Source organism: Salvelinus fontinalis, unplaced genomic scaffold (genome assembly GCF_029448725.1).
Source record: "Salvelinus fontinalis isolate EN_2023a unplaced genomic scaffold, ASM2944872v1 scaffold_0355, whole genome shotgun sequence".
Classification (NCBI taxonomy): domain Eukaryota; kingdom Metazoa; phylum Chordata; class Actinopteri; order Salmoniformes; family Salmonidae; genus Salvelinus; species Salvelinus fontinalis.
Window position 1 is genome coordinate 14,957 of NW_026600564.1, and position 72,089 is coordinate 87,045.

The window sequence follows — 72,089 nt, forward strand, 5'->3', positions numbered from 1 at the left end:
TGCCCTAAAACTATGACAATTTCTCTCACCCAGTGGCATATGGGCTATTAAGGTGGGTGTAGGTGAGGCCACATGAAGCAGTGCCTGCTTTGTTTAAGGTAACATGGACAGATACGGCTCTACCTGTGTAGAGCACATGCACCTTTTCCCTTCCAGTCTCTAAAGTGTCCTTTTGGGTGGTGGCTTTCTTTTGTCTTTTACGGAGAAGTGGCTTCCGTCTGGCCACTCTACCATAAAGGCCTAATTGGTGGAGTGCTGCAGAGATGGTTGGTCTTCTGGAAGGTTCTCCCATTTCCACAGAGGAACTCTTGAGCTCTGTCAGAGTGACCATCGGGTTCTTGGTCACCTCTCTGACCAAGGCCCTTCTCCCCCTATTGCTCAGTTTGGCTGAGCCGCCAGCACTAGGAAGGGTCTTGGTGGTTCCAATCTTCTTCCATTTAAGAATGATGGAAGCCACTGTGTTCTTTGGGACCTTCAATGTGTCAGAAATGTTTTGGTACACTTCCCCAGATCTGTGCCGTGACACAATCCTGTCTCGAAAGGAATATATCACATCAAATATAGGCTACATAAAGTTCAAGTTAGATCACACATTCCGCCGATTGTTGTTGAAAAACGGTTCTTAAACGGAACAAAACGGGGATAAACATACCTGAATTTGTCCAATAGAAACTCTCGTTTGCAACTGTTGGACTAATGATTACACCGTATATCAGCTAGATGCAGGCAAGAGTGTGCAAGGCGGTATTGAATGTGTCACTGTCTGTCACCTCAAATTTTTCTCTCGACCTGTGTGCACCTACGTTGTAAACTTTAATTCACAGGCAGGTTGTAGCAGCCTCATGATAGGTATAGGGGAAATGTTAGTATCATGTAGTAGTCTAAACCTATCGCTGTTACATTGAACAGGGTGAATGGAATATGATTGGCAGTCATCTAATATTCTGTAATAGAAATAAGGCCATGCTCATGAAAAAACAAATCGTTCTGCCTCATCTTAAACGGCACTGTTAGGATGGTGGACCACTCTTGCTACACATGGGAAACTGTTGTGCTGGAAAACCCATCAACTTTGCAGTTCTTGACACAAACCGGTGCACCTGGCACCTACTACCATCCCCCGTTCAAAGACACTTAAATATTTTGTCTTCCCCATTCACCCTCTGAATGATACACATACACAATCCATGTCTCATTTGTCTCAAGGCGTAAAAATCCTTATTTAACCTGACTCCTCCCCTTCATCTACACTGATTGAAGTGGATTTAACTTGTGACATCAATAAGGGATCATATCATTCACCTGGATTCACCTAGTCAGTTTATGTCATGGAAGGAGCAGGTGTTCTTAATGTTTTGTAGACTCAGTGTAAAGCACTACAGATAATCAAGTGCTATTTGAATGTGATGTATTTGCTCTATTGTTTACAGCGGGGTTGGGAAATTCCAGTCCTCGAGGGCCTGATTAGTGTCACAGTTTTGCCCCAGCCCCAGCTAACACACCTGACTCCAATAATCAACAATTCATGATCTTCAGTTTAGAATGCAGTTTGATTAATCAGCTGTGTTTGCTAGGGAGGGAGAAAAAGTGTGACATCAATCAGGCCCCGAGGACTGGAGTTGCCCACCCCTGGTTTACAGGATGATTTGTATCTTAAAGAGCGTAGCTTTAAGGGAATAGTACCGTCACATCTAAATAAAAACGAATGTAAAAAATGAACAGAGCAAATGTGTATTAAAACACTACCTAATCATATAAGTATTTATTCAACATTTACATATTCATATTGTAATGAAACAGTAGCCCGAGGTCCGGCGCGCTATCGACTGTGCCGCAGAAGCATGCTCGTGCGGCACGGTCGATTTCCGCAATTATAAACCCAGGGTCGCTATTATTATTATACTATTAAGCTTCTACGTCTGTATACAGGACGGTATTATTTGTAAGACGTAAGAGAAAATATATCAGCTTATTGTTAAATTATTATGACGTTCTTTCCAATATAAAAGTGTAGTAACTATTGTTTCCAAACTGCGTTACCCACTCCAGCCAGCAGAAAGGGTGTGTTGGGGTCTTTCAGGTGATGCTTCTTGCGTGACGTATAATCTAGTGGACGGGACAGGAGGCTTCTTCAACAGCGACAAAAGGCTTCTGGTTTAACCACGCGGGGCTTTGCTAACAAACCTAAAACTCTTTAGACCATTCTTGTGTATATTACTCTTAGTGTTTCGAACATAATTCTGTTGACCTATCTACTGGTTCATTTATAAACGTAATTTACTTGTTAAATTAGCAAATGTGTTACATTGATACTGCACTAGGCTAATTTCCCAGAGCATAAACGCACAAATCTAGACGGAGAAAGAAACTCTGGTGAAAGGAGGCAAAGAGGCTTGAAGAATGAAAAAGGAGAAACAAGAGGATGATATTACAGTGAAAGAGGAATATGGGAAAGAGGTTGTCAAAGTGGAAAAAGAGGTAGAAGCTTTCAGAATCAAAAAGGAGGAAGATGCCGTAAAATTGAAAGAAGAGGAAGAACCTTTTCGAGTAAAAGAGGAGACTGAAGTTCCGATTACCACCAGTGAGTACTGTCTTAAAAACAGGGACACAAACTATGCAGTTGTTGAACTGTGTTTTTTAAGGGGCATTATACTGAAGTTCTGCACTTTAATATGTTGTTCAGTACTGTAGGGGTTGTTTAAGGGGCAATCTGCCATTGGTACATATATTTTGTGCACTTCAAAATTGTATTTATTGAATTCTCTATGTGGTCTATATTAAAGTGCACTTATTCTAATATAACAGGCTTTTAAAATATAATATACAGTGCATCATTTTTACTTAAAATATCAAAGGGATGCAAAATGCACCCATTTTGTGGAACCGCCCTTTAACATTTGCATCACAGTGGTGGGAAAAGTACGCAATTGTCATACTTGAGTAAAAGGAAAGATACCTTAATAGAAAATTACTCAAGTAAAAGTGAGTCACCTAGTAAAATACTTCCTGAGTAAAACTCTAAAATATACTGAAGTATCAAAAGTAAAAGTATATAAATAATTTCAAATTCCTTATATTAAGCAAACCAGATGGTGCCATTTTCATTTTATTTTATTTACGGATAGCCAGGGACACACTCCAACTCTCTGACAATCTACAATTGAAACGTGTGTTTAGTGAGTCCGCCAGATCAGAGGCAGTAATGATTACCAGGGATATTCTCTTGATTAGTGCATGAATTGGACCATTTTCCTGTCCAGCTAACCCTTCAAAATGTAATGAGTACTTTTGGGTGTCAGGGAAAATGTATGGAGTAAAAAGTACATCATTTTCTTTAGGAATATAGTGAAGTAAAAGTCAAATTAGTCAAAAATAGTAAAGTACAGATTCCCTGAAAAACTACTTAAATCGTACTTTAAAGTATTTTTTACTTAAGTACTTTATACCACTGATCACAAAAAAAGCATAATTAAAGTGGCTAATTTAGGCCCTTTTCAGACATATATTCAAGCCTCTTGTAACACTCTGTAATTGCGATAGATGGTCATAAGTTTACCATCTGTATGATGTTCTCGTTCACACAGGAGAGAGACATGACTATCGTGGATCCTCTGGGGAGCCTCAACAACATCCTGCTGACGAGGAAGAGAAGAGTCTCTCCAGATCAGAACACCAGATGGTACAGCTTGGTTTGGTCTAGCATACAGCTTGCTCTATCGGGGTTTGGGCTGGGTTTCTGTGAAACTTTATGTCAACAGTGACATCAGCATCCATAATGATATGTGTCTGTGTCCCCTCTTTATGGTTACCAGGACAACGCTAGCCCTTCCTCCCTCCCGGAGTCCCTATGTCGTGCCTCTCCCGGTAGCACCTTACTGCTGGGTATGAAGAGGTTGTCTGTACAGCTGGTGGACTGCAGGAAAACAACGGGGCTGAGTGGAACTGTGAGAGGAGGAGAAGAGAAGAAAGGATCAGATTTGACACATCAAAGTAAGTGCTGTAGTTTGAACAAATACAATAGATCTGCCCACTGGTATCTGTTACCAGGACAACCAGCAGAGTTCTGTTAGTTGACATGAAGATGGACTGGTATCTTTTACTAGTAGGGCTGTCACAGACTAATAAACATCTTGTTTGACTTAGTCACCTGTTCTTTCGACCAATCAATTGGTACACATTTTAAACGTGTATTTCTATATATACACTACCGTTGAAAAGTTTTTGGTCAATTAGAAATGTCCTTGTTTTTGAAAGAAAAGCACATTTTTGTCCAATAAAATAACATCAAATTGATCAGAGATACAGTGTAAACATTGTTAATGTTTTAAATGACTGTTAAATGATTGCACCGGGAGCCGGTGCCATGGTGCCCATCCCCCACTGAAGCGGGTTCATCCAGCCGGACTCCTGCTGTCTCTGGCTCCACACCTACCCCCGCCCGGCCAGCTAGAGGTGGGAAGAAGGTAACAAAGAAGCGGAGGAAGGGAAGTGTGGAACCTGCTGGTAGAGAGGTAGAGGGGCAATGGCACTCTGTGCTAGAGGAAGATGTGGAGCCTCGTGCTCCAGTTTTCAGACCTAAAAGGCAACCGGGACCCCAACTGGATATGACATCGAAGTATAGCCTGATGCAACTTTTCCAACTGTTTTTCACCCCGGCAGTTGTTGATTCCCTTGTTTGCAATACTAACAAGTATGGGGCTAGGAAGCAAGCAGGAAAGAAACAGGAATGGAAGCCCATTTCCATGTCAGACATTTTCTGCTACCTTTCACTGGTAATTTACATGGGGCTGGTGAAGTTGAAAACCCTAAAGGATTACTGGAAAACATCCGAACTCTATCAACTGCCTTTCCCCCCCACTGTTATGTCCTCTACAAGGTTTTTAATTATCTCACGGGCGCTTCACATCAGTGACCCAGAAGATGATGAGGAGAATGACAGGAGGAGAGGCACCGCACGGTTTGACAGGCTCTGCAAAGTCAAACCTCTCTACGCCAGCATGGTTGAGGCTTGCAAGACCCATTTTCAGCCCGCCCAGAACTTGTCCATAGATGAAAGGATGGTAGCCTCAAAGGCCAGAATTGGCCTAAAACAATACATGCGTAACAAGCCAACTAAGTGGGGTTACAAGCTGTTTGTTTTGGCTGATTCTGTGTGTGCATACACATGCAATATTTTTGTCTATGAGGGGAAGAACACTTGTGCGACTGGTAAGGGACTTAGCTATGACTCTGTGATGGCGTTATTGGATTTCCAACTGCTGGGGAAGGGCTACAAACTATTTGTGGACAACCTATACACATGCCCTACCCTGTTTGCAGACCTGAGGAAGCTAGAGGTGTGGGCTTGTGGCACTATTCGGACCAACAGAGTGGGCTTTCCAAAGACAAAAGTAAATGACATGCCTAAGCAGGCTGAGCGGGGTACCATGCGATGGATCCGTGAAGATGGCCTGCTGTTTGTGAAGTGGATGGACACTAGAGAAGTGGTGATGTGCTCCACTATTCACAAGTCCTTCAATGGCGACCATGTCAGTAGGCGTGTGAAAGACGCCATGGGTGCATGGACCACCAAAAATGTCCCCATTCCTGCAGCCATCAAGGACTACAACAAGAGCATGGGAGGTGTAGACCTATCAGACGCACTGATAGGGTACTACAATGTTCTACACAAAACAAAGAAGTGGTACAAGACATTGTTTTACCACTTCATTGACATTGCTGTGGTGAATTCCTTCATCCTGCAGAAGGAAATGGCGAAGTGCTGTGGACAGCCCCCCATCACACAGCTAGCCTTCAGGGAGCTGCTCATCCGGGAGCTTGCTGCCTATCGCACAAAGTCCACTGCATCACGCTCTGCCCCCTCTACCTCTGCCCGCTCTACCTCTGCCCCCTCTACCTCTGCCCCCTCTACCTCTGCCCCCTCTACCTCTGCCCCCTCTACCTCTGCCCCCTCTACCTCTGCCCCCTCTACTCCTGCCTCCAGTGGTGTTCATATGCCACAGTTCATTACTGCAGGCATGACTGTGCCTCATGGCCAAAAGGCCACAGCATGGAGGCGTCGTTGTGTTCTGTGTCACATGAAGTCCCCCATCATCTGCACCACGTGTTCAGTTTGTCTCTGCTTTACCTCAGAAAGAGACTGCTATGGGACATGGCACAGGCAGCAAAATATTGTGTAGAAGACCTCTAAAGGCTCTACCCCTGTTTTTTTTTTGTTTTTTTTAAATAATTTTTTTTTTTTTTTCGTGTGTTAGAATTGCTTTTTGATATGTTGTATATAGTTATTTGCACTGTTGTATATAGTTATAGGTCATTTCACCAATTCGGCCACTTGGGTACATTTGGGCAACTTGTGTGGGACACCTGGGTGACTTCATGCTAAATGTCTTGTAGCACACTCATTTTGGAAGTTATCAGTCTAAAACTTTGCACAACTACAGTTGCCCTCTTGTGTTCTCCATCTAAATTGTCCCCAGCATCCTATCTGACTGTTTGGCTATTCCAGTACATGTGAAAAAGGATGCTACAACAATAAAAACAGAAAACATATGTTTATTTCCTTGTATTTTCTTCTACCAGATCTATTGTGTTATATTCTCCTACATTCAATTAACATTTCCACAAACTTCAGAATGTTTCCTTTTAAATGATACCAAGAATATGCATATCCTTGTTTCTAGGCATGAGCTACAGGCAGTTAGATTAGGGTATGTCTTCAGGCGGAAATTGAGAACAAGGGTTGCAGCCATAAGAGGTTGTTAAGGAGCCTGAAACAACACGAGAGAATACACACAGGTGAGAAGCCTTACCACTGCTCCCAGTGTGGCAAGTGTTTTAACCAGTTACGGAACCTGAAACAACATGAGAGAATACATAGTTAAAAAGCCTTACCACTGCTCCCAGTGTGGAAAGAGTTTTAACCAATTAAGCAACCTGAAAGCTCATGAGAAAATTGACACAGGGGAGAAGCCTTAACACTGCTCCCAGTGTGGAAGGAGTTTTAACCAGAAAAGCAACCTCAACCAACATAAGATAATACACAACGGGGAGAAGCCTTACCACTCCTCCCAGGTGCAAAGCTTTTGCCCATTTAGGAAGCCTGAAAGAACACATGAGACTGCACATAGAGGAGAAGGCTTACAAAAGCTCAGACTTTGGGAAAACCTTATGAAATTGCTTCTTCCAATTATTGATAAACATGTACCTGTTAAGAAACTGACTGTTAGAACTGTTAAGGCTCCATGGATTGATGAGGAAGTTAAAAACTGTATGTTTGAAAGAGTTGGGGCAAAAGGAGTGGCTAATAAGTCTGGCTGGCTTACGTACTGCAAATGGAGAAATTATGTGACCAAACTCAACAAAATAATACACCTTATTAGGAAGCCAAGATCAATGATATAAAGAATGATGGGGAAAAAAACTTGTAAAAAATCATAATGAAAGAAAAGCAGTGCAAGTATTACATTTTGTAAAGTTGGTGTGGGAGAGGTGGAAAAATTGTTATCGATCAATAATGACATTGACAACTTAGATGGGAAGCTACTGAGGACAGTAGCTGACTCTATAGCCACTCCTATCTGTCATATTTTTAATCTGAGCCTAGAAGAAAGTATTTTATCCTCAGGCCTGGAGGAAAGCCAAAGTAATTCCACTACCCAAGAGTGGTAAACACGGCCTTTACTGGTTCTAACAGCAGACCTATAAGCTTGCTGCCAGCTCTTAGCAAACTGTTGGGGAAAATTGTGTTTGACCAAATACAATGATATTTCTCTGTAAACAAATTAACAACAGACTTTCAGTATGCTTATAGAGAAGGGCACTCAACATGTGCTGCACTGACACAAATGACTGATGATTGTGTGAGAGAAATTGATAACAAGAAGATTGTGGGAGGTCTATTGTTAGATTTCAATGCAGCCTTTGATATTATTGACCATAACCTGTTTTTTAAGAATGTCTGTGTTATGGCTTTTCAACCTCTGCCATAATGTGGATTCAGAGCTATCTATCTACTAGAACTCAGAGGGTTTTTAATGGAAGCTTCTCTAATGTCAAACATATAAAGTGTAATGTACCTCAGTGCAGCTCTCTAGGCCCTCTACTCTTTTCTATTCTTACCAATGACCTGCCACTGGCATTAAACAAAGCATGTGTGTCCATGTATGCTGATGATTCAACGATATACGCATCAGCAACCACAGCTAATGAAGTCACTAATAAACTGGTACTGAACATCTCTAAAACTAAGAGCATTGTATTTGGTACAAATCATTCCTTAAGTTCTAGACCTCAGCTGAATCTGGTAATGAATTGTGTGGCTGTTGAACAAGTTGAGGAGACTAAATTACTTGGCATTACCTTAGATTGTAAACAGTCATGGTCAAAACATATAGATTCAATAGTTGTAAAGATGGGGAGAGGTCTAGCTGCAATAAAGAGATGCTCTGCTTTTTTTACACCACACTCCAAAAAGCAAGTTCTGCAGGCTCTAGTTTTGTCTAATCTTGATTATTGTCCAGTCGTGTGGTCCAGTGCTGCAAGGAAAGACCTAGTTAAGCTGCAGCTGGCCCAGAACAGAGCGGCAAGTATTGCTCTTAATTGTAATCAGAGGGCTGATATAAATACTATGCATGCCAGTCTCTCTTGGCTAAGAGTTGAGGAGAGACTGACTGCATCACTTCTTCTTTTTATAAGAAACATGAATGTGTTGAAAATCCCAAATTGTTTGCATAGTCTGTAAGGGAATTCTGCCCTATGTGCACAGAAGAGACCACAGGAAAACGTATTTGATCAGAGCTTAGTTTGTTTAATAAGGATTGCAACCCGGAGTTTACACTTACAGCAATTTGCAAGCAAGACACTCAGTTCAAAAGATGGTGTTTTCCCTTTTTATCCCCTACTGAGGATCACCCCGCCCAGGGTGATGTCCCTTAACTTTAATACCATATAAGCTCATAATTAATAGTTGCTAATACAAAGATGTCTCTGCTAGGCGGAGTTCAGCTTATTGCGTTATTGGCAGTTAGTTTCCCAATCACTCTTCCCCTTATTGCTATCATGTAAGACTGGAAGTAAGACTGGAACATAGTATCAACAGGAACTCTTAGTTCCCTTTATCCATCTGTTACCTAAAATATAGTTTCAACACGCAGACATCTGACTTTGTACAGTTGACCTTTTCATTCACTTGCAAGGTGTCAACCACTGATTCTTAATCTCAAGTTAAAGCAACACAAGAATCATTGTACTTGTGTCCCCAAGTTTCCAGAACAAATTCAAGAAAGCGTACAGTATTATATAGGACCCTTATTGCATGAAACTTCCTTCCATCTCATATTGCTCAAATAAACAGCAAACCTGGTTTCAAAAAACAGATAAAGCAACACCTCACGGCACAACCCCTCTCCCCTATTTGACCTAGGTAGTTTGTGTGTATGCATTGATATGTAGGTTACGTGTGCCTTTTACAAAATGTATGTAGTTCTGTCCTTGAGCTGTTCTTGTCTATTGATGTGCTGTATTATGTGTCATGTTTTGTGTGGACCCCAGGAAGAGTAGCTGCTGATTTTGCAACAGCTAATGGGGATCCTAATAAAATACCAAACTCTGTTATTCTCTCTGATAAAATATATGTATAAATAAATAAAAATATAAAAAGGCCATGGTGGCGAAGTAAATACAACACAGCAAGTAAAATAAAAACTAAAAACACTGGAATGGTTGGTTTGCAGTGGAAGAAAGCGCAAAGTAGAGACAGAAATAATGGGGTGCAAAGGAGCAAAATAAATAAATACAGTAGGTAAAGAGGTAGTTGTTTGGGCTAAATTATAGATGGGCTATGTACAGGTGCAGTAATCTATGAGCTGCTCTGACAGCTGGTGCTTAAAGCTAGTGAGGGAGATAAGTGTTTCCAGTTTCAGAGATTTTTGTAGTTCGTTCCAGTCATTGGCAGCAGAGAACTGGAAGGAGAGGCGGCCAAAGGAAGAATTGGTTTTGGGGGTGACCAGAGAGATAAACCTGCTGGAGCGCGTGCTACAGGTAGGTGTTGCTATGGTGACCAGCGAGCTGAGATAAGGGGGGACTTTACCTAGCAGGGTCTTGTAGATGACCTGGAACCAGTGGGTTTGGCGACGAGTATGAAGCGAGGGCCAGCCAACGAGAGTGTACAAGTCGCAGTGGTGGGTAGTATATGGGGCTTTGGTGACAAAACGGATGGCACTGTGATAGACTGCATCCAATTTATTGAGTAGGGTTTTGGAGGCTATTTTGTAAATGACATCACCGAAGTCGAGGATTGGTAGGATGGTCAATTTTACAAGGGTATGTTTGGCAGCATGAGTGAAGGATGCTTTGTTGCGGAATAGGAAGCCAATTCTAGATTTAACTTTGGATTGGAGATATTTGATGTGAGTCTGGAAGGAGAGTTTACAGTCTAACCAGACACCTAGCTCCTCCACGAAACACAGACCTTATTTGAAGTAGATCAAGACATTCTCTATGGAAGACATGAACGGTAAAATAACGAAGGAACCCCTTTCAAGTTCAGCCGCAAGTTATTACAGGAATTATAACGCGTCGACTGTTTCTCTCTAAACCAAATACCTTTGACTAATCTGGAAACTATCACCTCGAAAACAAAACGTTTATTCCGTTCCGTATTTTATCTAACGGGTGGCATCCATGAGTCTAAATATTCCTGTTACATTGCACAACCTTCAACCTTGACAATGTTATGTCATAATTACGTAAAATTCTGGCAAATTAGTTCGCAAAGAGCCAGGCGGCCCAAACTGTTGCATATACCCTGACTCTGCGTGCAATGAACGCAAGAGAAATGACACAATTTCACCTGGTTAATATTGCCTGCTAACCTGGATTTCTTTTAGCTAAATATGCAGGTTTAAAAATATATACTTGTGTATTGATTTTAAGAAAGGCATTGATTTTAAGAAAGGCATTGATGTTTATGGTTAAGCACACATTGGAGCAATGACAGTCATTGATTGATTGTTTTTTATAAGATAAGTTTAATGCTAGCTAACAACTTACCTTAGCTTACTGCATTCGCGTAACAGGCAGGCTCCTCGTGGAGTGCAATGTAATCAGGTGTTAGACCATTGGACTATTTAACTGTAAGGTTGCAAGATTGGATCCCCCGAGCTGACAAGGTTAAAAATCATGCAGAACGTTCCTAGGCCATCATTGAAAGTAAGAATGTGTTCTTAACTGACTTGCCTAGTTTAATAAAGATTAAATAAAGGTGTAAAAAAATATAGAAAATAAAATAAAATCGGGGCCCAAAAATACCGATTTCCGACTGTTATGAAAAATTGAAATCGGCCCTAATTAACTGGCCATTCCGATTAATCGGTCGACCTCTACTTCCTATAAGAGTTCTTATAGGACCAGCGCACAAATAATATAATAATAATAAATGATTTTGCTCTTTATTTATTAACAATCTTACATATTAAACCTTATTTGTTCTTTGACATTTGTAAATAACTCACCACAGGTTAATGAGAAGGGTGTGCTTGAAAGGATGCACATAACTCTGCAATGTTGTATTGGAGAGAGTCTCAGTCTAAAATAATTTTCCACACAGTCTGTGTCTGTATTTAAAATGTGTCAATACTTTGCGCCCTTGATAACCAGCGCGCCCATAGACACTGTACATTCGATAGGCAATGAGTTGAAAACTACAAACCTCAGATTTCACACTTCCTGGTTGGATTTTTCTCAGGTTTTTGCCTGCCATATGAGTTCTGTTATACTCACAGACATAATTCAAACAGTTTTAGAAACTTAAGAGTGTTTTCTATCCAATACTACTAATGATATGCATATATTAGCTTCTGGGCCTGAGTAGCAGGAAGTTTACTCTGGGCACGCTTTTCAACCGAACGTGAAAATGCTGCCCCCTTATCCCAAACAGGTTAAGTACTGCAGTGCATCTCCTCCTCATGGACTGCACCAGATTTGACAGTACTTGCTGTGAGATGTTACCCCACTCTTCCACCAAGGCACCTGCAAGTTCCCAGACATTTCTGGGGGGAATGGCCCTAGCTCTCACCCTCCGATCCAACAGGTCCCAGACGTGCGCAATGGGATTGAGATCCGGGCTCTTCGCTGGCCATGGCAGAACACTGACATTCCGGTCTTGCAGGAGATCACGCACAGAAGGAGCAGTATGGCTGGTGGCATTGTCATGCTGGAGGGTCATGTCAGGATGACCATGCAGGAAGGGTACCACATGAGGGAGGAGGATGTCTTCCCTGTAACGCACACCGTTGAGATTGCCTGCAATGACAACAAGCTCAGTCTGATGATGCTGTGACACACCGCCCCAGACCATGACGGCCCCTCCACCTACAAATCGATCCCGTTCCAAAGTGCAGGCCTCGGTGTAATGCTCATTCCTTCGACGATAAACGCGAATCCGACGATAAACGCGAATCCGACCATCACCCCTGGAGACAAAACCGCGACTTGTCAGTGAAAAGCACTTTTTGCCAGTCCTGTCTGGTCCAGTGACGGTGGGTTTGTGCCCAGAGGCGACGTTGTTGCCGATGATGTCTGGTGAGGACCTGCCTTTCAACAGGCCTACAAGCCCTTAGTCCAGCCTCTCTCATTCAATTGCGGACAGTCTGAGCTAGAGGTCGGCCGATTAATCGGAATGGCCGATTAATTAGGGCCGATTTCAAGTTTTCATATTCGGAAATCGGTATTTTTGGGCGCCGATTTGCATTATTATTATTATTATTATATATTTTTTATACCTTTAATTAACTAGGCAAGTCAGTTAAGAACACATTCTTATTTTCAATGACGGCCTAGGAACGGTGAGTTAACTGCCTTGTTCAGGGGCAGAACGACAGATTTTCACCTTGTCTGTTATGCAAATGCAGTAAGGCAAGGTAAGTTGCTAGCTAGCATTAAACTTATCTTATAAAAAACAATCAATCATAACCACTAGTTAACTACACATGGTTGATGATATTACTAGGTATTATCTAGCGTGTCCTGCGTTGCATATAATCTGACTGAGCATACAAGTATCTACGTTTCTGACTGAACGGTGGTAGGCAGAAGCAGGCGCGTAAACATTCATTCAAAAAGCACTTTCGTGCGTTTTGCCATCAGCTCTTCGTTGTGCGTCAAGCATTGCGCTGTTTATGACTTCAAGCCTATCAACTCCCGAGATGAGGCTGGTGTAACCGAAGTGAAATGGCTAGCTAGTTAGCGCTCGCTAATAGCGTTTCAAAGGTCTCTCGCTCTGAGCCTTCTAGTAGTTATTCCCCTTGCTCTGCATGGGTAGCGCTGCTTCGATGGTGGCTGTTGTCGTTGTGTAGCTGGTCCGAGCCCAGGGAGGAGCGAGGAGAGGGATGGAAGCTATACTGTTACACTTGCAATACTAAAGTGCCTATAAGAACATCCAATAGTCAAAGGTTAATGGAATACAAATGGTATAGAGGGAAATAGTCCTATAATTCCTATAATAACTACAACCTAAAACTTCTTACCTGGGAATATTGAAGACTCACGTTAAAAGGAACTACCAGCTTTCATATGTTCTCATGTTCTGAGCAAGGAACTGAAACGTTAGCTTTCTTACATAGCACATATTGCACTTTTACTTTCTTCTCCAACACTTTGTTTTTGCATCATTTAAACCAAATTGAACATGTTTCATTATTTACTTGAGGCTAAATTGATTATATTGATGTATTATATTAAGTTAAAATAAGTGTTCCTTCAGTATTGTTGTAATTTTCATTATTACAAATAAATAAATAAAAATCGGCCGATTAATCGGTATCGGCTTTTTTGGTCCTCCAATAATCGGTATCAGTATCGGCGTTGAAAAATCATAATCGGTCGACCTCTAGTCTGAGCACCGATGGAGGGATTGTGCGTTCCTGGTGTAACTTGGGCAGTTGTTGTTGCCATCCTGTACCTGTAGGTGTGATGTTCGGATGTACCGATCCTGTGCAGGTGTTGTTACACGTGGTCTGTCACTGCGAGGACGATAAGCTGTCCTTCCTGTCTCCCTGTAGCGCTGTCTTAGGCGTCTCACAGTACAGACATTGCAATTTATTGCCCTGGCCACATCTGCAGTCCTCATGCCTCCTTGCAGAATGCCTAAGGCACGTTCACGCAGATGAGCAGGGACCCGGGGCATCTTTTTTTTTGTGTTTTTCAGAGTCAGTAGAAAGGCCTCTTTAGAGTCCTAAGTTTTCATAACTGTGACCTTAATTGCCTACCGTCTGTAAGCTGTTTGTGTCTTAACGACCGTTCCACAGGTGCATGTTCATTAATTGTTAATGGTTCATTGAACAAGCATGGGAAACAGTGTTTCAACCCTTTACAATGAAGATCTGTGACGTTATTTAAATTTTTACAAATATTCTTTGAAAGACAGGGTCCTGAAAAAGACCCGTAATTTTTTTTGCTGAGTTTATTTTGTACAGTTCATTATATAGTGGGGCAAAAAAGTTTTTAGTCAGCCACCAATTGTGCAAGTTCTCCCACTTAAAAAGATGAGAGAGGCCTGTAATTTTCATCATAGGTACATTTCAACTATGACAGTCAAAATGAGGGGAAAAAATCCAGAAAATCACATTGTAGGATTTTTAATGAATTTGTTTGCAAATTATGGTGGAAAATAAGTATTTGGTCACCTACAAACAAGCAAGATTTCTGGCTCTCACAGACATGTAACTTCTTCTTTAAGAGGCACCTCTGTCCTCCACTCGTTACCTGTATTAATGGCACCTGTTTAAACTTGTTATCAGTATAAAATTCTTCTGGGGATGAGTAGCTGGCAGTTGAATTTGGATATGCTTTTCATCCAAACTTGAAAATGCTGACCCCTATCCTAGAGAAGTTTTTAACGAATGCACTGTGTGTGTGTATACTGAACCAAAATATAAACAACGATTTACAGTTTATATGAGTCAGTGATTGTAAATAAATAAATGAGGCCCTAATCTATGGACTTTACATAACTGGGCAGGGGCGCAGCCATTGGTGGGCCCTGGAGGGCATACGCCCACCCATTGCGGAGCCAGGCCCAGCCAATCAGAATGAGTTTTTCCCCACAAAAGGGCTTCATTACAAAGAGAAATACAACTCGGGCGGCTGGTCTCAGACAATGTGGAGGTCCTGGGCTGGCGTCGTTATATGTGTTCTGTGGTTGTGAGGCCAGTTGGATGTACTGCCAAATTCTCTAAAATGACGTTGGAGGCAGCTTCTGGTAGAGAATTTTAACATTCAATTATCTGGTAACAGCTCCAGTGGATATTCCTGCAGTCAGTATGCCAATTGCACCCTCCCTCAAAAGTTGAGAGATCTGTGGCATTGTGTTGTGTGACAGAACTGCACATTTTAGTGGCCTTTTATTATCCCCAGCACAAGGTGCACCTGTGCAATGATCATGCTATTTAATCAGCTTGATATGCCACACCTATCAGGTGGATGGATTATCTTGGCAAAGAATAAATGTTAACTAACAGGGATGTAAAAAATTCTGCAATCTTTTTTTTCAGCTCATGAAACATCCAACACTTTACATTTTGTGTTTATATTTTTGTTTATTGTAGTTATTCTCAGTTTTAGGAACATCTTCCCAAATATTTCACTTTATTTTTTACTTTACCCAAAATATGACATCAGCCATAGTCAAAATGTTGAAAATCTGTGAACGTCTAAATAAGAAATTGGGCCATTTAAACAGCAGGTGTCGAACCCTTTCGACAATGGGGAGATTTTACTGATGTGCGTTGTGTCTTCGATGTAAAAACAAGTTTTGGACTTCCACTTAAAATTACTTATTTACTTATTTTATGTTTAAGGAAGTGTGTACAGTTGTGGCCAAAAGTTTTGAGAATGACACAAATTTGAATTTTCAGTCTGCTGCCTCAGTTTGTATGATGGCAATTTGCATATACTCCAGAATGTTATGAAGAGTGATCAGATGAATTGTAATTAATTGCAAAGTCCCTCTTTGCCATGCAAATTAACTGAATCCCCCCCAAAACTGGAAGCTTCAAAAGGAGGGTGGTGCTTGGAATCATTGTTCTTCCTCTGTCACCCATGGTTACCTGCAAGGAAACACGTGCCGTCATCATTGCTTTGCACAAAAAAGGCTTCAAATGCAAGGCTATTGCTGCCAGTAAGATTGCACCTAAATCAACACTTTATCGGATCATCGATAACTTCAAGGAGAGCGGTTCAATTGTTGTGAAGAAGGCTTCAGAGCGGTTTAATTGTTGTGAAGAAGGCTTCAGGGCACCCAAGAAAGTCCAGCAAGCGCCAGGACCGTCTCCTGAAGTTGATTCAGCTGCGGGATCGGGGCACCACCAGTACAGAGCTTGCTCAGGAATGGCAGCAGGCAGGTGTGAGTGCATCTGCACACATACTGATATTCTGCAAAAGGTACAGGTATTGGACTGCTGAGTACTGGGGTAAAGTCATTTTCTCTGATGAATCCCCTTTTCGATTGTTTGGGGCATCTGGAAAAAAGCTTGTCCGGAGAAGACAAGGTGAGCGCTTCCATCAGTCCTGTGTCATGCCAACGGTAAAGCATCCTGAGACCATTCATGTGTGGGGTTGCTTTTCAGCCAAGGGTGTGGGCTCAGTCACAATGTTGCCTAAGAACACAGCCATGAATAAGGAATGCTACCAACACATCCTCCGAGAGCAACTTCTCCCAACCATCCAGGAACAGTTCGGTGACCAACAATGCCTTTTCCAGCATGAAGGAGCACCTTGCCATAAGGCAAACATGATAAGTGGCTCGGGGAACAAAACAGCAATATTTTGGGTCCATGGCCAGAAATCTCCCCAGACCTTAATCCCATTGAGAACCTGTGGTCAATCCTCAAGAGGCGGGTGGACAAACAATAACCCACCAATTCTGACAAACTCCAAGCATTGATTATGCAAGAATGGGCTGCCATCAGTCAGGATGTGGCCCAGAAGTTAATTGACACCAGGGTCTTGAAAAAGTAGGGTCAACACTGCAAATATTGACTCTTTGCATCAACTTCATGTCATTGCCAATAAAAGCCTTTGACACTTATGAAATGCTTGTAATTATACTTCAGTATTTCATAGTAACATCTGACAAAAATATCTGAAGACACTGAAGCAGCAAACTTTGTGGAAATTAATATTTGTGTCATTCTCAAAACTTTTGGCCACGACTGTAGCTCGCATTCTGTATCATACAGCTATGAAAGTTATATATTTAGAACCACCTGCTCGATTGGAATTAAGCGACGTCTGTGTCTTGAGTGTCCAAGAACGGTTTAGTTTGTGTTCTGACTTTACCAGGAAACTCTACAACAGTTGTTTTAAAATCACACCAAGATTGTTAAAACTGGCCTTATGTTATTGAGCGATCTGATTAGGAAGGCCTATTTATCATGTGGAGGTTTCATTCATGTCTCTTTTTTTTTTAAACACACTGTCTTTGGCAGGAGAAAGACCACACTCAGAGGAACCAGAGCCAGGGATGTCCAAACCAACAAGAAGACACCAGTGTTCCCACTGTGGAAAGTGTTTTAACCAGTTAGGGAACCTGAAACAACACGAGAGAATACACACAGTTGAGAAGCCTTACCACTGCTCAGAGTGTGGAAAGTGTTTCAACCGGCCAGGGGATCTGAAAAAACATGAGAGAATACACACAGGGGAGAAGCCTTACCACTGCTCCCAGTGTGGAAAGAGTTTTGACCAATTATGGAGCCTGAAAGTTCATGAGATAATACACACAGGGGAGAGGCCTTACCACTGCTCCCAGTGTGGCAAATGTTTTTACCATTTAGGGAACCTGAAACAACATGAGAGAATACACACAGGGGAGAAGCCTTACCACTGCTCCCAGTGTGGCAAGTGTTTTTACCAGTTAGGGAACCTGAAACTACATGGGAGAATACACACAGGGGAGAAGCCTTACCACTGCTCCCAGTGTGGAAAGAGTTTTAACCAATTATGGAGCCTGAAAGGTCACGAGATAATACACACAGGGGAGAAGCCTTACCACTGCTCCCAGTGTGGCAAGTGTTTCAACCGGTCAGGGGATCTGAAAAAACATGAGAGAATACACACAGGGGAGAAGCCTTACCACTGCTCCCAGTGTGGTAAGAAGTTTAACCATTTATTTAACCTGAAAAGACATGAGAGATTACACACAGGGGAGAAGCCTTACCACTGCTCCCAGTGTGGAAAGTGTTTCAACCAGTCAGGGGAACTGAAAACACATGAGAGAAAACACACAGGGGTGTTCCCAGTGTGAAAAAAGTGTTAAACCTAACACCTACTTGAAAAAACATAGCAGAATACACACAGGGTAGAAGTCTTACAAATGCTCAGACTGTGGAAAGACATATTACTCATCAGTCACTTAAAAGTCATGTGAGAATCCACACTGGAGAGAATAATTACTTCTCCTAGTGTGAATATTGATATTTAACATCACATTGGCTTAATTAGTCCAGTGTGTAAATTGATATTTTACATCACATTAACTTAAAATTCATCAGAGAACATACACAGTGCTCCCGTTGTCTTATATTGTTGACTGATAATGTGTTTACCTGTTTTTACCATATGAAATTAAATGGTACAAGGTATACTCAAATGTATTTGTATGTTTTTATTAGAAAACATGAAGTGAATATGGAGTATTTCAGTTTGAATATAGAGTAGATCAGATTCCATGTGTTTAAATGGTCCTTTTTAAAACTCTGTGTTTGTGTTTATCTGGGTGTGTCTTTCCTCCAGCACTACAGATAATACAGTGATATTTGGATGTGATGCATTTGTTCCATTGTTTACATTTGCATTGTTTGCCCACTGATGATTTAATGAAATGAAAATATTCACAGATTCTGTAATGGAAAATGTTAATTGTATGTGTCCACATAACTGAGTATGTGACTAACCTTGTGAAACTGACCTATTATAATCTCCTGTTCCTGGGAGTATCATCCCGTGTTGCAAACCAGCTGCACCTGCATCCTTGTATGAATAAAGTCCCTCCCAGGAACAGGAAACTATAAAGATATGTGCTCATCACCCAATGCTTCAGGAATTCAGACTGTCTACACTGCACTGTGTAACTCTGTTATTCTCTCTGAGCTCAGAAATAAAGATTCTTGGTTTGACTTGGACTCCAGCAGATCCTTATTTTATAATATCCACCACAACTCTCCCACGGATTGCTGTTTATCATTGTCTCAATGAAGAGTTCTTTGTTTTACTTTCCTGGGGGCATTTACAAGCCTCCCACTGGTTGAATAAACGTTGTTTCCACGTCATTTCAACAAAACAAATCCATGTGATGATGTTTGATTAATGTGGAAAACTGATTGGATTTGTAAAAAGCCATCAACATCAGGAATCTTTATTTATTTTTCACCCAACTTGTAAATCCAATGATAGGTGACATTTTGTGTTGATTTCATGTTGAATTCACTTTAGTTGACGACTCAAAGAAATGTAAATAGAAACTAGATGTTGAACTGACGTCTGTGCCCAGTGGGCTGGTTTGAATACGTGGCAGGTGTTGGATCAATATCCACCTTAGTAGCTAAGTTTCCGTGCAACTTGCGACAGATTTTCATGTAAATATTCTTAAATATGTACAAAACAATATATGCATTTTCCCACCAGAAATGTTTCTTTCAAACAGACTAATTGCAGATATAAGGCTTTGTGTGAAAATCCCATATACCCTATGAAAAATACAAGTTAAATGGGTTTCCATCGCATTTTCAACTTTTGCGTTATATAGAAAACATGCTCTTTTCCCGTGCACTGTAGTCAGCAGCTCACAGATACAGTGCTGGTAGGCTACCTACATGATGAGATTATTATGGATGAGAGCGATATTATTTTATTTGTCAAATGGCAACCAAGCATCAATCATCATGTCACCAGAATAAGACCCTCAAAATGTATTGGAAAGGAGCATCAAGCCCATCACATGCAGTTTCACCACCCCGTGAAGTTCATAACTTACTTAATCTGTAGCCTAATAAACTGGATGGGTTCCCAAGTCGTAGAGGGAGGACCACACAACATATCATCACGTGACTCCAAGTTAACTAAGATGTGATGGTTATTATATAAATATTTGTGCATAAAGGAGTTTCCACAGCCATTTCTCGTTTCTAAATTTTTACTGACACAAAAAGACCCCACCATGTAAAACAAACTAACGAATCGTCTGTCGTCATTTATATAAGTGTACAGGCATATCCTGTTTCCGTCAGCCCGGTCATTACTTTGGAAATGGTTGGATCAATATCCACCTTCATGATATGGATGAAGCCTGATTTGGAATGTCTGAGTAGTTCTATATGATGTCATAATACACCCCTCTGATAATCAAGTGATATTTAGAATGTCTGAGTAGTTCTGTATGACGTCATAATACACCCCTCTTATAGTGATACATTTGCTCCATTATTTCCATGTCAGTTGGTTTCCCACTCTGATGATTTATATCTGACAGAGGGGCTTTAAAGGAATAGTATGGTGACATCTTAGTGTGGCTTGAAATAAATAGTATGGTCACATTTACAGGTTGTGGCTCAGTATTCTTAGTATGATGTGAAAAAAGAACAATCAACTATTTATTGATAATGTATATTCCTATTCAGCTTCTACATCTGCATAGAGGCAAACAGTATCTTAAAGTTGATTAAATATATATATATAAATTGTACACTTCTATTTTCACAATTTGAATTATTATTCATCAAAAACTATACCAACAATACACTGCAGCTTTGACATCAAGAAGAGATTGGGCTGATGGGTGTTGGTGCTACTATACAGGTAAGGCTGTCCAATATGAATGTTCAATACACACAATAGGTTGATCGGAGGCCAGTTAGCTGTGCTGCTACAGTCCAATATGAATGTTCAATACACACAATAGGTTGATCGGTAGCCAGTTAGCTGTGCTGCTACAGTCCAATATGAATGTTCAATACACACAATAGGTTGATCAGTAGTCAGTTAGCTGTGCTGCTACAGTCCAATATGAATGTTCAATACACACAATAGGTTGATCGGTAGCCAGTTAGCTAGCTGCTACAGTCCAATATGAATATTCAATACACACAATAGGTTGATCAGTAGCCAGTTAGCTGTGCTGCTACAGTCCAATATGAATGTTCAATACACACACTAGGTTGATCAGTAGCCAGTTAGCTAGCTGCTACAGTCCAATATGAATGTTCAATACACACAATAGGTTGATCAGTAGCCAGTTAGCTAGCTGCTACAGTCCAATATGAATGTTCAACACACACAATAGGTTGACTGTTGACCAATATGAATGTTCATAATGAGGGAAAAATAAATGTGGGCCCTCCTGTCAACATGGGGCTCCTGCTGCAGGTAGCCTAGCGGTTACTAGTGTTGGGCCAGTAACCGAAAGATCTCTGGTTTGAATCCCAAAGACAACTAGGTGAAAAATCTGTCAATTTGCCCTTGAGGACAGCAGCAGCAGGAGCCTCATGTTTCTCCCATTCTTCTCTGCAGATCCTCTCAATCTCTGTCAGTTTGGATGGGGAGTGTCGCTACAAAGCTATTTTCAGGTCTCTCCAGAGATGTTAAATCGGGTTCAAATCCGGGTTCTGGTTGGGACACTCAAGGACATTCAGAGACATCTCCCAAAGCCACTCCTGCATTGTCTTGGCTTTGTGTGTAAGGTCGTTGTCCTATTGGAAGGTTAACCTTTGCCCCAGTCTGAGGTCCTGAGTGTTCTGGAGCAACTTTTCAAAAATGATCTCTCTGTATTTTGCTCCGTTCATCTTTCCCTCAATCCTGACGAGTCTCCCAGTCCATGCCGCTGAAAAACATTCCGACAGCATGATGCTGCCAACCCCATGCTTTACCATAGGAATGGTGCCAGGTTTCCTCCAGACGTGACCCTTGGCATTCATCAGACCAGAGAATTTTGTTACTCATGGTCTGATAGTCCTTTAGGTGCCTTTTGGCAAACTCCAAGCTGGCTTTCATGTGCCTCTTACTGAGGAGTGGCTTCCGTCTGGCAACTCTACCATAACGTCCTGCTTGGTGGAGTGATGCAGAGATGGTTGTCCTTCTGGAAGGTTCTCCCATCTCCACAGAGGAGCTCTGTCAGAGTGACCATTGGGTTCTTGGTCACCTCCCTGACCAAGGCCCTTCTCCCCCGATTGTTCAGTTTGGCCGGGCAGCCAGCAGTAGGAAGGGTTTTGGTGGTTTCAAACTTCTTCCTTTTAAGACGATGGGGACCTTCAATTCTGCAGAAATGTTTTGGTCCACTTCCCCAGATCTGTGACACAATCCTGTCTCGAAAGGAGTATATCACATCAAATACAGGCTACATAAAGTTCATGAGAGAACACACATATGCTCGTACTCTTGTCTCATTTTTACAAAAATAGAATTGTGCTTTTGGTAATGCAATATTTTCTTTATATATACACTGCTCAAAAAAATAAAGGGAACACTTAAACAACACAATGTAACTCCAAGTCAATCACACTTCTGTGAAATCAAACTGTCCACTTAGGAAGCAACACTGATTGACAATAAATTTCACATGCTGTTGTGCAAATTGAATAGACAAAAGGTGGAAATTATAGGCAATTAGCAAGACACCCCCAATAAAGGAGTGATTCTGCAGGTGGTGACCACAGACCACTTCTCAGTTCCTATGCTTCCTGGCTGATGTTTTGGTCACTTTTGAATGCTTACACACATTGGTGCTTTCACTCTAGTGGTAGCATGAGACGGAGTTTACAACCCACACAAGTGGCTCAGGTAGTGCAGCTTATCCAGGATGGCACATCAATGCGAGCTGTGGCGAGAAGGTTTGCTGTGTCTGTCAGGGTAGTGTCCAGAGCATGGAGGCGCTACCAGGAGACAGGCCAGTACATCAGGAGACGTGGAGGAGGCCGTAGGAGGGCAACAACCCAGTAGCAGGACCGCTACCTCTGCCTTTGTGCAAGGAGTAGCACTGCCAGAGCCCTGCAAAATGGGATTTTCAGTGAGTTTCAGAAGAAAATAAATTGGTAAAACATTAAAATAAAATCATTTTTGGATAAAACTATACTAAATATAATCACATCACCAAATAATTGAATAAAACATACTATTTTGCGTCCTCCTCTGGGTACATTGACTTCAATACAAAACCTAGGAGGCTCATGGTTCTCAAGGCTTCCATAGACTTAAACAGTAATTATGACAACTTCCGGAGGACATCCTCCAACCTATCAGAGCTCTTTCAGCATGAACCTTCTCCGCTGTGCAATGCGGTTTCCGAGCTGGTCATGGGTGCACCTCAACCCCGCTCAAGGTACTAATCGATATTATAACCGCCATCGAGAAGAGACAATACTGTGCAGCCGTATTCATGGGTTGGCACCCCCCATTGGGTTGTGCCATGGCGAAGATCTTTGTGGGCTATATTCGGCCTTGTCTCAGGATGGTAAGTTGGTGGTTGAAGATATCCCTCTAGTGGTGTGGGGGCTGTGCTTTGGCAAAGTGGGTGGGGTTATATCCTGCCTGTTTGGCCCTGTCCGGGGGTATCATCGGATGGGGCCACAGTGTCTCTTGACCCATACTGTCTCAGCCTTCAATATTTATGCTGCAGAAGTTTATGTGTCGGGGGGCTGGGGTCAGTCTGTTATATCTGGAGTATTTCTCCTGTCTTATCTGGTGTCCTGTGTGAATTTAAGTATGCTCTCTCGAATTCTCTCTTTCTCTCTTTCTTTCTTTCTCTCTCTCGGAGGACCTGAGCCCTAGGACCATGCCTCAGGACTACCTGGCATGATGACTCCTTACTGTCCCCAGTCCAGCTGGCCGTGCTGCTGCTCCAGTTTCAACTGTTCTGCCTGCGGCTATGGAACCCTGACCTGTTCACCGGAGGTGCTACCTGTCCCAGACCTGCTGTTTTCAACTCTCTAGAGACAAACGTTTCTTAAACAGAAAAAAACGGGATAAACATACCTGAATTTGTCAAATAAAATCAAACTTTATTTGTCAAATGCGCCGAATACAACAAGTGTAGACCTTACAGTGAATTGCTTACTTACAAGCCCTTAACTGACAGTACAGTTCAAGTAGAGTTAAGAAAATTAGCAAATGACCAAAAGTAAAAAAATAATAAAAAGTAACACAATAAAATAACAATAACAAGGCTATATACAGGGGGTACTGGTACCGAGTCAATGTGCGGGGGTACAGGTTAGTCGAGGTAATTTGTACATGTAGGTAGGGGTGAAGTGACATTTCATAGATAATAAACAGCAACTAGCAGCAGTGTACAAAACAAATGGAGGTGGGGTCAATGTAAATAGTCCAGGGGGCCATTTGATTAATTGTTCAGCAGTCTTATGGCTTGGGGGTAGAAGCTGTTAAGAAGCCTTTTGGTTCTAGACTTGGTGCTCCGGTACCGCTTGACGTGTGGGAGCAGAGAAAACAGTCTATGAGACAATTTTTGGGTCTTTCTTTATATAAGTCCTGGATGGCAGGAAGCTTGGCCCCAGTGATGTTCACTACCCTCTGTAGTGCATTACGGTCAGATGCCGAGCAGTTGCCATACCAGGCGGTGATGCAACCGGTCAGGATGCTCTCGATGGTGCAGCTGTAGAACTTTTTGAGGATCTGGGGACCCATGCCAAATCTTTTCAGTCTCCCGAGGTGGAAAACTTGTTGTCGTGCCCTCTTCACGACTGTCTTGGTGTGTTTGGACCATGATAATTAGTTGGTGATGTCTTCAAGACTGTCTCTCACCTAAAAAAAACTATCTCGACCTGTGTGCACCTACGTTCTAAACTTTCAGTCATTGGCTAGGTTGTAGCAATCTCATGATGGGTATAGGGAAAATGTTAGTATCATGTAGTAGCTTAAACCTATTGCTGTTACATTGAACAGGGTGAATGGAATATGAATGACAGTCATCCAATATGCTGTAATAGAATTAAGGCCATGCTCATGAAAAAACAAATCGTTCTGCCTCATCTTAAACGGCACTGTTAGGATGGTGGACCATCTTGCTACACATGGGAAACCGTTGAGCTGGAAAACCCCAGCAGCGTTGCAGTTCTTGACACAAACCGGCGCCTGGGACCTACTACCATCCCCCGTTCAAAGACACTTAAATATTTTGTCTTCCCCATTCACCGTCTGAATGGCACACATACACAAGCCATGTCTCATTTGTCTCAAGGCCTAAAATGCCTTATTTAACCTGTCTTCCCCCCTTCATCTACACTGATTGAAGGGGATTTAACTAGTGACATCAATAAGGGATCATAGCTTCCAGCCCCAGCTAACACACCAGACTCCAATAATCACCTAATCATAATCTTCAGTTTAGGATGCAGTTTGATTAATCAGCTGTGTTTGCTAGCGATGGAGAAAAAGTGTGACACCAATCAGGCCCCGAGGACTGGAGTTGCCCACCCCTGGTTTACAGGATGATTTGTATCTTAAAGAGCGTAGCTTTAATGGAATAGTACCGTCACATCTAGATAAAAACGAATGTGAAAAATTAACAGAGCAAATGTTTATTAAAACACTACCTATTCATAGAAGTATGTATTCATCATTTACAGTATATCAGTTTATTGTTAAATTATTATGACGTTCTTTCCAATACAAAAGTGTTACCAAACTGCGTTACCAACTCCAGCCAGCAGAAGGCGATATGCGTCTTTCAGGTGTTAATTCTTGCGTGACGTATAATGGACTGGACGGGACGCTTCTTCAGGAACAACAACACGGCTACTCTTTCAACCTCCTCGGTAGCTTGCTAGCCAACATAAAACTGAAAGATTGACGCTTTAGACCATGTTAATGTACATTAGCTAATCACAGTGTTGTAAACGCAGTTCTGTTGACGTATGAACTGGTTAACTTTAACCTAATTTGCTTGTTCAATTTGCAAAGTTGTTAAACATTGATACTGAGCCTAGCGTTAGGCTAGTCGCTAATTCTAACATCCCAGACCATGAGCTCACTAAACTACTCATCCCCCGTTAAAGAAGAGGTCTGCTGTATGCAGAATGAAGCTCTGAGGCTGAACATTGTCGTGAAAGAAGAAGAGGATGTTATAGAGCAGGGGTGTCAAAGTCAAATGGACGGAGGGCCAAATAAAAAATTTAGCTACAAGCCGAGGGCCGGACTGTTCGAATGTTCATTGAAAATTTTTTAAATGACGCATATAGTCTAGTGAACCTAATTGAACCTACTGAAAACCTACGGCAATGGTGTTTCTGCTCAGACTCACATTTAAAAAGAGTTGCCTTTTTTCTGGGCAAACTTCGTCACAAACTTTAATCATGCAGTTTTTGATGAAATCCCCCTCCGTAAATGGCCGGGCTGATTTAGCGATCTCTTCTGCCAAAATAAAACTGGCCTTGACAGCAGCCTGGCCTTGTGATTTGGCTTTTTTGAACAGAGCCTGTCGAGATTTGAGGCCTCGTTTTAATTCCTCTGCCTTTTGTAGCCTTTGTTCCATGTCCATATTCTTGTTTTTGTCCGCGTGTTTCGTTTCATAATGTCGTCTCAGATTATACTCTTTCAGTACCGCCACACTTTCTCCACACAGAAGACACACAGGTTTTCCAGCTACCTCCGTGAACATATACTCCGACTCCCACCTTGTTTGAAACCCCCGGTTCTCAGTGTCCACCTTCCGTTTTGCCATTTTTGATGGGTATCTGAAAGTTAATTTTACTGTGATGCTGACGACTGCTGTGCCAATAAATATTGAAATGAAGCAGCCTACTGCTCGGTGCGTCACCGTTGCATTGTGGGAAATGTAGTATTGGTGCGTGTAAAAGATCTGCGGGCTGCCGGCTTGCTGCGGTCTGCGGGCCGGTTCTAATAATAAATCAAGATCATCCCAGGGGCCGTAAAAAACCTTCTCGCGGGCCGGATGTGGCCCGCGGGCCTTGACTCTGACACCCCTGTTATAGAGGAAACAGAGGAAGAACCTTTTAGAGAGGAAGAGGATGCTATCTCAATAAAGGTGAAGGAGGAAGACGTCTTGGGAGTGAAAGAGGAGGAGACAGAATATCAGATTAACTCCAGTGAGTACTGTCTTAAAAACAGAGTCACACACTATGCCGTTGTTGAACTAATGTGGGGGGTTTTAAGGGCCATTCTACTGAAGTTCTACACGTGAATATGTTGTTCAGTACTGTAGGAATTGTTAAAGGGGCCATCTGCCTTTGTTAGTTTTAATCTGCCATTGGTACATATATTTTGGGGACTTTTAAAATAGATGTATTAAATTATCCATGTAATTTATCCATGTAACTAGTATAACAGGCTTTTAAAATGCAATGTTGGAGCATAATTTATATTTAAGATATCAAAGGGATGCAAAAGGAACCCATTTAGTGCAACGACCCTTCAACATTTGCATTTTAGGCTGTTTAGAGAGATTAATGCCTCTTGTAAGACCCTATGATTATAATAGACGGTCGTAAAGTTCACTATCTGTTTGATGTTCTCATTAACACAGGAGAGAGACATGACTATCGTGGATCCTCTGGGGAGCCTCAACAACATCCTGATGCTGATGAGTCAGAGAAGAGTCTCTCCAGATCAGACCACCAGATGGTACAGCTTGGTCTGGTCTAGCATACAGCTTGCTCTATCTGGGGCTGGGCTGGGTTTCTGTAAAGCACTTTATGACAACAGTGACATCAGCATCCATAATGATATGTGTCTGTGTCCCCTCTTTATGGTTACCAGGACAACGCTAGCCCTTCCTCCCTCCCGGAGTCCCCGTGTCGTGCTTCTCCCGGTAGCGCCTTACTGCTGGGTATAAAGAGGTTGTCTGTGCTGCTGGTGGACTGCAGGAAAACAACGGGGCTGAGTGGAACTGTGAGAGGAGGAGGAGAGAAGAAAGGATCAGATTTGACACATCAAAGTAAGTGCTGTAGTTTAGTTTGAACAAATACAATAGATCTGCCCACTGGTATCTGTTACCAGGACAACCAGCAGAGTTCTGTTAGTTGACAGGAAGATAGACTGGTATCTGTTACCAGGACAACCAGCAGAGTTCTGTTAGTTGACAGGAAGATAGACTGGTATCTGTTACCAGGACAACCAGCAGAGTTCTGTTAGTTGACAGGAAGATAGACTGGTATCTGTTACCAGGACAACCAGCAGAGTTCTGTTGACATGAAGATAGACTGGTATCTGTTACCAGGACAACCAGCAGAGTTCTGTTAGTTGACAGGAAGATAGACTGGTGGATATGGATGTTATGAATATAACACTGAAAAAGGATTCTGCCAATGAAGAGAGAAACCAATAGACCATATAAGACCTTGATGAAAGTTAGCTTTAGAGAGAAAGTTTCAAGATGATCTGATGTAAGGTGCTTGTTTTACAAAACCTTTTCCTTAAAACATTATGGATGTTACATTGTCTGTCCCAGTCAACCCCCCTATCTTTACAAGATTCTAGAACACACAAACTAAACTCCAGACACTTCAATGTGGTCTGTATTGCTTCATTAACGTTGAAAAGTTTAACTATGTCTCATTGGTTAGAAGACATTAGTTTGTGTATTATTCCAATAACCAACCTGGAAAGGTAGTGTATCAATTTAATGTATGTATTAAATTGAATGAGACAATGATATCCAATCAGTTGAGACTGGATTGATATCCTACAGCGTAACCTGAATTATTTCATGAAAAATGACTGCCGATTCTTCGCCAGAGGTTACTGATAGCGCAAGCTGAGATCTCACATGATTCCCACCCAGCGCGGGAATTCACTATGAACAAAGGGGAAAACAAAAATGGCTGCTCCCCTTTCTTAGCTTAGCATCTGGCGCAATGCTTAGCTTTCCTTGCGCGGGGTTTCCACTTCCCGGCGCAAGGGAAGTGACCCCCAACAAGGGAACGGGTTTACTAGGTGACGTCTCACGTTCAACCCTTAAACTCTTCACGTTACCAAATGCGAGAGGTAGAAAGATAATGGCTTTCGTCAAACGAATATATCTACTCAAATTTCCGTAATGGCTGGCTCATATGTCCTCTGCTCTAGGAATTGCTTATGACCGAGTCAGATCACTCCTGAAAGCGACCTACTAGTTGGGCCACTAGTATTATTCTCAGAATGCCTGCATCCGCTGGTACATATGCCCTAGCTCGTAGCATTCAGTAGACCCTCCGACACACTGGCTTTCGTCAGATGTACCACAGGTGTGGTTCTCTCCCGACCAGTATCTGGGTGAAATGGAACGACACACACACGCTTCTCCCACACCAGTCCTGCCTATAGCTATTAATGGTATATATGTATCTTGCTACACAATTGGTATGGAATTAACCCAAAAGCTATTAATCTTACAGCTACCCCCCCCCCCCCCCCCCCCCCTCCCCTTCAATTTCCGCCTGAAGACATACCCAAATCTAACTGCCTCTAGCTCAGGCCCAGGAGCAAGGATATGCATATTCTTGGTACCATTTGAAAGAAAACACTCTGAAGTTTGTGTAAATGTGAATTGAATGTAGGAGAATATAACACAATAGATCTGGTTTAGATAATACAATGAAAAAACAATACGTTTTTTCTTTTTAATTGTTGTATCATCATCTTTAAAATGAACAAGATAAAACAAACATTCAGATATGAATATGGGGACAATTTCAGTGGAAAACATAAGGCAACAGTACTTGTGCAAAGTTTCAGAATGATAACTTCCAAAATGAGTATGCTACATGACATTTAACATGAAGTCACCCAGGTGTCCCACACATGTAGCCCAAATGTACCCAAGTGGCCAAATTGGTGAAGGTATACATTTTGAAACAAATAACTATATACAAAATACCAAAATGGTATTCTAACACACCCCCCCAAAAAATGGAGAGAAGAAAATAGGGAAAAAATATATATACATTTACAAAATAACACAGGTAACTATTTACACACTTTCAATATTTGGAAGACCCTCAGTCCTCTATCAAATCAAATCTGTTTATATAGCCCTCAAGAGTAAATATGAACAGTTTACCTCTAGATGGCCCGGGAGGTGTGGAGCCAGAGACAGCAGGGGTCCAGCTGGATGAACCAGCTTCATTGGGGGATGGACACACGTTGGGGATGGACACGTTGGCGGCAGACACACGCATCTCGACCATGCTCCCTCTAATCCATAATATGTAGACTGAGTTGAGGAAGCATGCGCTGGAGGAAGTATAGCCAATGTGTACTTTAAACATTTCATTACATTTTTATATACAGTGGGGAGAACAAGTATTTGATACACTGCCGATTTTGCAGGTTTTCCTACTTACAAAGCATGTAGAGGTCTGTAATTTTTATCATAGGTACACTTCAACTGTGAGAGAAGGAATCTAAAACAAAAATCCAGAAAATCACATTGTATGATTTTTAAGTAATTAATTTGCATTTTATTGCATGACATAAGTATTTGATACATCAGAAAAGCAGAACTGAATATTTGGTACAGAAACCTTAGTTTGCAATTACAGAGATCATACGTTTCCTGTAGTTCTTGACCAGGTTTGCACACACTGCAGCAGGGATTTTGGCCCACTCCTCCATACAGACCTTCTCCAGATCCTTCAGGTTTCGGGGCTGTCGCTGGGCAATACGGACTTTCGGCTCCCTCCAAAGATTTTCTATTGGATTCAGGTCTGGAGACTGGCTAGGCCACTCCAGGACCTTGAGATGCTTCTTACGGAGCCACTCCTTAGTTGCCCTGGCTGTGTGTTTCGGGTCGTTGTCATGCTGGAAGACCCAGCCACGACCCATCTTCAATGCTCTTACTGAGGGAAGGAGGTTGTTGGTCAAGATCTCGCGATACATGGCCCCATCCATCCTCCCCTCAATACGGTGCAGTCGTCCTGTCCCCTTTGCAGAAAAGCATCCCCAAAGAATGATGTTTCCACCTCCATGCTTCACGGTTGGGATGGTGTTCTTGGGGTTGTACTCATCCTTCTATTCCTCCAAACACGGCGAGTGGAGTTTAGAGCAAAAAGCTCTATTTTTGTCTCATCAGACCACATGACCTTCTCCCATTCCTCCTCTGGATCATCCAGATGGTCATTGGCAAACTTCAGACGGGCCTGGACATGCGCTGGCTTGAGCAGGGGGACCTTGCGTGCGCTGCAGGATTTTAATCCATGACGGCGTAGTGTGTTACTAATGGTTTTCTTTGAGACTGTGGTCCCAGCTCTCTTCAGGTCATTGACCAGGTCCTGCCGTGTAGTTCTGTGCTGATCCCTCACCTTCCTCATGATCATTGATGCCCCACGAGGTGAGATCTTGCATGGAGCCCCAGACCGAGGGTGATTGACCGTCATCTTGAACTTCTTCCATTTTCTAATAATTGTGCCAACAGTTGTTGCCTTCTCACCAAGCTGCTTGCCTATTGTCCTGTAGCCCATCCCAGCCTTGTACAGGTCTACAATTTATCCCTGATGTCCTTACACAGCTCTCTGGTCTTGGCCATTGTGGAGAGGTTGGAGTCTGTTTGATTGAGTGTGTGGACAGGTGTCTTTTATACAGGTAACGAGTTCAAACAGGTGCAGTTAATACAGGTAATGAGTGGAGAACAGGAGGGCTTCTTAAAGAAAAACTAACAGGTCTGTGAGAGCCGGAATTCTTACTGGTTGGTAGGTGATCAAATACTTATGTCATGCAATAAAATGCAAATTAATTACTTAAAAATCATACAATGTGATTTTCTGGATTTTTGTTTTAGATTCCGTCTCTCACAGTTGAAGTGTACCTATGATAAAAATTACAGACCTCTACATGCTTTGTAAGTAGGAAAACCTGCAAAATCGGCAGTGTATCAAATACTTGTTCTCCCCACTGTATTGCAAATAAAATGTAAAAACAATCACAAATAATATTTTATATTATTCATTTCAAACAACGGCATTAGCATGAGAAGAACTTACCAGTCCAAAACAATGTCCTCTCCGTTCAAAAAATATGCTTCCATTTGAGTCATGGTCGCTAACTGAGTCGTCTTCCAAAAGCATATGTTTCACTTTCACGATCAATTTCCTCTATAATTTTGTGTACATTCGTATATCTAGTCTTAGATTTAGCTTTCCCTGATTTTTTCGCCATGATTTTCGATATATAAACATCTGAAGATGCTTGTTAGCGAAACAGTGCTGTGCGTAATGAGTTTGGCTACTTCCAGTATGAAACTTCAATGGCGAATGACGATATTTACGCCGGAGTTTACTACATGGGTTGGTCTTCCAAAACACAAACATTAGATATTGCCGTTTACCTCTGCTCATTGGCTATCTACCCAGCTAGATTTCAAGACCATTGGTGGTCATTGGGTTAAAATACAGTCAATCAACGAGACAGTGGTCATATAATTGGTGCACAATGAGGTCGTTACTTGTTGTCTTCCAATCGTTTTTTTCGGGTCAACACGTCCCGCGAAATGACCCATCAAGTTTGGTTGCGTTACAAACAAACAGTTGATTGCAAGGAAACCAAACATGACTGGATAAAGTCAGGTTTAGTCTGTGTATTTACGTCGAATGTTTAGTCGAAAATTGAATGACACGAAATTCAACGAGATAAGCGTTCACAAAATGTTTCGTGTTAGGCTATAAAAATGGATTTAACTGAACAAAAGACCATTCATTGTGTAACAATGAGCCTTGGGATTGCAAACAGAGCAAGATCTTCAAAGGTAAACTATTTATTTCATTGCTATCTGTGATTTTGTTACGCCTGTGCTGGTTGAAAAAGTAGTTTGGTATGGGGCTCTGTGCTCAGATAATCACATCGTATTCTTTCGCAGTAAATCCTTTTTTAAATCTGACAACGCAGTTGGATTATCAAGATTCTAGGCTTTTGAAGCATGTGAGACACTTGTATTTTCAGGAATGTTTAATATGACTATTTGTGGCGATCACCGTATGTTGTCGAATTCAAACCCGCATCCGGTATCCGTAGATAAGAGAAGTTAATGGTATATATGTATCTTGCTACACAATTGGTATGGAATTAACCCAAAGTGCAGCCATAGTTTTATCTTCGATGCCTCCCACGGGGTGCCAATATGTCGTGACGTTGTATTAGTTAATGTGACGACTGCTGCTCATCGAATGATTAACGGTTTATAATTGCGTGATTAAATGAATCAGACCATTATTAACTCATTAACCTGGGCACCATGGGAAAATTAGTTTTATTGAGTTTCTATTTCCCAAATTACCTCAAAGAATATCAGAATATCGATTTGACAACAGTCGCTAATTAATAAATTTCCTCTACAGTCTCATTGTGAACGTCGCATAATCCAGGAATCTGCACAAACCCGAGTCCCACCAATGAGTTCGTACCACACCAATTTTAGTTGACTATTTATTTACTAGAAAGCTAAAATGATAATAAAAGATACGCATAAACAAAAACACAGTCTAGGCTGTTGATTAGAACTTAGTACAACGGGCCAACACACTCTGACGCGTGTTACCCAAAATGGGGATTTAAAAGAGAAAGTACACGAGAGAAATATACATTTGAGTGCATTTGTCAGCTATGCTTATTTGAACCCTAGCCTTGCCCCGAACTGCCGCTCTTATGGGTCAGAATATAATGATGTAATTACGTGTTGAAGGTCTCCGCTGTGGGTCTCTCCGCGTGGGCCGTTTAGGCTTCAAGAAATGACGCACTTCTCTGGTGCAACTCTCTGGTTGTCCTCACGATGTCAGTGTCCTTTTTGCTTAGTGGTCTGATTCCTCACCCTTGTTCTGAAAGGGTTCTTCTGAGGACAGCCAGCCCTGTAGCTCAGGGCTCACGGCGTAGGAATGAAAACAGTGTAGATACCACGATTCGATGGTGGGTGGAGACCGGGTGGTCCGGCTTGAATTCACCCGCTTAGACGCAGCTATTCATCCATAGCATGAGAAGAAAAGGATTCCTTTGTCTTCAACCTCGTGTTGCGTTTTGGGTTCGTTGACTACTCAGACCTTTGCTTAGACGCAGCTATTCATCCATAGCATGAGTAGAAAAGGATTCCTTTGTCTTCAACCTCGTGTTGTGTTTTGGGTTCGTTGACTACTCAGACCTTTGCTTAGACGCAGCTATTCATCCATAGCATGAGTAGAAAAGGATTCCTTTGTCTTCAACCTCGTGTTGTGTTTTGGGTTCGTTGACTACTCAGACCTTTGCTGCAGCTCGGGTCACTTAGTCTGATATGTTAATTCTTAACTCACATGTCTTATACCCTCGGGTCAGATGTGGGCGTAACCGCTTTTAAGGCAATTCTCTGGGCCTACCAAGTTATGAGGCAAGGTCTAGATTTTACTCAAATCCAATTTTAGACAACTAACTTCACATTTCATCTCTACCAAAACATTCTCTTTGATTTGAATATTTTCCACACAACGTACAATGTATAAACATCAAGCATATACTAGGAAAACTCTTAAAGTTACAATGTTTTCATAATGACGTCGTCCTTTAACCTTTAATAACAAAACAAAAATGACATTAATTTTCATATTCCATCTATCGTCATGACCACCATTGTGGCTGACGGAAACCATTGTTCCAAAGTCCATTTATTCCATGTTTAATGTTCTGAGGCCGGTTCTCCATAGTGAGAGGACAAAATAATTTTGTCTGTTGCCTAAGATTTACAATGGGCGTGAGGGGTCAAAAACCCCCCACATCTTCATACCCCTAGATCTCTCCTAAGTTGGGGGTGAGAGATAATCGGTACGGTCATGACACCTCATACAAGGCAGCATTATCATGAAGAGGTTTGTTAAAGGAATTTTAATTCCTTTATGTTTATCAACCAATTCAATTAAAACACTCTGTCCATACATAAGAATTTGTAAGATACTTATCAGCATAAAATGGACAGAAACCAGTCTCAAAATCAATCAATCAATAGCGTTTATTCTCGAGAGTACTGAATCATAGTACATTTTACATCAGGTTATATAATAAAGATGATGTCATAAGTTTTAATGTCCATCCTCCTCTAGAATACAATGGCAATACAGTTCACAGCCTCATTACGTTGTCTGGCACCTGTTAAACTATCTACAACCAACCCAAGTTCTCTCCCCTCCCTGGGTAGAGACAGAATGTCCTCTAAGGAACACAGCATTCCAGCCTGTCTGAAGATAACTCCATTCTTTCTAATAAGGAACACATTACATTCAGCATTATGATTATAATAAGTTTCATTCATACAGTAACATCTAAGTCAAATGTAAATGTATACATATTTTAGTCATTAACCTCTAACGAGTCACAAACAATTTAGCATTATATTAGCTTACTACAATAGCCAACCACACAGCAGCATTGATTCAAGCCAACAATAGCGATAACGAATAAACCAGCAAAATATATTTATTTTTTCACTAACCTTCTCAAACTTCTTCAGATGACAGTCCTATAACATCATATTACACAATACATATATTGTTTGTTCGAAAATGTGCATATTTAGCGGCACAAATCGTGGTTATACAATGAGAATAGTAGCCAAGCTGCCAACAAAATGTCGGGAGAAATCTTGGGAGAGGCACCTAATCTAATCAATAACTAATCATAAACTTTACTAAAAAATACAGGTTGGACAGCAAATGAAAGATACATTAGTTCTTAATGCAACCGCTGTGTTAGATTTTTAAAATTAACGTTACTACGACATACAGCGTGCGTTACAGCGAGACCGTGCCGAAATTAATGGCGGAAGTATTGTTTAACATTTTTCAACATAAATACGAATTAACAGCATAAAGACTTCTTACTATTTGTTGAGCTTCCATCAGAATCTTGGGCAAGTTGTCCTTTGTCCATAATAATCGTTGCTCGGCTGTAGAATGTCGTCTTCAACCGTGTAATTAGCAGCAAACATTAGCTATGTGGCCCAGACATGCCCAACTCTTCAAAACGCAGCACAAAGAAAATTCAGAAAATCGCAATATATTCATATAAACTGATATAACTCGGTTTAAAATAACTATGTTATGATGTTTCTAACACCTATATCGAATAAAATCAGAGCCGGATATATCTAACGCCGATAACGTGAGCTTTTCAGAATGCCATCCTGAGGTCTGCTTTGCGCCATGACGAACGTTGAAAAGGGTGCACCCCTCGTTCCAAGACCATTTATACGGCCTCAGATCTACCTAGCAACACCATTCAAATCCTCACTGCTTACTGACATCTAGGGGAAATCGTATGCAGTGCATGTCGACCAATAGAATAATTGCAAATTAATTAACTGACCCTGGAACAGAGTGCCTGATTTCAGATTTCTCACTTCCTGACAGGAAGTTTGCTCCAACTTGAGTTCTGTTTTACTCACAGATATAATTCAAACGGTTTTAGAAACTAGAGAGTGTTTTCTATCGAATAGTAATAATAATATGCATATTGTACGAGCAAGAATTGAGTATGGGGCAGTTTAATTTGGGAACGTTTTTTTACAAAGTGAAAACAGCGCCCCCATATTGACAAGAAGTTAAACACAAAAATCCCGTAACAGGTTTCATTCAGGTCTCTCTTTAAATAAACACTGTCTTTGGCAGGAGGAGAACCAAACCTCGAGGAACCAAAGATGTCCAAACCAGCAAGACGACACCTCTGCTCCCAATGTGGAAAGAGTTTTAACCAGTTAGGAAGCCTGAAAGCTCATGAGCGAATACACACAGGGGAGTTGCCTTACCACTGCTCCCAGTGTGGAACTAGGTTTACCAGATTAGGAAGCCTGAAAAGACATGAGAGGATACACACAGGAGCGAAGCCACACCATTGCGCCCAGTGTGGAAAGAGTTTTAACAAGTTAGGAAACATGAAATCTCATGAGCGAATTCACACAGGGGAGAAGCCTTACCACTGCTCCCATTGTGGAAAGAGTTTTAGAGAGTCAGGAAACCTGAACGCTCATAAGCGAATACACACAGGGGAAAAGCCTTACCGCTGCTCCCACTGCGGAAAGCGTTTTAACCATTCAGGAAAGCTGAAAGAACACATGAGACTGCACACAGGGGAGAACCCTTGCAAATGCTCAGACTGTGGGAAGACATATTACTCATCACGGTCACTTAAACGTCATGTGAGAATCCACACGGGAGAATAATTACTTCTCCTAGTGTGTAAATTGATATTTAACATCACATTGACTTAAAATTCATCAGAGAACATACACAGTGCTCCCATTGTCTTATATTGTTGACTGAGAATGTGTTTACTTGTTTATACCATATGCAATTGCATTGTACAAAGTATTCTTAAACATATATTTGTATGTTTTTGTTAGAAAACATGAAGTGAATATGGAGTATGTCAGTTTGAATATAGAGTAGATCAGATTCCTTGTGTTTAAATGGTCCTTTTTTAAACTCTGACACTGTGTTTGTGTTTATCTCGGTGTCTTTCCTCCAGCACTACAGATATAAAGTGATATTTGGTTGTGATGCATTTGCTCCATTGTTTACATTTGCATTGTTGGCCCACGGATGATTTAATGAAATTAAAATGATCACAGACTCTGTAATAGAAAATGGTAATTGTAAACTCAGCAAAAAAAGAAACGTCCTCTCACTGTCAACTGCGTTTATTTTCAATAAACTTAACATGTGTAAATATTTGTATGAACCTAAGATTCAACAAATGAGACAAACTGAACAAGTTCCACAGACTTGTGACTAACAGAAATGTGTCCCTGAACAAAGGGGGGGTCAAATTCAAAAGTAGCATTCAGTATCTGGTGTGGCCACCAGCTGCATTAAGTACTGCAGTGCATCTCCTCATGGACTTCACCAGATTTGCCAGTTCTTGCTGTGAGATGTTACCCCACTCTTCCACCAAGGCACCTGCAAGTTTCTGGACATTTCTGGGGAGAATGGCCCTAGCCCTCACCCTCCGATCCAACAGGTCCCAGACGTGCTCAATGCGATTGAGATCCGGGCTTTTCGCTGGCCATGGCAGAACACTGACATTCCTGTCTTGCAGGAAATCACGCACAGAAGGAGCAGTATGGCTGGTGGCATTGTCATGCTGGAGGGTCATGTCAGGATGAGCCTGCAGGAAGGGTACCACATGAGGGAGGAGGATGTCTTCCCTGTAATGCACAGCGTTGATATTGCCTGCAATGACACCAAACTCAGTCCGATGATGCTGTGACACACTGCCCCAGACCATGATGGACATTCCACCTACAAATCGATCCCGCTCCAGAGTACAGGCCTCGGTGTAACGCTCATTCCTTCGACGATGAACTCGAATCCGACCATCACTCCTGGTGAGACTAAACCGCGACTCGTCAGTGAGAGCACTTTTTGCCAGTCCTGTCTGGTCCAGTGACGATGGGTTTATGCCCGTAGGCGACATTGTTGACGGTGATGTCTGGTGAGGACCTGCCTTACAACAGGCCCTCAGTCCAGCCTCTCTCAGCCTATTCCGGACAGTTTGAGCGCTGATAGAGGGATTGTACATTCCTGGTGTAACTCGGGCAATTGTTGTTGCCATCCTGTACCTGTCCCGCAGGTGTGATGTTCGGATGTACCGATCCGGTGCAGGTGTTGTTACACGTGGTCTGCCACTGCGAAGACGATCAGCTGTCCGTCCTGTCTCCCTGTAGCGCTGTCTTAGGCGTCTCACAGTACGGACATTGCAATTTATTTCCCTGGCCACATCTGCAGTCCTCATGCCTCCTTGCAGCATGCCTAAGGCACGTTCACGCAGATGAGCAGGGACCCTGGGCATCTTTCTTTTGGTGTTTTTCAGAGTCAGTAGAAAGGCCTCTTTAGTGTTCTAAGTTTTCATAACTGTGACTTTAATTGCCTACCGTCTATAAGATGTTAGTGGCTTAACGACCGTTCCACAGGTGCATGTTCATTAATTGTTTATGGTTCATTGAACAAGCATGGGAAACAGTGTTGAAACCCATTACAACAAAGATCTGTGAAGCTATTTGGATTTTTACGAATAATCTTTGAAAGACAGGGTCCTGAAAAAGATCCGTACATTTTTTTCTGTGGAAGAAAAAGGGACGTTTCTTTTCTTGCTGAGTTTGTGTTTGTCATTGCAAAGATCTTATTATTAAAGATGTAATTTAACTTACTGGTGTGTGAACTTTGTCTCTCCTCATTTGGTAATACAGCAATTAACCACCACAGACTAACCTTGTGAAACTGTCCTATTATAATCTCCTGTTCCTGGGAGTATCATCCTGCGTTGCAAACCAGTTTGCACCTGTGTCCTTGTATGAATAAAGTCCCTCCCAGGAACAGGAAACTTTAAAGACATGTGCCCATCACCCAATGCTTCAGGAATTCAGACTGTCTACACTGCGCTGTGTAACTGTTATTCTCTCTGAGCTCAGAAATAAAGAATCTTGGTTTGACTTGGACTCCAGCAGATCCTTATTTTATAATATCCACCACAACTCTCCCACGGATTGCTGTTTCATCATTGTCTCAATGAAGAGTTCCTCGTTCCACTTTCCTGGGTGCATTTACAAGCCTCTCACTGGTTGAATAAACGTTGTTTCCACGTCATTTCAACAAAACACCTTTTGTTTCATGGACTTGCAACCTAAATCCAATGACAGGTGACATTTTGTGTTGATTTCATGTAGAATTCACTTTAGTTGACGAACCAAAGAAATGTAAATAGAAACTAGATGTTGAACGGACGTCTGTGCCTAGTGGGCTGGTTTGAATAAGTAGCAGGTGTTGGATCAATATCCACCTTAGTAGCTAAGTTTCCATGTAATTTGCAACAGATGTTCATGTGAATATTCTAAAATCTGCATTAAACAATATATGCATTTTTACACAAGAAATGTTTCTATCAAACAGACTTATTGCTGATCAAAGGCTTTACGAGACAAAAAAATACTTTTGCTGTTGAATTCCCATGTGCCGAATGGAAAAATACAAGTTAAATGGGTTTCCATCACATTTTCAACTCTACTGATGGTTTTAAAAACTTGCGTAAAATAGAAAACGTGCTCTTGTCCCGTGCACTGTAGCCAGCAGCTCACATATACAGTGCTGGAGGCTACCTACATGATGAGATTATTTTGGATGAGAGCAATATTATTTTATTTGTCAAATGGCAACCAAGCATCGATCATCATGTCACCAGAATAAGACCATCAAAATGTATTGGAAAGGAGCATCAAGCTCATCACATGCAGTTTCACCACCCTGTGAAGTTCATAACTTATTTCGTCTGTAGCCTAATAAACTACATGGTTTCCCAAGTCGTAGAGGGAGGACCACACAACATATCATCGCGTGACTCCAAGTTAACTGAGATGTGATGGTTATTAAATCAATATTTGCTCATGAAGGAGTTTCCACCATTTCTCGCTCATAAATGTTTACTGACACATAATGATCCCACCATGTAAAACAAACAAACAAATTGTCTATCTGCATTAATAAAATTGTACAGGCATATCCTGTTTCCGTCAGCCCGGTCATTACTTTTGAAATGGTTGGATCAATATCCACCTTCATGATATGGATGAAGCCTGATTTGGAATGTCTGAGTAGTTCTATATGATGTCATAATACACCCCTCTGATAGTGATACATTTGCTCCATTGTTTCCATTTCAGTTGGTTTCCCACTCTGATGATTTATATCTAACAGAGGGGCTTTAAAGGAATAGTATGGTGACATCTTAGCGGGGCTTTAAATAAATAGGATTATTCATTAATTTAATACTCCTATACCAACAATACACTGCAGCTTTGACATCAAGAAGAGATTGGGCTGATGGGTGTTGGTGCTACTATACAGGTAAGGCTGTTCAATATGAATGTTCAATACACACAATAGGTTGATCAGTAGCCAGATAGCTAGCTGCTACAGTCCAATATGAATGTTCAATACACACAATAGGTTGATCAGTAGCCAGTTAGTTAGCTGCTACGTTTTTAGCAACACAACTCCCTATCAACAAAGTCAAAATGCCCTCCAGGCCTGGTGGTGGCAGCAGTGTACTACATCAACTGTTTACCAGAGCTTGCTGAGGGGAAACAATTAGGCTGTATATAGCTTGATTTTGGAGCCAGCAGCATACCACCCTACTTCCCACAGCTGGCTTGCTTCTGAAGCTAAGCAGGGTTGGTCCTGGTTGGTTATGCAAACATTTGTTTATTAGATTATGTTTATCATTAAGAATATTGTTTTATTTCTAAATGGTCACGCCTTGCTTTGGTCATGTGTTCTCTTATGGGTCAATCATTTTAATTAGAATATAGCAATTACGGTGTCTCCTCAATCACTTCCAGTGCCTTTGGAAAGTATTCAGATTGGGGACATTGCCTTGTGTAGGGTGCCATCTTTCAGATGGGACGTTAAACGGGTGTCTTGGCTCTCTGTGGTCACTAAAGATCCCATTGCACTTATCATAAGAGTAGGGGTGTTAACTCTGGTGTCCTGGATTAATTCCCCATCTGGCCCTCATACCATCATGGTCACCTAATCATCCCCAGTTTACAATTTGGCTCATGCATTCTCCCTCCTCTCCCCTGTAACTATTCCCCAGGTTGTTGCTGTAAATGAGAATGTGTTCTCAGTTGACTTACCTTGTTAAATAAATAATAACCATGTTTCCATCCAAAGTTTATTCATTAGGATATATACAAATATGATGTCATAGTGAATTCATGACATGTGAATGAACAAGCCTTTTCATACTTTATAACATGGCTATATACAATGCCTTCAGAAAGTATTCAGACCCCTTGGCTTTTTCCACATTTTGTTACGTTACAGCCTTATTCTATTGTGTATTAAATAATTTTCCCCCTCATCAATCTACACACAATATCCCATAATGACAAAACAAAAACAGGTCTTTAGAAATTGTTGCTAATTTATTAAAAAATAAAAAATGGAAAAATAACATTTACATAAGTATTCAGACCCTTTACTCAGTACTTTGTCGAAGCACCTTTGGCAGCGATTACAGCATTGAGTCTTCTTGGGTATGATGCTACAAGCTTGGCACACCTGTATTTGGGGAGTTTCTCCCATTCTTTTCTGCAGATTCTCTCAAGCTTTGTCAGGTTTCAGGTTGGATGGGGAGTGTTGCTGCACAGCTATTTTCAGGTCTCTCCAGAGATGTTAGATCGGGTTCAAGTCCAGGCTCTGGCTCGGCCACTCAAGGACATTCAGAGACTTGACTCGAAGCCACTACTGCATTGTCTTGGCTGTGTGCTTAGGGTTGTTGTCCTGTTGGAAGGTGAACCTTCGCCCTCAGATTGACGTCCTGAGCGCTCTGGAGCAGGTTTTCATCAAGGATCTCTCTGTACTTTGCTCATCTTTCCCTTGATCCTGACTAGTCTCCTAGTCCCTGCTGCTGAAAAACATCCCCACAGCATGACGCTGCCACCACCATGCTTCACCCTAGGGATGGTGACAGGTTTCCTCCAGACGTGACGCTTGGTATTCAGGCCAAAGAGTTCAATCTTGGTTTCATCAGACGAGAGAATCTGGTTTCTCATGGTCTGAAAGTCCTTTTGGTGCCTTTTGGCAAACTCCAAGTGGGCTGTCATGTTCATTTGACTGAGGAGTGGCTTCCGTCAGGCCACTCTACCATAAAGGCTTGATTGGTGGAGAGGTGGAGAGATGGTTGTCCTTCTGGAAGTTTCTCCCATTTCCACAGAGGAACTCCTGAGCTCTGTCAGAGTGACCATCAGATTCTTGGTCACCTCCCTGACCAAGTCCCATCTCCCCCCGACTGCTCAGTTTGGCCGTGCCGCAAGCTCTAGGAAGAGTCTTGGTGGTTCCAAACTTCTTCCATTTTAGAATGATGGAGGCCACTCTGTTCTTGGGGACCTTCAATGCTGCAGAAATGTGTTGGTACCCTTCCCAAGATCTGTGCCTCGACCCAATCCTGTCTCGGAGCTCTACAGACAATTCCTTCTACCTCATGGCTTGGTTTTTACTCTGACAGTCTCAAAATAAAGGGTCTGAATACTTACTGTTATGTAAAGAAGGTATATTTTTTATCTTTAATAAATGTTTCTATAAACCTGTTTTTGCTTTGTCATTTAAATGTTTTATATTTAACTAGGCAAGTCAGTTAAGAACAAATTCTTATTTACAATGACGGGCTACCGCTGAACAGTGCCTTGTTCGGGGGCAGAACAACAGATTTTTACCTTGTCAGCTCTGGGATTCGATCCATCAACCTTATGGTTACTAGCCCAATGCTTTAACCAATAGGCTACCTGCCGCCCCAAATGATGGGCTATTGTGTGTAGTTTGCTGAATATATAAATATATATTTTTTAATCCATTTTAAAATAAGGCTGTAACGTAACAAAATGTGGAAAAAGTCATGGTGTCTGAATATTTTCCAAAGGCACTGTACAAACATCACATTGAATATTCACCTCACTTTTGAAAAGCTCCATGAGGAAGAAAGGATTCCCAGATGATCTTTTAGATGTTCTGTCTTCAGGATGTTCTGGGTTGATGGCTGTTGGAGAGGAGAGGGGCAGTTGAGAGAGCTGGGGCCTTTTATTACCCTTCCTCTGGGAGCCTGTCAGCTTGTGACATGATGAGAGAGTAAGAGAGGACCTACCTGTAAGATATGTGTTATAAATGTACTTCTATTTGAAGAGGTTTTTGACCATTCAGGGACCTAATCTCAATCACTCATGAAAACATGAAAAAAATATTGTCCACACGAAAGATAGAATTTGGTAATAAAAAGATTTATGACAAGTTATATGCATGAAAATAAAGATGTTTAAAAAGTGACGTTTTGGAGAGGTTTTTGCAGACTATATGGGAGGCCTAAGCCTTGTTATGGATACATGTCTATAAAGAATGACTGGTATAAGATATCAGCTCCATTTTTGCGGCACATGTTGACAAGATGTTGGGGAATCACTGGAGGGGAATGTTGACCAACTGAGCATCTCAGTGTACAGTTCAATAAACACAATAGGCATTTTGTTAAATTTCAGTCTTCTGTGATGTATTTAAAGTGTCATATTGGGATGCAAATTCAAATATGAATACATTTAAACTGTATCTGACATGGTACTGGTGTCTTCTTTTTTAAAGCCCATAACCATGTGTGTGATGTGTAAACAACAAAGGCCCCCCCCCCCATAAAAAGATACTGCAACAGAAAGCTGCACAATATGTTGAGTAAAGTATTTTGCTTACCATGACTATATCCAACCCAACTCCATGTGTTGCCACTATCATGTATCCTACCATGACTATATCCAACCCAACTCCATGTGTTGCCACTATCATGTATCCTACCATGACTATATCCAACCCAACTCCATGTGTTGCCACTATCATATATCCTACCATGACTATATCAAACCCTACTCCATGTGTTGCCACTATCATGTATCCTACCATGACTATATCCAACCCAACTCCATGTGTTGCCACTATCATGTATCCTACCATGACTATATCAAACCCTACTCCATGTGTTTCCACTATCATGTATCCTACCATGACTATATCCAACCCAACTCCTTGTGTTGCCACTATCATGTATCCTACCATGACTATATCAAACCCAGCTCCATGTGTTTCCACTATCATGTATCCTACCATGACTATAACCAACCCAACGTGTTGCCACTATCATGTATCCTACCATGACTATATCCAACCCTACTCCATGTGTTGCCACTATCATGTATCCTACCATGACTATATCCAACCCAACTCCATGTGTTGCCACTATCATGTATCCTACCATTACTATATCCAACCCTACTCCATGTGTTGCCACTATCATGTATCCTACCATGACTATATCCAACCCAACTCCATGTGTTGCCACTATCATGTATCCTACTTGGCTGAAGCTTTGATCCAGTGGAATAAGTATTGAGGAGCAGGGAGGTTAAAGGACACAGCTGTTACTCTACACTATCCCTCGATAATCCAGTAATAAGAGAACATTTATACATTATTTAGGGCTCTATAACATCTCTATCAATTATTTTTTTTATTTTTTTACCCAATTCCATTTTCTCCGTTTAGGTTTTCCAGGTTTCTGATTTGTCCCTGTTTCTGCTTTTTGCTCTAAATCACACTGTTAATAGAAAACTACTGCAGCATAAATACTGGAGGGGTCAGGAAACACTGTGGCCCCATCCGATGAGACCCCCGGACAGGGCCAAACAGGAAGGATATAACCACACCCACTTTGCCAAAGCTCTACACAATATTCTGCTGCTGATGCCAGATGCCATAGCAGTCTCTTTCTGATGTAAAGCAGAGGGTCACGAGCATGTGGTGCAGGTGATGGGGGACTTCATCTTGCAAACAACACAGCAACGCCTCCATGCTGTGCCCTTTTGGCCCTTAGGCACATCCATGCCTGCACAAATATATTTGGGCAGATGAACACTTGTGGCAGGAGCAGAAGGGACAGGGCATGGTGCAGTGGTGCTGTAGCCAGCAAGCTCCTTGATGAGCTGCTCTCTGAAGGCTTTCTGTGAGAGGAAGGGCTTTCCACAGCTCTTAGCCATTTCTTTGTGTAGGATGAATGCATTCACCACAGCAATGTCGACGAAATGATAGAAGGTCTTGTACCATTTCATTGTCTTATGCAGAACATTGTAATAGCCTATCAGCGCATCTGATAGGTCCACACCTCCCATGCTCTTGTTGTAGTCCTTTACTGCAGTTGGAATGGGGACATTTTTGGTGGTCCATACCCCGGCACCATCCTTCACACGCCTGACCACATGATCCCCACTGAAGGACTTGTGGATTGTTGTGCACATCACCACCTCTCTGGTATCCATCCACTTTACAAAAAGCAGGCCATCTTCACGGACCCATCGCATGGTCCCCCGCTCAGCCCGCTCAGGCATGTCGTTCACCTTCGTCTTCGGAAAGCCCACCCTGTTGGTACGAATGGTGCCACAAGCCCACACTTCCCGCTTCCTAAGGTCTGCAAACAGGGTAGGGCTTGTGTAGAAGTTATCCACAAACAGTTTGTAGCCCTTCCCTAGCAGTTGAAAATCCAATAACTCCATTACAGAGTCATAGCCAAGTCCCTTACCGGTAGCAAAACTGTTCTTCCCCTCAAAGACAAAAAAATTGCATGTGTAGGCACACACAGAATCAGCCAACACAAACAGCTTGTAACCCCACTTGGTTGGTTTGTTTCGCATGTATTGTTTGAGGCCAATTCTGGCCTTTGAGGCTACCATCCTCTCATCGATTGACACGTTCTGGGCTGGCTGAAAGTACATCTTGCAGGCCTCAGCAATGCTGGAGTAGAGAGGTTTGATTTTGCACAGTCTATCAAACGTTGCTGTGCCTCTCTTCTTGTCATTCGCTTCATCAACCTTTGGGTCACTGATATGAAGCGCCTGTGAAAGAACCAGAAACCTTTTGCAGGACATAACAGTCATGGGGAAAGGCAGTTGGTAGAGTGATGACGTTTTCCAGTAGTCCGTCAGGCTTTTCAGCTTCACCATCCCCATGTAGATGACCAGTGAAAGGTAGCAGAAAAAGTCTGACATGGATATGGGCTTCCATGCTACCTTTTTTCCTGCCTGCTTCTTCTTCCCATACTTATTCGTGTTAGACACGAGCGAATCTACAACGGATTGTGTGAAAAACAACTGAAAAAGCTGAAGGGGGCTGTAAGTTGTGGTCGAGTTCACCTGAGGTCCTGGCTTCCTTTTCGGCCGAAAAGTTGGTTGGGGTGGCTCCACATCATCTTCTAGGACAGTGTGCCAACGCCCTTCTGTCCCTTTGTTAGCAGGTGGCACACTTCCCCTCTTCCGCTTCTTTGTCGGTGCCTTCACACCTGTAGATGGCCCAGAGACAGCAGGGGTCCAGCTGGATGAACAAGTTGGCGCTGGGGGCTCCCAGTCGGAATCAGTGCCACTGTGAATGAACATTTTCAGTTAGAATAGTTTCACATATGAGCCCTGTATCAACAGGTATAATAAACAGATATATAGAGTACAGGGAACATAAAGTGCTGTTCCATTTCACTTTGGCCATTTTGTGGGCCTGCCTCAAATAGGCCATTTCATGTGGGGGTGGGGTGTAGCAACAGACACACGCGCCTCGGCCATGCTCCCTCTAACCTCTAACCGTAATATATAGCCTAATTAGAGAAAGCATGCTGGCTCTGTTGAGATGTATGGGTTTGCTGTTACATTCTACTCCATTCCATTTATATATATATATATATATATATACACACACACACAAACATAGGCTATGGGTCGTTCACATACATACAAATGTATCCTCACTCACAATGAATAGCCAACGTGTACTTTACACATTTCATTACATTTTTATTGCAAATAAAACGTAAAAACAATCACAAATAATATTTTATATTATTAATTTCAAACAACGGCATTAGCGTGACAAGAACTTACCAGTCCAAAACAATGTCCTCTCCGTTCAAAAAAATAGGCCTCAGTTTCAGAATCATAGGAGTGATCGCTAATGGAGTCTTCCTCAAAAAACAGTTCTGTATCACTTTCACGATCAATTTCCTCTAAAATGTTGTCTACATTCGTATATCTAGTCTTAGATTTAGCTTTCCCTGACTTATTCGCCATGATGTTGGATAAATAAACAGCTGAAGATGCAAGTTGCCGAAATACTGCTGTGCGTAATAACTTTCCTTCCTTCCAGATCTAAACGCAAAGGTAAAAGACACTCGTTACGCCTGCGTTTCATGTATGGGTTGGTCTTCAAACAAAGAACCATTTGATAGTGCCATTTACCTCTGTTCATTGGCTATCTACCCAGCTAGATTTCAAGACGATGAGTGGTCATTGGGTTAAAATACAGTCAATCAACGAGACAGTGGTCATATAATTGGTGCACAATGAGCTCGTTACTCGTTGTCTTCCAATCGTTTTTTTCGTCTCAATACGTCCCACGAAATCACCCATCAAGTTTGGTTGTGTTACAAACAAACAGTTGATTGCAAGGGAACCAAACATGACTGGATAACGTCAGGTTTAGTCAGTGTATTTAGGTCGGATGTTTCGTCGAAAATTTAATGAAATTAAATTCAACGACATAAGCATTCACAAAATGTTTCGTGTTAGGCTATAAAAAAATGGATTTAACCGAACAAAAGACCATTCAGTGTGTAAAAATGAGCCTTCGGATTGCAAACAGAGCAAAATCTTCAAAGGTAAACAATTTATTTCAACGCAATCTGTGATAATGTTACGCTAGTGCTGGTTGAAAAAGTAGTTTGTTATGGAGCGCTGAGCTCAGATAATCGCATCCTATTCTTTCGCAGTAAATCCTTTTTTAAATCTGACAACGCAGTTGGATTATCAAGATTCTAGGCTTTTGAAGCATGTGAGACACTTGTATTTTCAGGAATGTTTAATATGACTATTTGTGGCGATCACCGTATGTTGTCTATTTTCAAACCCGGATCCGGGATCAGTAGTTAAGAGAAGTTAATTTTACCTCTATTTCTGCTTTTTGTTACTCCTCTCTTTGGCTGGAAAAATGGCTGTATTTTTCTGTGACTTGGCTCTAACCTAACATAATCGTTTGGTGTGCTTTCGTCGTAAAACCTTTTTGAAATCGGACATTTTGGCTGGATTTACAACAGGTGTATCTTTAAAATGGTGTGAAATACTTGTATGTTTGAGGAATTTAAATTATGGGATTTCTGTTTTGAATTTGGTGCCCGGCAGTTTCACTGGCTGTTGACGAGGTGGGACGCTACCGTCCCACATACCCTAGTGAGGTTAACAAGAAATTTGTGGAGTGGTTGAAAAACGAGTTATAATGACTCTAACCTAAGTTTATGTAAACTTCGACTGTGTGTATAAATATATATATATAAATAAATAAAAAATATCAAATTAATATGCGACCATTTAAACAACTGCATTAGCATGAGAAGCAAAAACCTATTTTACTTACTGATCTAAAAGTGGATCTTTCCCTTCCAAAAACATTTCTTCCGCGCTGGAATCATAACTGTGGTCACTCACAGAGTCCTCATCCATTCCTTCTGTGTCACTCTCCTGGTCAATTTCTGCAATAATAACATCAAAATGTTTATACTTGGACTGAGATTTAGCTTTTCCACTCTTAGTAGCCATGTTTAACTTTTTCAGATTTGAGAAGTTTGTAGAAGAGAAGGAACTGCTGTGAAACGTAAACTACAGTGCGTCCTGTTTCCTTTCACCAGAGAATGAACTCTGTTGCGCACAGCTCTAGCATGATGGCTGTTTGTCCTACAAACGGCGTTCACATACTGCTGGAAAGACCAGCTCATTGGCTATCTAGCTAGGTTTCAAAACGATAGGTGGTCATTGGACCAAGACCCTTCATGGGCTAATTCAGGTGTTGTATAGCCAATACATCATGTAGAATGATGAAACAAGTTTGGTTGCCTTCTAGAGTGTCTGAAGATTGCACAGAAACCGAACTTGACCATGTTAAACAATGTTAGATTTCTAACAATATTAGATTTCATAAAATTGTTTTGTTGCAAGTTGAGTCGGAATTCATGCAGAATGCTGTTTACAACACGGATGGTGTGAGGATATACAATACCATTCAAGAGTTCGGGGTCACTTAGAAATGTCCTTGTTTTTGAAAGAAAAGCAATTTTTTTGTCCATTTAAAATAACATAAATTTGATCATAAACACAGTGTAGACATTGTTAATGTTGTAAATGACTATTGTAGCTGGAAATGGCTGATTATCTACATAGGCGTACAGAGGCCCATAATCAGCAACCATCACTCCTGTGTTCCAATGGCACGTTGTGTTACCTAATCCAAGTTTATCATTTTAAAAGGCTAATTGATCCATTTTGAGCCTGTAATCAAACCCACAAATGCTGATGCTCCAGACACTCAACTGGTCTAAAGAAGGCCAGTTTTATTGCTTCTTTAAATCAGCATAACGGTTTTCAGCTGTGCTAACATAATTGCAAAAGGGTTTTCTAATGATCAATTAGCCTTTTAAAATGATAAACTTGGATTAGGTAACACAAAGTGCCATTGGAACACAGGAGTGATGGTTGCTGATAATGGGCCTCTGTAGATATTCCATAAAACAATCTGCCATTTCCAGCTACAACAGTCATTTACAACATGAATAATGTTTACACTGTATTTCTGATCAATTTGATGTTATTTTATTGGACAAAAAATGTGCTTTTCTTTCAAAAACAAGGACATTTCTAATTGACCCCAAACTTTTCAACGGTTGTGTATATATAGAAACACACGTTTAAAATGTGAACCAATTGATTGGTCGAAAGAACAGGTGACTAAGTCAAACAAGATGTTTATTAGTCTGTGACAGCCCTACTGGTAACAGATACCAGTCCATCTTCATGTCAACTAACAGAACTCTGCTGGTTGTCCTGGTAACAGATACCAGATCTATTGTATTTGTTCAAACTAAACTACAGCACTTACTTTGATGAGTCAAATCTGATCCTTTCTTCTCTTCTCCTCCTCTCACAGTTCCAATCAGCCCCGTTGTTTTCCTGCAGTCCACCAGCAGCACAGACAACCTCTTCATACCCAGCAGTGAGGTGCTACCGGGAGAGGCATGACACGGGGACCCCGGGAGGGTGGAAGGGCTAGCATTTTAAGGGCACAAAATATATGTACCAATGGCAGATTGCCCCAGAAACAATTCCTACAGTACTGAACAACATATTAAAGTGCAGAACTTCAGTATAATGCCCCTTTAAAAAACATTAGTTCAACAACTGCATAGTTTGTGTCCCTGTTTTTAAGTCAGTACTCACTGGTGGTAATCGGATCTTCAGTCTCATTTTTCACTCCCAAAACGTCTTCCTCTTTTATTGAGATATCCTCCTCTTTTACTCCAAAAGGTTCTTCCTCCTCTTTCAATGTTACGGCATCTTCCTCCTTTTTGATTCTGAAAGTTTCTACCTCTTTTTCCACTTTGACAACCTCTTTCCCATATTCCTCTTTCACTGTAATATCATCCTCTTGTTTCAATGTGATAGCCTCCTCTTCCTCCTTTATCATCCTGAAAGCTTCTTTGCCTCCTTTCACCAGAGTTTTTCTCCGTCTAGATTAGTGAGTTTATGATCCGGGAGATTAGCCTAGTGCAGTATCAATGTAACACATTAGCTAATTTAACAAACAAATTACGTTCAAATGAACCAGTGGTAAACAGAATTATGTTCAAAACACTAAGAGTAATATACACAAGATTGGTCTAAGGAGCTTCAATGTTTCGGTTTTAGGTTTCCTAGCAAAGCACAACGTGGTTAAATCAGAAGCCTTTTGTCGCTGTTGAAGAAGCCTCCTGTCCCGTCCACTAGATTATACGTCACGCAAGAAGCATCACCTGAAAATCTCATATCGCCATCTGCTGACTGGAGTGGGTAACGCAATTTGGAAAAATATGATTTACAATGTTCCGTCTGACAAGCAATGTCATAAGAAGTAATTTAAAAACTACCAGATGTTATTTTCTCTTACTTCTTACAGCCAATACTTTCCTCCATGATTGGCCTGCCTATTAGGAAGGATTAGGTGACAGATTGCATATTCCGAGCTAAATTGACCAAGGCTCATTGTTGACAACAAATAACACTTCATATAATGCTGCCTAAATACAATGAAAACTTCTCTCACCCAGTGGTATATGTGCTATTTAGGTGAGTGTTGGTGTCTCCCATCTCCACAGAGGAACTCTAGATCTCTGTCAGAGTGACCATCAGCTTCTTGGTCACCTGCCTGACCAAGGCCCTTCTTCCCCTGATTGCTCAGTTTGGCCAGGCGGCCAGCTCTAGGAAGAGCCTTGGTGGTTCCAAACTTTTCCATTTAAGACTGATGGTAGCCACTGTGTTCTTTGGGAACTTCAATGCGGCAGATTTTTTTTTTGTCTCCCTTCCCCAGATCTGTGCCTCGACACAATCCTGTGTCGGCGCTCTACGGACAATTCCTTCAACCTCATGGCTTGGTTTTTGCTCTGACTTGTGCTGTAAACTGTGGGACCTTATATAGACTGGTGTGTTCCTTTCCAAATCATGTCCAATCAATTGAATTTACCACAGGTGGACTCCAATCAAGTTGTAGAAACATCTCAAGGAGGATCAATGGAAACAAGATGCACCTGAGCTCAATTTCAATTCTCATAGCAAAGGGTCTGAATACTTATGTAAAAAAGGTATTTCTGTTTAAAAAAATATATACATTTGTAATAATTTCTAAAAACCTGAATACTTTCCAAAGGCACTGTATGTATAAACATATATTTTCCTTTGTTTTCCACTAACCCTACCACCCCCTGATTGGAGGAAACTAATGTGCAACAACTATTAGGCTTCTACGTCCAGCTTCTACATACTATGTACATTTTACAGACACAATGTATTTTACAATAGTTATATTTAGTTTGTTTTTAATCCTATTCTTCAGTTACCCTAAACCTCTCCCATCTATCTCTGAAGACCACCCCGTCCTATCCTTCAGTTACCCTAAACCTCTCCCATCTATCTCTGAAGACCACCCAGTCCTATCCTTCAGTTACCCTAAACCTCTCCCATCTATCTCTGAAGACCACCCAGTCCTATCCTTCAGTTACCCTAAACCTCTCCCATCTATCTCTGAAGACCACCCAGTCCTATCCTTCAGTTACCCTAAACCTCTCCCATCTATCTCTGAAGACCATCCAGTCCTATCCTTCAGTTACCCTAAACCTCTCCCATCTATCTCTGAAGACCACCCAGTCCTATCCTTCAGTTACCCTAAACCTCTCCCATCTATCTCTGAAGACCATCCAGTCCTATCCTTCAGTTACCCTAAACCTCTCCCATCTATCTCTGAAGACCATCCAGTCCTATCCTTCAGTTACCCTAAACCTCTCCCATCTATCTCTGAAGATCACCCCGTTTGATTTCTATTTGCCATATATCTTTAACTGTGCTGTTTCACAAAAGTTATTGACTTTTATATTCTCATCGTTGCTACAGATTGTAAATTAAAAATAAACATGTTTGCTAAAAGTATTATTATTTTATTAATCAATTGACTCTGACTTTTCAAATCATTCAGTAGTGCTGTCTGCAGAGTTAGCTCCAGGTAAATGTTGCCATTCCTTGACCTGCGACCAAAAACAAGCAACATATGGACAGTACCAAAACAAATGATCTAATGATTCTGTCTCTTCGCCGCTAAATCTGCAGAGGTTCGTTGTATCCCCATATATATTTTGTATAATAATTTCAATTGAAAAATTCTAAGTTTTGAATCTGGTGTCATTCACAATTTTCATGAACCAAGTTTTGTCTTTAAAGCAGGGCTGACAGACAAGATTCTTCCATTTCCCCCCTTCCACTTGTCTCTTCCATTTTTGTGGTAATGCTGCAATTAGTTGGTTGTAATTTTGGGTAGAGCAGACATTTCCATATATGTTTATGAGCTGCATGTGTGACAACTCCACCAGTCCTATTGATGGTATAATTTACAAAGATTATACCTTTTTCATGTAATCAATTTTATTTATTTATTCTGATCAGTTACTATATTTGAGTTTAACCATTTTTTTGTATTATTTGTTTGGTCTTTTCTGGTGGATTAAACTGAAATTGCAACCAACTTTCTAAGGCTTGTTTTAAAAATAACGATCTTTTGGAGATGATTTCATTTTAAAATAACTGAAAGTGAGAGGTTGTAATCTGAATAAAGAGAAAAAGGCCATTCTTGAACATCGGGTGAGACATTCTTACTAATCTGATAGAGAACCAGGTCGGAATAAAAGTAGAACTTTTGTATGATTGAAGCTTTTAGTTAGAGATCTAATGCTTTAATAATTAATCATTTCTGCCCTCCGAATTCATATTCATTATATAAATCGTCCTATTGAATTTAGTCTTGCTTGCTGATATAAATACAATTGAATATTCTTTTCTCGTATAATTTAAAAGGGGACTGGGAGACAAGTCAGGATCGAGGCAAAGATGAACGGAGCAAAGTACAGAGAGGTCCTTGATAAAATCCTGCTCAGGACCTCAGACTGGGACAAAGGTTCACCTTCCAACAGGACAATGACCCTAAGCACACAGCCAAGACATCGCAAAAGTGGCTTCGAGACAAGTCTCGGAACGTCCTTGAGTGGGCCAGCCAGAGCTCGGACTTGAACCGGATCGAACATCACTGGAGAGAGCTCTGGTGCAGGTTTTCATCAAGGATCTCTCTGTACTTTTCTCCATTCATCTTTCCCTCGATCCTGAAAGTCCTTTAGGTGCCTTTTGGCAAACTCCAAGCAGGCTTTCTTTTGTCTTTTACGGGGAAGTGGCTTCCGTCTGGCCACTCTACCATAAAGGCCTAATTGGTGGAGTGCTGCAGAGATGGTTGGTCTTCTGGAAGGTTCTCCCATTTCCACAGAAGAACTATAGAGCTCTGTCAGAGTGACCATCGGGTTCTTGGTCACCTCTCTGACCAAGGCCCTTCTCCCCCTATTGCTCAGTTTGGCTGAGCGGCCAGCACTAGGAAGGGTCTTGGTGGTTCCAATCTTCTTCCATTTAAGAATGATGGAGGCCACTGTGTTCTTTGGGACCTTCAATATGGCAGAAATGTTTTGGTACACTTCCCCAGATCTGTGCCGTGAAACAATCCTGTCTCGAAAGGAATATATCACATCAAATATAGGCTACTTAAAGTTCAAGTTAGATCACACATTCCGCCGATTGTTGTTGAAAAACGTTTCTTAAACGGAACAAAACGGGGATAAACATACCTGAATTTGTCCAATAGAAACTCTCGTTTGCAACTGTTGGACTAATGATTACACCGTATATCAGCTAGATGCAGGCAAGTGTGTGCAAGGCAGTATTGAATGTGTCAATATATTTTTCTAATTTTTCTCTCGACCAGTGTGCACCTACGTTGTAAACCTTAATTCATAGGCTAGGTTGTAGAAACCTCATGATAGGTATAGGGGAAATGTTAGTATCATGTAGTAGTCTAAACCTATCGCTGTTACATTGAACAGGGTGAATGGAATATGATTGGCAGTCATCTAATATGCTGTAATAGAATTAAGGCCATGCTCATGAAAAAACAAATCGTTCTGCCTCATCTTAAACGGCACTGTTTGAATGGTGGACCACTCTTGGTACACATGGGAAACTGTTGAGCTGGAAAAACCCAGCAACTTTGCAGTTCTTGACACAAACCGGTGCACCTGGCACCTACTACCATCCCCCGTTCAAAGACACTTAAATATTTTGTCTTCCCCATTCACCCTCTGAATGATACACATACACAATTCATGTCTCATTTGTCGCAAGGCTTAAAAATCCTTATTTAATCTGACTCCTCTCCTTCATCTACACTGATTGAAGTGGATTTAACTTGTGACATCAATAAGGGATCATAGCATTCACCTGTATTCACCTGATCAGTTTATGTCATGGAAGGAGCAGGTGTTCTTAATGTTTTGTAGACTCAGTGTAAAGCACTACAGATAATCAAGTGCTATTTGAATGTGACGCATTTGCTCTATTGTTTACAGCGGGGTTGGGAAATTCCAGTCCTCGAGGGCCTGATTAGTGTCACAGTTTTGCCCCAGCCCCAGCTAACACACCTGACTCCAATAATCAACAATTCATGATCTTCAGTTTAGAATGCAATTTGATTAATCAGCTGTGTTTGCTAGGGAGGGAGAAAAAGTGTGACATCAATCAGGCCCCGAGGACTGGAGTTGCCCACCCCTGGTTTACAGGATGATTTGTATCTTAAAGAGCGTAGCTTTAAGGGAATAGTACCGTCACATCTAAATAAAAACGAATGTAAAAAATGAACAGAGCAAATGTGTATTAAAACACTACCTAATCATATAAGTATTTATTCAACATTTACATATTAATATTGTAATGAAACAGTAGGGAGCAGGTCTCGAACCCTCGACCTTCTAGCCCGAGGTCCGGCGCGCTATCGACTGTGCCGCAAAAGCATGCTCGTGTGGCAGGGTCGATTTCCGCAATTATAAACCCAGGGTCGCTATTTTTATTACACTATTAAGCTTCTACGTCTGTGTACAGGACGGTATTATTTGTAAGACGTAAGAGAAAATATATCAGGTTATTGTTAAATTATTATGACGTTCTTTCCAATACAAAAGTGTAGTAACTATTGTTTCCAAACTGCGTTACCCACTCCAGCCAGCAGATGGGGATGGGCATCTTTCAGGTGATGCTTCTTGCGTGACGTATAATCTAGTGGACGGGACAGGGGGCTTCTTAAACAGCGACAAAAGGCTTCTGGTTTAACTTTTACTGCCTCAGAAACCCGGATCCGGGAGCACCCCCCACCCCCCACACACTGATTAGCATAGATAGCATAGCTTCAGAAGTAGATAGTAGCATCTAAATATCATTAAATCACAAGTCCAAGACACCAGATGAAAGATACAGATCTTGTGAATAAAGCCACCATTTCAGATTTTTAAAATGTTTTACAGGGAAGACAAAATATGTAAATCTATTAGCTAAACACGTTAGCAAAATACACCACTATTCTAACTCCATCAGTTTCTTACTCCTTCAGGTGCTATCACCAATTCGGCTCAACTAAGATATTGATAGCCAATAACCTATAAAAAAAACCATCAGATGACAGTCTGATAACATATTCATGGTATAGGATAGTTTTTGTTAGAAAAAAGTGCATATTTCAGGTAGAAATCACAGTTTACAATTGCACCGACCATCACAAATCCACTAGAATTACTAGATAGAGCAACGTGTATGACCAATTTACTCATCATAAAACATTTCATAAAAATAGACAAAGCATAGCAATGGAAAGACCCAGTTCTTGTGATTTCAGACCATATTTCAGATTTTCTAAGCGTTTTTCAGCGAAAACACAATAAATCGATAAGTTAGCATACTACATGTTCCAACGTTACCAGAGCATCGATTCCAGCCAAAGAGCGCTATAACGTAACCACCGCCAAAAGATATTAATTTTTTCACTAACCTTCTCAGAATTCTTCCGATGACACTCCTGTAACATCATTTTACAACATACATATACAGTTTGTTCGAAAAGGTGCATATTTAGCCATACAAAACCGTGGTTACACAATGAAAATACTAGGAAATCAAGCCTCAATATGTCTGACGTCATCTATCAGAGTGATCTAGTTTAATTAAAAGCTAATCATATACTTGACTAAAAAATACAGGGTTGACAGGAATCGAAAGACAAATTAGTTCTTAATGCAACCGCTGATTTACATTTTTTAAATTATCCTTACTTTTCAATACAGGGTTGGCCAAGTGAAGCTATACCAAACAAAATGGCGATGTATGCGTTTAAAATATTTCGACAGAAACACGGTTTATCATATTAAATATTGCTTACTTTGAGCTGATCTTCCATCATATTCTTGGGCAATGTATCCTTTCTATGTTATAAACGTCTTTTGGTCGATAGATGTCCTCTGTCCTTCGAAATGTCCATCACCAACGACCGACACCCTAAAGCGTGTCCAAACTTTCAGAGTGCACGACAAAGAAATTCCTCAAAATCGCACTAAACGGATATAAATTGATATAAAACGGTTAAAATTCACTACATTATGATGTTTTTAACAACTATAACGACTGAAAACATGACCGGAGAAATACTGCTGGTTAGAAAACGATTTGGAACGAGGCAGGTCCGATGGCCTTCACGCTTGAGGCGCACGTTGAGAAAGAGGGGTCTCTGTACATTTTTGTCATTTATAATGGCTGTGAACGTCCCATAGACTTCATTGAAAACGTGATGACGTACAGACACCCAGAGGAAGACGTAGGTAGTGTCGGTTTCTTCATAGCATTCACTGTGGCCTTATAAACAGACCCCAGATCAGAGGTAAAAATTTCTGAAATCTGAACCCTGTCATGAAAAGTGCTGTAGAAATTGTTCTGTACCACTCAGAGACAAAATTTCAACTCCTATAGAAACTATAGACTGTTTTCTATCCAATAATAACAATAATATGCATATTGTACGATCAAGAATTGAGTACGAGGCAGTTTAATTTGGAAATGTAAAAAAAAAAATAATGCTAACAGCTCCCCCTATTGACAAAAGGTTCCACGCGGTGCTTTGCTAGGAAACCTAAAACTCTTTAGACCATTCTTGTGTATATTACTCTTAGTGTTTCGAACATAATTCTGTTTACCTATCTACTGGTTCATTTATAAACGTAATTTGCTTGTTAAATTAGCAAATGTGTTACATTGATAGTGCACTAGGCTAATTTCCCGGAGCATAAACGCACAAATCTAGACGGAGAAAGAAACTCTGGTGAAAGGAGGCAAAGAAGCTTGAAGAATGAAAAAGGAGAAACAAGAGGATGATATTACAGTGAAAGAGGAATATGGGAAAGAGGTTGTCAAAGTGGAAAAAGAGGTAGAAGCTTTCAGAATCAAAAAGGAGGAAGATGCTGTAAAATTGAAAGAAGAGGAAGAACCTTTTCGAGTAAAAGAGGAGGATATCTCAATAAAAGAGGAGACTGAAGTTCCGATTACCACCAGTGAGTACTGTCTTAAAAACAGGGACACAAACTATGCAGTTGTTTAACTAATGTGTGGTTTTTAAGGGGCATTATACTGAAGTTCTGCACTTTAATATGTTGTTCAGTACTGTAGGAATTGTTTAAGGGGCAATCTGCCATTGGTACATATATTTTGTGCACTTCAAAATTGTATTTATTGAATTCTCTATGTGTTCAATATTAAAGTGCACTTATTCCAATATAACAGGCTTTTAAAATATAATATACAGTGCATCATTTCTACTTAAAATATCAAAGGGACGCAAAATGAACCCATTTTGTGGAACGGCCCTTTAACATTTGCATCACAGTGGTGGGAAAAGTACGCAATTGTCATACTTGAGTAAAAGTACAGATACCCAAATAGAAAATTACCCAAGTAAAAGTGAGTCACCTAGTAAAATACTTCCTGAGTAAAAGTCTAAAATATACTGAAGTATCAAAAGTAAAAGTATATAAATAATTTCAAATTCCTTATATTAAGCAAACCAGATGGTGCCATTTTCTAGTTTTTTAAAATTTACGGATAGCCAGGGACACACTCCAACTCTCAGACAATCTACAATTGAAACGTGTGTTCAGTGAGTCCGCCAGATCAGAGGCAGTGATGATTACCAGGGATGTTCTCTTGATTAGTGCGTGAATTGGACCAGTTTCCTGTCCAGCTAAGCCTTCAAAATGTAATGAGTACTTTTGGGTGTCAGGGAAAATGTATGGAGTAAAAAGTACATCATACAGTACATATAGTGATGTAAAAGTCAAATTAGTCATAAATAGTAAAGTACAGATTCCTTGAAAAACTACTTAAATCATACTTTAAAGTATTTTGTACTAAAGTACTTTATACCACTGATCACAACAACAAAAAAGCATAATTAAAGTGACTGATTTAGGCCCTTTTTAGACATATATTCATTGTAGCACTCTGTAATTGCAATAGAAGTTCATAAGTTTACTGTCTGTTTGATGTTCTCATTCACACAGGAGAGAGACATGACTATCCTGGATCCTCTGGGGAGCATCAACAACATCCTGCTGACGAGGAAGAGAAGAGTCTCTCCAGATCAGAACACCAGATGGTACAGCTTGGTTTGGTCTAGCATACAGCTTGCTCTATCGGGGTCTGGGCTGGGTTTCTGTAAAGCACTTTATGACAACAGTGACATCAGCATCCATAATGATATGTGTCTGTGTCCCCTCTTTATGATTACCAGGACAACGCTCGCCCTTCCACCCTCCCGGAGTCCCCATGTCGTGCCTCTCCCGGTAGCGCCTTACTGCTGGGTATGAAGAGGTTGTCTGTGCAGCTGGTGGACTGCAGGAAAACAACGGGGCTGAGTGGAACTGTGAGAGGAAGAGAAGAGAAGAAAGGATCAGATTTGACACATCAAAGTAAGTGCTGTAGTTTGAACAAATACACTAGATCTGCCCACTGGTATCTGTTACCAGGACAACCAGCAGAGTTCTGTTAGTTGACATGAAGATGGACTGGATTGACTTAGTCACCTGTTCTTTCGACCAATCAATTGGTACACATTTTAAACGTGTATTTCTATATATACACTACCGTTGAAAAGTTTGGGGTCAATTAGAAATGTCCTTGTTTTTGAAAGAAAAGCACATTTTTTTTGTCCAATAAAATAACATCAAATTGATCAGAAATACAGTGTAAACATTGTTAATGTTGTAAATGACTGTTGTAGCTGGAAATGGCAGATTGTTTTATGGAATATCTACATAGGCGTACAGAGGCCCATTATCAGCAACCATCACTCCTGTGTTCCAATGGCACGTTTTGTTACCCAATACAAGTTTATCATTTTAAAAGGCTAATTGATCATTAGAAAACCCTTTTGCAATTATGTTAGCACAGCTGAAAACTGTTATGCTGATTAAAGAAGCAATAAAACTGGCCTTCTTTAGACTAGTTGAGTGTCTGGAGCATCAGCATTTGTGGGTTTGATTACAGGCTCAAAAATGGATCAATTAGCCTTTTAAAATGATAAACTTGTATTAGGTAACACAACGTGCCATTGGAACACAGGAGTGATGGTTTCTGGGAATGGGCCTCTGTAGATAATCAGCCATTTCCAGCTACAATAGTCATTTACAACATTAACAATGTCTACACTTTGTTTATGATCAATTTGATGTTATTTTAAAATGGACAAAAAATTGCTTTTCTTTCAAAAACAAGGACATTTCTAAGTGACCCCGAACTCTTGAATGGTATTGTATATCCTCACACCATCCATGTTGTAAACAGCGTTCTGCATGAATTCCGACTCAACTTGCAACAAAACAATTTTATGAAATCTAATTTTGTTAGAAATCTAACTTTGTTTAACATGGTCAAGTTCGGTTTCTGTGCAATCTTCAGACACTCTAGAAGGCAACCAAACTTGTTTCATCATTCTACATGATGTATTGGCTATACAACACCTGAATTAGCCCATGAAGGGTCTTGGTCCAATGACCACCGATCGTTTTGAAACCTAGCTAGATAGCCAATGAGCTGGGCTTTCCAGCAGTATGTGAACGCCGTTTGTAGGACAAACAGCCATCATGCTAGAGCTGTGCACAACAGAGTTCATTCTCTGGTGAAAGGAAACAGGACACACTGTAGTTTACGTTTCACAGCAGTTCCTTCTCTTCTTCAAACTTCTCAAATCTGAAAAAGTTAAACATGGCTACTAAGAGTGGAAAAGCTAAATCTCAGTCCAAGTATAAACATTTTGATGATATTATTGCAGACATTGACCAGGAGAGTGACACAGAAGGAATGGATGAGGACTCTGTGAGTGACTACAGTTATGACTCCAGCGCGGAAGAAATGTTTTTGGAAGGAAAATATCCACTTTTAGACCAGTAAGTAAAATAGGTTTTTGCTTCTCATGCTAATGCAGTTGTTTAAATGGTCGCATATATTTTTTGTTGATTTTTATATATATATATATACACACATTCGAAGTTTACATACACTTAGGTTGGAGTCATTATAACTCGTTTTTCAACCACTCCACAAATTTCTTGTTAACCTCACTAGGGTATGTGGGACGGTAGCGTCCCACCTCGTCAACAGCCAGTGAAACTGCAGGGCGCCAAATTCAAAACAGAAATCTCATAATTTAAATTCCTCAAACATACAAGTATTTCACACCATTTTAAAGATACACCTGTTGTAAATCCAGCCAACGTGTCCGATTTCAAAAAGGTTTTACGACGAAAGCACACCAAACGATTATGTTAGGTTAGAGCCAAGTCACAGAAAAATACATCAATTTTTCCAGCCAAAGAGAGGAGTAACAAAAAGCAGAAATAGAGGTAAAATTAACTTCTCTTAACTTCTTATGGCTGCTGTACCGATATCGGTACAACATCCGGGGAAATTTCATAATGACTAACTAAAATAAAACGTCGTAACATTAAACATTCTTGAAAATGCAAGTGTCTTACATGCTTCAAAAGATTAGAATCTTGGTAATCAAATTACGTTTTCCGATTTAAAATAGCTATTACAGAGAACAAATGCCATGCTTTTGTTTGAGAAGAGCGATCAACAACAAACATTTTCCGCCATGACAGGTTTGACAAATTCACATCTGAAGGTAAAATTATGATATACATTCTGATATCTTGCTCTTATTTCTCTTCCCGAGGGTCCCAGTGATCAAACAAAGTGCCGTTTTCTTTGATAAAATCCATTTCTGTAGTCTAAAACTAAACATTTTGGAAACCGTTTGCCTCGCGACTTCCATCTCTATCAACTTTTTACGGAGCATTCGACATAATTACATACAGTAAACAATCGTTTATCTAGTCATGGTTGGTTTCATTGCAATCCTCTGGATGTTTGCAACACAGCCAGACGTAACAGTTTTTTTTGCGGGGAGTATTGACCGAAGTGAGCTGATTTGACGACAACAAGCAATGACATCTTTGCGCACCAGTAATATTGGCGAAGCTTCGTTGATTGACTGTATTTCTGCCCAATGACCACAGATCTTCTTGAAATCTAGCTGGGTAGATAGCCAATGAGTTGAGGTAAATGCCAGTATGTGATGTTATGGGTTGGACCACCATCCCTTGTTTGTGAACGCAAGCGTAACAAACGTTCTTTCGCCATAGACCTTCGGACTCGTTGCAGCAGAGCTCATTACGCACTGCACTGTTTGGAAAGTTGGGAAAGTTGTATTTTGGAAAGGGTTATTTCTAAGATTTCATTGAAGACATCATGGCGAATAAATCTGGAAAAGCTAAATCCAGGTCTAAATATACAGATTTGCACCAGATTATAGACGAGATTGATCGAGAAAGTGAGACGGAATTTTTGTTTGAAGAATCTGTGAGTGAATACAGTTATGATTCCAACATTGAGGAGCTTTTTCTGCAAGGACAGGACGCAATTCTGGACCGGTAATTGCTAATGCCGTTGTTTGAAATATAAATATTATTATTTATTTATTGCAAAAAATATATATATATTTTTTTGCAATTTGCGATGAAATGTGTGATGAAATGTGTAAAGTACACATTGGCTATACATAGTGTGTGTATATGTATGTATGTATGTGTGTATATAATATATATATATATATATACATATACACACACTATGTATAGCCAATGTGTACTTTACACATTTCACATTTCATCATATATATATATTCAATGTCAGATATATATATTTTCCATTTTTTATTCAAATGGAATGGAGTAGAACATAAAACACACACATGGCCACTGCGCCTGCTACTCCTCTCCATTTCCATATGAAATAGCCATTGGGTGCTGTTGGGGGGAGGGCAGGCCCACAACAATGGCCGCAGTTGAATGGAACAGCACTTCACCTTAGTGAAGTATTCTATACAATACCTATCTGTTTATTTTATGTGATGATAAAAGGCTCATACAATACAAATCTTTTTTTTAATGTTTTCTTTCACAGTGATAGCGGCTCCGACTGGGAGCCTCCGGTGCCAAGGTGCCCATCCCCCACTGAAGCGGGTTCATTCAGCCGGACTCCTGCTGTCTCCGGCTCCACACCTACCCCTGCCCGGGTGAGAGGTGGGAAGAGGGTAACAAAGAAGCGGAGGAAGGGAAGTGTGGAACCTGCTGGTAGAGAGGTAGAGGGGCAATGGCACTCTGTGCTGGAGGAAGATGTGGAGCCTCGTGCTCCAATTTTCAGACCTAAAAGGCAACCCGGACCTCAGCTTGATATGACATCGAAGTATAGCCCGATGCAACTTTTCCAACTGTTTTTCACCCCGGCAGTTGTTGATTCCCTTGTTTGCAATACTAACAAGTATGGGGCTAGGAAGCAAGCAGGAAAGAAACAGGAATGGAAGCCCATTTCCATGTCAGACATTTTCTGCTACCTTTCACTGGTAATTTACATGGGGCTGGTGAAGTTGAAAACCCTAAAGGATTACTGGAAAACATCCCCACTATATCAACTGCCTTTCCCCCCCACTGTCATGTCCTCTACAAGGTTTTTAAATATCTCACGGGCGCTTCACATCAGTGACCCAGAAGTTGATGAGGAGAATGACAGGAGGAGAGGCACCGCAAGGTTTGACAGGCTCTGCAAAGTCAAACCTCTCTACGCCAGCATGGTTGAGGCTTGCAAGACCCATTTTCAGCCCGCCCAGAACTTGTCCATAGATGAGAGGATGGTAGCCTCAAAGGCCAGAATTGGCCTAAAACAATATATGCGTAACAAGCCAACTAAGTGGGGTTACAAGCTGTTTGTTTTGGCTGATTCTGTGTGTGCATACACATGCAATTTCTTTGTCTATGAGGGGAAGAACACTTGTGCGACTGGTAAAGGACTTAGCTATGACTCTGTGATGGAGTTATTGGATTTCCAACTGCTGGGGAAGGGCTACAAACTCTTTGTGGACAACTTTTACACAAGCCCTACCCTGTTTGCAGACCTGAGGAAGCTGGAGGTGTGGGCTTGTGGCACTATTCGGACCAACAGTGTGGGCTTTCCGAAGACCAAGGTAAATGACATGCCTAAGCGGGCTGAGCGGGGTACCATGCGATGGATCCGTGAAGATGGCCTGCTGTTTGTGAAGTGGATGGACACCAGAGAGGTGGTGATGTGCTCCACTATTCACAAGCCCTTCAGTGGCGACCATGTCAGTAGGCGTGTGAAAGACGCCATGGGTGCATGGACCACCAAAAATGTCCCCATTCCTGCAGCCATCAATGACTACAACAAGAGCATGGGAGGTGTAGACCTATCAGACGCACTGATAGGGTACTACAATGTTCTACATAAGACAAAAAAGTGGTACAAGACATTGTTTTACCATTTCATTGACATTGCTGTGGTGAATTCCTTCATCCTGCAGAAGGAAATGGCGAAGAGCTGTGGACAGCCCCCCATCTCACAGCTAGCCTTCAGGGAGCTGCTCATCCAGGAGCTTGCTGGCTATAGCACAAAGTCCACTGCATCACATTCTGCCCCCTCTACCTCTGCCCGCTCTACCTCTGCCCCCTCTACCTCTGCCCCCTCTACCTCTGACCCCTCTACCTCTGCCCCCTCTACTCCTGCCCCCTCTACTCCTGCCCCCTCTACCTCTGCCCCCTCTACCTCTGCCCCCTCTACTCCTGCCTCCAGTGGTGTTCATATGCCACAGTTCATTACTGCAGGCATGACTGTGCCTCATGGCCAAAAGGCCACAGCATGGAGGCGTCGTTGTGTTCTGTGTCACATGAAGTCCCCCATTATCTGCACCACGTGTTCAGTTTGTCTCTGCTTTACCTCAGAAAGAGACTGCTATGGGACATGGCACAGGCAGCAAAATATTGTGTAGAGGACCTCTAAAGGCTCTACCCCTGTTTTTATTTTTTTCTAATATTTTTTAAAACATTTTTATAATTTTTTTTGTGTTAGAATTGCTTTTTGATATGTTGTATATAGTTATTTGCACTGTTGTATATAGTTATATATCATTTCACCAATTCGGCCACTTGGGTACATTTGGGCAACTTGTGTGGGACACCTGGGTGACTTCATGCTAAATGTCTTGTAGCTCACCTATTCCTGAAGTTATCAGTCTAAAACTTTGCACAACTACAGCTTGTTTGTGTTCTCCATCTAAATTGTCCCCAGCATCCTATCTGACTGTTTGGCTATTCCAGTACATGTGAAAAATGATGCTACAACAATAAAAACAGAAAATGTATGTTTATTTCCTTGTATTTTCTTCTACCAGATCTATTGTGTTATATTCTCCTACATTCAATTAACATTTCCACAAACTTCAGAATGTTTCCTTTCAAATGATACCAAGAATATGCATATCCTTGCTTCTAGGCATGAGCTACAGGCAGTTAGATTAGGGTATGTCTTCAGGCGGAAATTGAGAACAAGGGTTGCAGCCATAAGAGGTTATTAAGGAGCCTGAAACAACATGAGAGAAGACATACAGTTGAAAAGCCTTACCACTGCTCACAGTGTGGCAAGTGTTTTAACCAGTTAGGGAACCTGAAACAACATGAGAATACATACAGTTGAAAAGCCTTACCACTGCCCACAGTGTGGAAAGTTTTTCAACCAGTCAGGGTCTCAGAAAATAAATGAGAATACACACAGGGGAGAAGCCTTACCACTACTCCCAATGTGGAAAGAGTTATAACCATTTAAGGAACTTGAAAGTTCATGAGATAATACACACGGGAGAAGCCTTACCACTGCTCCCAGTGTGGCAAGAGTTTTAACCAATTAAGCAGCCTGAAAAAACATGAGAGAATACATACAGTTGAAAAGCCTTACCACTGCTTAGTGTGGAAAGTGTTTCAACTGGTCAGGGGACCTGAACAAACACGAGAGAATACACACAGGGGAGAAGCCTTACCACTGCTCCCAGTGTGGAAAGAGTTTTAACCAATTAAGCAACCTGAAAGCTCATGAGAAAGTTGACACAGGGGAGAAGCCTTAACACTGCTCCCAGTGTGGAAGGAGTTTTAACCAGAAAAGCAACCTCAACCAACATAAGATAATACACAACGGGGAGAAGCCTTACCACTCCTCCCAGGTGCAAAGCTTTTGCCCATTTAGGAAGCCTGAAAGAACACATGAGACTGCACATAGAGGAGAAAGCTTACAAAAGCTCAGACTGTGGGAAAACCTTATGAAATTGCTTCTTCCAATTATTGATAAACATGTACCTGTTAAGAAACTGACTGTTAGATCTGTTAAGGCTCCATGGATTGATGAGGAAGTTAAAAACTGTATGTTTGAAAGAGTTGGGGCAAAAGGAGTGGCTAATAAGTCTGGCTGGCTTACGTACTGCAAATGGAGAAATGATGTGACCAAACTCAACAAAATAATACACCTTATTAGGAAGCCAAGATCAATGATATAAAGAATGATGGGAAAAAAACTTGTAAAAAATCATAATGAAAGAAAAGCAGTGCAAGTATTACATTTTGTAAAGTTAGTGTGGGAGAGGTGGAAAAATTGTTATCGATCAATAATGACATTGACAACTTAGATGGGAATCTACTGAGGACAGTAGCTGACTCTATAGCCTCTCCTATCTGTCATATTTTTAATCTGAGCCTAGAAGAAAGTATTTTATCCTCAGGCCTGGAGGAAAGCCAAAGTAATTCCACTACCCAAGAGTGGTAAACACGGCCTTTACTGGTTCTAACAGCAGACCTATAAGCTTGCTGCCAGCTCTTAGCAAACTGTTGGGAAAAATTGTGTTTGACCAAATACAATGATATTTCTCTGTAAACAAATTAACAACAGACTTTCAGCATGCTTATAGAGAAGGGCACTCAACATGTGCTGCACTGACACAAATGACTGATGATTGGGTGAGAGAAATTGATAACAAGAAGATTGTGGGAGCTCTATTGTTAGATTTCAATGCAGCCGTTGATATTATTGACCATAACCTGTTGTTTAAGAATGTCTGTGCTATGGCTTTTCAACCTCTGCCATAATGTGGATTCAGAGCTATCTATCTACTAGAACTCAGAGGGTTTTTAATGGAAGCTTCTCTAATGTCAAACATATAAAGTGTGATGTACCGCAGGGCAGCTCTCTAGGCCCTCTACTCTTTTCTATTCTTACCAATGACCTGCCACTGGCATTAAACAAAGCATGTGTGTCCATGTATGCTGATGATTCAACGATATACGCATCAGCAACCACAGCTAATGAAGTCACTAATAAACTGGTACTGAACATCCCTAAAACTAAGAGCATTGTATTTGGTACAAATCATTCCTTAAGTTCTAGACCTCAGCTGAATCTGGTAATGAATTGTGTGGCTGTTGAACAAGTTGAGGAGACTAAATTACTTGGCATTACCTTAGATTGTAAACAGTCATGGTCAAAACATATAGATTCAATAGTTGTAAAGATGGGGAGAGGTCTAGCTGCAATAAAGAGATGCTCTGCTTTTTTGACACCACACTCCAAAAAGCAAGTTCTGCAGGCTCTAGTTTTGTCTAATCTTGATTATTGTCCAGTCGTGTGGTCCAGTGCTGCAAGGAAAGACCTAGTAAAGCTGCAGCTGGCCCAGAACAGAGCGGCACGTTTTGCTCTTCATTGTAATCAGAAGACTGATATAAATACTATGCATGCCAGTCTCTCTTGGCTAAGAGTTGAGGAGAGACTGACTGCATCACTTCTTCTTTTCATAAGAAACGTGAATGTGTTGAAAATCCCAAATTGTTTGCATAGTCTGTAAGGGAATTCTGCCCTATGTGCACACAAGAGACCACAGGAAAACGTATTTGATCAGAGCTTAGTTTGTTTAATAAGGATTGCAACCCGGAGTTTACACTTCCAGCAATTTGTAAGCAAGACACTCAGTTAAAAAGATGGTGTTTTCCCTTTTTATCCCCTACTGAGGATCACCCCGCCCAGGGTGATGTCCCTTAACTTAAACACCATATAAGCTCATAATTAATAGTTGCTAATACAAAGATGTCTCTGCTAGGCGGAGTTCAGCTTATTGCGTTATTGGCTGTTAGTTTCCCAATCACTCTTCCCCTTATTGCTATCATGTCAGACTGGAAGTAAGACTGAAACATAGTATCAACAGGAACTCTTAGTTCCCTTTATCCATCTGTTACCTAAAATATAGTTTCAACACATAGACATCTGACTTTGTACAGTTTACCTTTTCATGCACTTGCAAGGTGTCAACCACTGATTCTTAATCTCAAGCAAAAGCAACACAAGAATCATTGTACTTTTGTCATCACAGTACTTTTGTTCCTATAATGTACAGATATCATCAAAGTTCTTACAAGTCAACTTACACACAGCTCTGACACACACACTTATCCCACCAGACATGCCACCGGGGGTCTTTTCACAGTCCCCAAGTTTCCAGAACAAATTCAAGAAAGCGTACAGTATTATATAGGGCCCTTATTGCATGGAACTTCCTTCCATCTCATATTGCTCAAATAAACAGCAAACCTGGTTTCAAAAAACAGATAAAGCAACACCTCACGGCACAACCCCTCTCCCCTATTTGACCTAGATAGTTTGTGTGTATGCATTGATATGTAGGCTACGTATGCCTTTTACAAAATGTATGTAGTTCTGTCCTTGACCTGTTCTTGTCTATTGATGTGCTGTATTATGTGTCATGTTTTGTGTGGACCCCAGGAAGAGTAGCTGCTGATTTTGCAACAGCTAATGGGGATCCTAATAAAATACCAAACTCTGTTATTCTCTCTGAGCTCAGAAATAAAGAATCTTGGTTTGACTTGGACTCCAGCAGGTCCTTATTTTATAATATCCACCACAACTCTCCCACGGATTGCTGTTTATCATTGTCTCAATGAAGAGTTCTTTGTTTTACTTTCCAATAAACATTGTTTCCACGTCAAAATAAAAAACGTCTTTAACATAATGAACCTTCACTATCTTCATCCCTAAACTAGCAACATTAACTATTGTCTATTGTTATTCTCAGTAACCTTCCTGGCCATATGAAATCCTAGCTAAATACAATGTTCCCTACCAGTTTTCATGTCTTTGGTTATGCAAACATTTGTTTATTTAATTATATTTCTCATTGAGATTAATATATTTTTAATTCTGTATGGGTCACGCATTGCTTTGGTCATATGTTCCCTTATGGGTCAATGATTTTAATTAGAATATAGCAATGATGCTCTCTCCTCAATCACTTACAGTTTCTTTGGAAAGTATTCAGACCCCTTGACTTTTTCCCATTTTGTTATGTTACAGCCTTATTAAAAAATGTATTAAATGAAACAATTTCCTCAGCAATCTACACACAATACCCCATAATGACAAAGCGGAAACAAGTTTTTTATACATTTTTGCAAATGTTTTAAACACAAAAAAATGATTTACATAAGTATTCAGACCCTTTGCTATATGAGACTCATAATTGAGCTCAGGTGCATCCTGTTTCCATTGATCATCCTTGAGATGTTTCTACAACTAGATTGGAGTCCACCTGTGGTAAATTCAATTGATTGGCTGTTGCAAAAGCAGCAGCTACTCTTCCTGGGGTCCACACAAAACATGACACATAATACAGCACATCAATAGACAAGAACAGCTCAAGGACAGAACTACATACATTTTGTAAAAGGCATACGTAGCCTACATATCAATGCATACACACAAACTACCTCGGTCAAATAGGGGAGCGGCGTTGTGCCGTGAGGTGTTGCTTGCGTTCATCCACCTCTGGCCTGCTCGCCTCCCTACCTCTGAGGAAGTACAGTTCCCGCTCAGCCCAGTCAAAACTGTTCGCTGCTCTGGCACCCCAATGGTGGAACAAACTCCCTAACGACGCCAGGTCAGCGGAGTCAATCACCATTTTCCGGAGACACCTGAAACCCCACCTCTTTAAGGAATACCTAGGATAGGATAAAGTAATCCTTCTCACCCCCCTCCCCCCCTTAAAAGAGTTAGATGCACTATTGTAAAGTGGTTGTTCCACTGGATATCATAAGGTGAATCCACCAACTTCTAAGTCGCTCTGGATAAGAGCGTCTGCTAAATGACTTAAATGTAAATGTATGTCTATATAAGGTCCCACAGTTGACAGTGCATCTCAGAGCAAAAACCTAGCCAGGAGGTTGAAGGAACTGTCCGTTGAGCTCCGAGACAGGATTGTGTTGAGGCACAGATCTGGGGAATGGTACCAAAACATTTCTGCAGAATTGAAGGCCCCTGATTTAGCCCCCTGCAGTAAAAGGTTATTCATGGAGTAAAATGATCTGTTTAAGTCATTAGTAAAGGGCACATCATTAAGAATACAATTATCTTTTTTTGTGGTCTATATCCTGTCAATCATTTATTCCTTCATAAACAGAAAACGTTTACCTAAACACAACATGTGTTCAAGGGCCCCTCTAGGTTCACAACCTCTTGACCATTACATCTGGATAGCTGACAACTATATTTTAAAGGGTAAAAGTGATCTGTTTAGGTCGTCAGTAAAGGAAGTATAGTTAAAGAGTACAATGACCCTTCCATAGAGGATGGTGTGAGGCCTCTGGGGCTTATTTTGGGGGGGTTGACTGAGACATCCCTCGGTCAGTCTTTTATGGGGGGTAAAATGTATCTGTTTAGGTCATCAGTAAAGGGGACAATATTACAATGACCCTTTCAAAGACAGACATCCCCCGGACCTCCCCCCATAACTATTTTTAAAAGGGTAAAAATGATCTGTACCCCGCTCAAGGTACTAAACGATATCATAACCGCCATCGAGAAGAGACAATACTGTGCAGCCGTATTCATGGGTTGGCACCCCCCATTGGGATGTGCCATGGCGAAGATCTTTGTGGGCTATATTCGGCCTTGTCTCAGGATGGTAAGTTGGTGGTTGAAGATATCCCTCTAGTGGTGTGGGGGCTGTGCTTTGGCAAAGTGGGTGGGGTTATATCCTGCCTGTTTGGCCCTGTCCGGGGGTATCATCGGATGGGGCCACAGTGTCTCCTGACCCATACTGTCTCAGCCTTCAATATTTATGCTGCAGAAGTTTATGTGTCGGGGGGCTGGGGTCAGTCTGTTATATCTGGAGTATTTCTCCTGTCTTATCCGGTGTCCACGATAGTCATGTCTCTCTCCTGTGTGAACGACAACATCAGACAGACAGTCAACTTATGATCTTCTACTACAATCATAGGGTCTTACAAGAGGCATGAATGTCTAAAAAAGGGCCTAAAATGGGCACTTTCATCATGATTTTGTAAAATATTGTTTGTGTTGTAAATGTAAAAGGGTCGTTCCACTAAATGGAGGCTTTTTGCACCCCTTTGATATTTTAAGTAGAAATGATGCACCAATATTGAATTTTAAAAGCCTGTTATGCAAAGTTAAGTGCACTTTAATACAGACCACACGGAGAATTCAATGAATCGAATTTAAAAGTACCAAAAATATATGTACCAATGGCAGATTACCACTTAAACATTTCCTACCTTACTGAACAACATATTCAAGTGTA

General features: G+C 41.2%; 2 protein-coding genes across 3 annotated transcripts in view; one reads left to right on the top strand and one right to left on the bottom strand.

Moving 5' to 3' along the window:
• Positions 1 to 3,849: 3,849 nt before the first annotated feature.
• Positions 3,850 to 19,172, top strand: LOC129845740 (gastrula zinc finger protein XlCGF17.1-like). Its single transcript, XM_055913628.1, has 2 exons — positions 3,850 to 3,990; positions 17,484 to 19,172. The coding sequence occupies exons 1-2, from the start codon at positions 3,885 to 3,887 to the stop codon at positions 18,299 to 18,301; spliced, it is 924 nt and encodes a 307-aa protein (XP_055769603.1). The 5' UTR covers positions 3,850 to 3,884; the 3' UTR covers positions 18,302 to 19,172.
• A 25,493-nt stretch (positions 19,173 to 44,665) lies between these two features.
• Positions 44,666 to 72,089, bottom strand: part of LOC129845742 (piggyBac transposable element-derived protein 4-like) — a 98,346-nt gene continuing 70,922 nt past the window's right edge. The window contains exons 1-3 of one of the 2 annotated variants that reach the window (XM_055913631.1): positions 50,490 to 50,624; positions 48,975 to 49,089; positions 44,666 to 46,940 (exon numbers count right to left, since the gene is read on the bottom strand). In XM_055913631.1, coding sequence (XP_055769606.1) covers positions 45,317 to 46,940; positions 48,975 to 49,089; positions 50,490 to 50,595 — 1,845 coding nt within the window. In that variant the 5' untranslated portion in view covers positions 50,596 to 50,624 and the 3' untranslated portion in view covers positions 44,666 to 45,316. Of the gene's footprint in view, positions 46,941 to 48,974; positions 49,090 to 50,489; positions 50,625 to 72,089 lie in introns of those variants that run through there. The other variant, XM_055913630.1, reaches the window with a different exon arrangement.

Coding starts and splice junctions, on each gene's coding strand:
- LOC129845740 (XM_055913628.1), top strand. CDS start 3,885: ATGAAGAGGTTGTCTGTACAGCTGGTGGACTGCAGGAAAACAACGGGG. Junction 3,991..17,483: donor ATCAGATTTGACACATCAAA/GTAAGTGCTGTA, acceptor TGTCTTTGGCAG/GAGAAAGACCACACTCAGAG.